General features: G+C 42.4%; 2 protein-coding genes across 2 annotated transcripts; one reads left to right on the plus strand and one right to left on the minus strand.

Annotated features, from left to right (window-relative positions):
• Window positions 1-6,959: 6,959 nt before the first annotated feature.
• On the plus strand, window positions 6,960-10,061 carry LOC133785382 (cytochrome P450 716B1-like). The gene is made up of 4 exons (XM_062224627.1): window positions 6,960-7,451; window positions 7,639-8,106; window positions 9,469-9,666; window positions 9,759-10,061. The coding sequence occupies exons 1-4, from the start codon at window positions 6,960-6,962 to the stop codon at window positions 10,059-10,061; spliced, it is 1,461 nt and encodes a 486-aa protein (XP_062080611.1).
• Window positions 10,062-10,136: 75 nt separating this feature from the next.
• LOC133782430 (uncharacterized) lies at window positions 10,137-53,501 on the minus strand. The gene is made up of 7 exons (XM_062221733.1): window positions 53,045-53,501; window positions 52,183-52,323; window positions 51,720-52,085; window positions 51,124-51,369; window positions 50,301-50,393; window positions 23,963-24,163; window positions 10,137-10,647 (listed from the first exon to the last, which is right to left on the minus strand). The coding sequence occupies exons 1-7, from the start codon at window positions 53,384-53,386 to the stop codon at window positions 10,432-10,434; spliced, it is 1,605 nt and encodes a 534-aa protein (XP_062077717.1). The 5' UTR covers window positions 53,387-53,501; the 3' UTR covers window positions 10,137-10,431.
• Between the last annotated feature and the right edge of the window lie 18,588 nt (window positions 53,502-72,089).

The raw sequence follows: 72,089 nt of genomic DNA on the forward strand, positions 1-72,089 counted from the left end.
CAAAACGTCAAGGAAGTGAATGCCATCACGACGAGAAGCGGTAAAACTCTGCAAGACCCACCCATAAAATCCAACACTCCCAGTACTCCAAAAGTCATTTCTGGAAATCCACCCCTCAATGCCACTCCAAAGATACCATTTCCCCAGGCTTTGAAACCTGTTGGGAAACTTCCTGATAACCGAGCTGAACTCCTTGAGCACTTTACACAAGTGAAGATTAATCTTCCTTTGCTTCACATCATTAAACAAGTGCCTGCTTATGCCAAAATCATCAAGGATCTTTGCACTGCAAAAAGGAAGCACCATGTCAGGAAGACTGCCTTCTTGACCGAGCAAGTGAGTGCGGTGATTGAACAAAAGACACCGCCAAAATACAAAGATCCCGGTTGTCCCACCATTTCTTGCCAAATTGGGACCCATGAGGTCAGCCAAGCCTTACTTGATATTGGCGCTAGTGTAAATCTCATGCCTTATTCTGTATACTCGCAACTCGGTCTTGGAGAAATGAAGCCAACATCTGTTGTACTACAGCTTGCTGATCGTTCCACCAAAAAGCCTAGGGGTATCGTTGAGGATGTATTGGTTCAAATTGAAAAATTCTATTACCCCGTGGATTTTCTTATTCTTGATACCCAATCTGTGGTGAACATGGAGTCTAAAATTCCTATTATCCTCGGAAGACCATTCCTTGCTACTGCAAATGCTTTGATCAATTGTCGGAATGGTCTAATGAAGATATCGTTTGGAAACATGACTCTTGAAGTCAATATCTTCCACATTGGGAAACAACCCCGAGAAGATGATGAATGCTACCAAACATTCATGATTGACTCTTTAATTCCCGAGGAGGTTCAATAGCACAACAACTTTGATAATCTTGATGAACTCCTCCTTCTGTCCGACAACGAAAGTCCGAACTCTATTGAGTCTACTCTTGCAATATCAGATTGCATAGACTCACGCAATAGAAGGACTCAGTTTTGGCAGCCTCGCTTTGAAGAGCTATCTCGCGAGAGGGCACAGCTGAAAACTTCAGCCGAAGAGGTTCCAATTGTTCAATTGACCCAACTTCCCGAGGGTTTGAAACATGCCTTCTTGGGAGACGGTGAAACCTTTCCAGTTATCATCTCATCCAACCTTCAAAATTCTCAAGAATTGCAGTTACTCGAGCTACTGCGAACGCATAAATCTGCGATAGGTTGGACGCTTGCTGATATCAAAGGTATTAGCCCGTTAATTTGCTCCCATCGAATCAATCTGGAGGACGAGGCTATCCCTCGAAGAGACCCTCAAAGGCGACTGAACCCCACGATGAAAGAGGTTGTAAAAAATGAAGCTTTGAAATTGCTAGATGCTGGTATTATTTACCCGGTAGCAGATAGCAAATGGGTCAATCCAACTCAAGTTGTGCCCAAGAAATCTGGTGTCACCGTTATCCAAAACGAAAAAGGGGTCCTTGTCCCCACAAGAACGGTGACGGGGTGGCGCATGTGCATTGATTATAGAAAATTGAATGCCGCCTCCCGCAAAGATCATTTTCCACTCCCATTCATTGATCAAATCCTTGAACGTGTAGCTGGTCATCCTTTCTATTGTTTTCTTGATGGCTATTCTGGCTATTAACAAATTGAGATTGCACTGGAGGATCAAGATAAGACCACTTTCACTTGTCCCTTTGGCACGTTTGCTTTCCGGCGTATGCCATTTGGCTTGTGTAATGCACCAGCTACTTTCCAAAGATGCATGATGAGCATCTTTAGTGACATGATTGAAAAATCAATGGAAGTATTCATGGATGACCTAACCGTTTTTGGAAACTCCTTCGAGACATGTCTTCTTCATCTTGAAGCTGTTTTATAATCCTTTTTAAGGCCTTAATGGCTTGGATATCGTTATATGATAAAGCTTCATCCATATCTTAACTGAAAACATAAGACTACAATGTTAGCTATAACACATAAACATAATAACTAAAACATAAATACTTACATTGACAGTTAAATACGGAGCTTGAGTGTGCGTATCAAGGAGAATTTCATGAAAAATAGATCGTTGCTCTGATACCAACTGTAACGACCCAACTACCTATGAGACTTAGGTCATTAAACCTACTAGACATAACTACAACTTTGAAAAGAACACACATAAGAAAATTCATAACTTTATTGAAACTTTGAAAAAAATAATATTTGTAATAGATAAATGAGCTCATTGTTTTAAAATAAAACATAACTTTAAATCAAATTGTTTACAAAGCTAAATGCAGAAAAATACATAAAAATGTAATTTAAAGCGACTAAAAAAATTGTTGTCCTCGAATCGATACGCAGCCCATCCACTCCATTCACCTCCATACACACACCAAGCTTCCAAGAATCCTTCCGCCTTTACATCTATTTTCCTGCATCACACTAAAAGAAAAGGAGTGAGCCTAATGCCCAACAAGGAAAAACTACTAACAACATAAATCATATACATAAAATCATAAATAGATACTATAACATATCATAACATATAATGTGAACATATGACTATAAAAATGTATACCATATAAGACTATACCAATAATGGTCATTATAATATGTGATAAACCATCTACGTCCCCTGTCTAATATTTGAGGTAGGTTAGATCACATGTAGTGTATGATAACCCATCTACGTCCCCTGTCTAATATTTGAGGTAGGGTGAATCATAACATAACATATTAAAACATAAACTTATCATAACATATTATACATAACATAACATATAAGCATAACATATCATACAAACATACAAGATCTAGCCTATTTTCCTTACCAAAACTGCGATATGAGAACAAATGTGGGACGTGGAACACTCCTAAAACCAACAATAGAACAGTGAGTATTTCTAAAGGAAAGAGATGAAAAGAATAGAACTAAACCACCAAGAGAAAACTTACCAAAAAGACACCTTAAGTTCAATGAACTTCAAAACCTAACCACAAAACCATAACAAAAGTTAGAACCTGAATGAAAACTAAAGAAACTAAGGAATCGAACAGAATTGAACTTAAGAATAAGGGTACCTTTGTTGACCTTATGGATTGGCCTAACTCCAATACCGAAATACTCTAATCCTCACTTCCCAAGTGTTTGATAAAGCTTAAGAATGATAAAGTTTTTTCTTTCCCAACCCAAGTGTATCACTCTTATGGTCTCACTAGCACCTTGGAGTATGATCACAGTTGAAGAGTAAGTGAAAGGTCTGGGTACCAGGTCCTATTTATAGAGGTAAGGAGTGAAACTAACCCCATTTTGATTTGAATAAAAATAATGAATTTAATTGAAGATAATTGAATTTTCATCAATCAGAGGCTGAAGACTCGGTCAAAACTAACAGAGGTAGATCTAAGGAGTCAAAGGTGGTTTTTAAAAATTAAAACAAAAATAAAAAATAATTAAATAGGGCGATATATCGCCCCTATGTGGCGATATATCGACTGGGCCCTAATCACGAGCCTCCGTTCGTACGATCGTGCAACGTCAACGTGTTTTCTGTATTCAGCGTCAGGCAATATATCGGCTCTAATGCTGCGATATATCGACATACGTGATTATTTTAAACACGTAATTGCACTTTTTCAGCATAATTAAGGTTGGATAACTACTTTGACTGAGTCAAACTACGACCCTAACAGTTTCTGGTGAAGACTAAGTCTTATATTCTCTTATTTAATCATTAAAATAATAATTCCTTAATAATCATGCTTATGACAAGTGTCATAATCCTATTGGCCCTATCTAAACCTTAGGTTATAATAATTATCATATTTATAACCAACAATACTAATCAAAACTTATGTTATAATTAATATTCTTAAACTATAGGTTAAACATATAAAATCCATAACTATTGCTAGGAGTTTCCAACTAAGTCCCAGTTTGAACCAAAATCCACGAAATTTAAAATACTACAACTACTACTAGCTAGCTAACTAAGTAAACATTCTGGGACTCTACAACCTACTAATGAACCTACTCAAGAATCAGCCTTTGAAACATCTTCTAAACTAGATGATCTTCCCATAGCCCTTAGAAAAGGAAACAGTACATGAACTAGACATCCTATCGCCAAATACATCTCATACAGCCGCCTATCTGAAACCCATAGAGCATTTACTACTAAAATTTTCTGAGCTTGTTGTGCCTAGAAACATATAGGAAACATTGGGTGAACCAGGATGGAAAGCTGCAGTGTTTGAGGAAATGAGTTCTTTAAAAAAGAATAGGACTTGGGAGATTGTCACTTTACCAAAGGAGAAAAAAATTGTAGGTTGTAAGTGGGTATTCACAAAAAAAGCAAAGTTGATGGAAGTGTGGAATGATACAAAGCTAGGCTCGTGGAAAAAGGGTTTACTTAAACCTATGGGATAGATTATCAAGAGACATTTTCTCTGGTTGCTAAAATCAACTCTATTCGGGTGTTATTGTCACTAGCTGTTAATTCTAATTGGCCTTTATACCAATTAGATGTGAAAAATGATTTTCTTAATGGAAATCTAGAAGAGGAAGTGTATATGCGTCCTTCACCGGGCTTTGAAAAACACTTTGGTTTTGGGAATGTTTGCAAACTGAAAAAGTCTTTATATGGACTCAAACAGTCTCCTAGAGCTTGGTTTGAAAGGTTTGGTAGGGTGCTGAAATTGTATGGGTACACTCAAAGTCAAGCTGATCATACAATGTTCTTCAAACACTCAAGGAAGGAAAAGCGACGATCCTAATAGTATATGTAGATGACAATGTTCTAGCCATAAATGATTCATATGAATTAGAAAGGTTGAAGGTAAAGCTTGGTGAAGAGATCGAGATCAAAGACTTAGGATATTTAAAATATTTCCTAGGGATGGAGTTTGCAAGATCTAAAGCAGGTATCTTTGTGAATCAACGCAAGTATGTGCATGATTTTCTCAATGAGACCAGCATGATGGGGTGTAAACCAGCTGAAACACCTACTGAACCCAATGTCAAATTGAAGCCTGCCAAAGTGACAGATGCAAAGGATCGAGAGCATTATCAAAGATTAGTTGGGAGACTTATCTACCTATCACATACTCGTCCTGACATAGCATTCTCCAAATTATGCATTCACCCGGTCCTGAACATTTTGAAGCTGCCTATAGGATCCTAAGGTATCTAAAAGGGACACTTAGAAAGGTCACTTGTTTAAAGTTCGAGGACACCTGAAAATAGAAGCCTATTCGGATGTTGACTGGCCTGGGAGCATAACAAATTGGATATCTACCTCAGGCTATTGCACATTTGTAGGTGGTAACTTAGTGACATGGCGCAGCAAAAAAGCAAAATGTTGTTGCAAGGAATAGCGCTGAAGCTGAGTTCAGAGCGGTGGCTCATGGCATGTGTGAAATTTTGTGGATAAGAAGGTTGCTTGAAGAACTAAAGTCATTACAACCATCTCCAATGAATCTATACTATGACAACAAATCTGCAATTGCAATTGCTCACAATCCAGTGCTTCACGACCGGACTAAACATATTGAAGTTGACAAGGACTTCATCAAAGAGAAAATAGAAAAGTGGCTGGTGTGCATGTCCTATATTCCTACGGGAGAGCAAGAGGCGTACATCTTCACAAAAGGACTCTACAAGAAACAGTTTGATTTTCTTAGTAGCAAGCTAGCAATGGAGGATATCTTTCAACCAGCTTGAGGGGAGTGTAGGAAAATATAAATTTATTATAGAGATATGATTGTATAAATATGTTATTTTGACAGAATAAGAAAGTAGAAATAGTCCTGATATTTTTGACTTTACTCTTTGATTTATTTCCCTTTATAGGGATCCTTGTAAGTGTATATATACACTGTTCATTATAGAGAAATACATATAAGAAAATTACCTTTTCTCTAATCAATTAATTCCATAATATAATAATTTACTTCAATTTCAAAAATTCTGCTGCCGAAATTTTTCCACTCGTTATTTGTAAACGAATAGTCCAGATAGTCCAGCCTTCTTGTACATTTCAAGAATATGTTCACAACAGCTTGTGTTAAATTAAAACAAAAGATGTCTTTTCTGTTTGAATTTTGAGTTAAAGAACCTCAAACTTCAAACTGCAGATTCACTGGTACATATTCAGACACTCTTCTGTACACTTCTTTGAATTAGCAATAAGAATCTAGAACAATACCAATTATAACAATACTTATGGAACAATGACTTATCAACTAGGGAGCAAGGACTGTTGACCTCTTTCATTTAGTTTTTGTGTGCAAATTTGTTCTCTTCAATTGTCAGTATCACCAAAAACAGCACTTAAGAAAGAGACTTCTTTTATCAAATAAATTGTACATAGAGTTTTTCTTTTTTAATCATGAAATGATAATGTCAATGCATTGTCTTTAGGCTTAATGCATTTGACACTGCTAATTAATCAATTAAGCTTATGACAAAATTGGGCGGCAGCTGCCATGCCTACCTACATCAATCAGATTAATTACACAACTTAAAAATAAATAATAAAAAAAGTAGAAGACATTTTTACTTTATTTAAAAATAAAAACCAGCTCATCTTTTTAAAAAAAATTATAATAGAGATATCAATATACAGTAAATATATTTAAAAATTACTATGAAAATGTCCAACTTAGATTTAGATTTAACAAAGAGCTACTCAATTACTACCAATTTAATATAAAATAGTAAAAAAATTAAAAATTAAAAAGAACTAATAATGGGCTGCATCATAGTTTTGTAATAAAATAGTCAAATCTATTTCCTCATGAAGTTAATGTCTTTAAATGAGACTTTTGGTAGCTTTGCTTCTTTTTTTTTACCAACACATAATGAAATGGAATTTTCAGGCCAAAGGTTATCATATTCCCTTTTAAATACCAACAAAAACATCTTCTATAAACACCTACCTAGTTTCATTTCACCCTCTTCAAATCTTCTCTCTCTCTCTCTCATACATCATGAGTATTTTATTCACAACTCTCATGCTTCTCATCCCAATCTTCCTTATCCTTATAAGGAAAAGGAGATCAACAAAAAAGCTTCCTCCTGGTTCACTAGGACTACCCATAATAGGCCAAAGCTTAAGTTTACTGAGAGCAATGAGAGCCAACACTGCAGAAAAATGGCTGGAAGAAAGAATAAAAAAGTATGGTCCAATTTCAAAACTAAGCCTCTTTGGAAATCCAACAGTTTTCCTCCATGGACCTGCTGCAAACAAGTTCATATTCACCAGCGATTGCAGCGTCATCACTAACCAACAAGTCAAGTCCATACAGATGGTTCTTGGTGACCGGAATCTATTAGAGCTGACTGGAGATGATCACAAGCGAGTTAGAAGCGCACTTATGTTGTTTTTAAAACCAGAGTCACTTAAGCATTGTGTGGGAAATTTGGACGAAGAAATCAGGTGGCACCTTGAGATGCATTGGCAAGGAAAACAGCAAATAACAGTATGTTTATTCGATTATTTTCTGTTCTTGTTAAACAAGTAACAGTAAGTCAAAACATGCTTAAGACTTGAACAATATGAATCATGATAAGTTTGTTGTAATGGTAATGTTAATAAGATGAATCAATGATAAGATAGTATTGGTAAGGCAAGAAAACAAAATACCTACTCAGTATGCTTGCTTATAGGTCCTGCCGTTGATGAAGACCCTCACCTTCAACATAATAAGCTCTCTTCTTTTCGGAATACAACAAGGGTCTCAAAGAGACAAACTTGTGGATTTGTTTCGACAAATGATGGATGGAATGTGGTCAGTTCCTCTTAACCTTCCCTTGACACGCTACAGCCGCAGCCTGCGAGCAAGCAAAATGGCTCAAAACATGCTGAGACAACTCATTTGCGAAAAGAGGGTGGAATTAGAACAGAAAGATGCTTCTCCAGACCAAGACCTCATCACCTGCTTGCTTAGTATCCGAAATGACAACAATGAAGAAATGATAACTGAGGAGGAGATAGTTCACAATGTTCTGCTAGTTATGACAGCAGGACATGACACTTCATCTATTCTTATTACTTTTATGCTGCAGTTTCTATCTAATGAGCCTGCCGTTTATGAAACTGTTCTTCAAGGTAAGCAAAACTCTTTTCCCTCTTTCTCGTATCTGAAAGAAATGTTTTTTCTTATAAGAAATAAAAGATGATAAGAAATCATCCAAATCGCATCATAGAATGCCAATAAAAGGCACTGCTTACTAAACCAACATAACATAAAAAATTCAAGCTATTACAGCCACAGCTGCCAATCACACAGTAGCACAAAAAAGAGAATTCTTTGAATTCCTTATTCTTGAAGATCCAAATAGCGCCCCTACATCCTCTTCTATTTCATCGAATACTCTGCTATTTCTTTTCGGCTATTTAGGATTTTTGTCCCCGAACTATGACCAATACATTATTGTGCCCTTAATTTTTTCGAGTCGTTAAATATTACCCCCAAACTATTCACATAAACTGGAACTTCTGTTAAGTATTATATTATGTGGCTAACAGATTACTAACGTGACTATTTAGTCACTTATTTATCATTATCACGTCAACGTCATGTGTATAATTGAAAATAAAAAATAATTTAAAATTAAAAAATATATATTTCTTATAAAAAAATTAATATTAATTCATAAATTAAAAAAAATCTTTTTTCTTTTTAATTGTTAAAAGTTTAATTTTTTTAATAAATTCTTAAAAGATTAATTAAATAAAATATTAAAACATTAAAAAATAAAACCAAAACTCGTCTATTTTTTTTGGACAAAACTTGAACTCATCGAATTTAAACTATTATTTTCATCATTATTAAAAATAAATAATTTAATTTTGTCAAACAAAAAAAATAGATGAGTTTCGATTTTATTTTTTTAATATTTGAAAATTTTATTTAATTAATCTTTTAAGAATTTATTAAAAAAATTAATCTTTTAAGAATTAAAAAGAAAAAAAGATTTTTTTTTTAATTTTTAATTATTTTGAATTTTAACTTTTTTTTATAAGAATAAGTATTTTTTAATTTTAAATTATTTTTTATTTTAAATCACACGCATGGCATTGAAGTCAGTAACTAAATAGTCACGTCAGCAATCCTTTAGCCACATAGTATAAAACGGCTAAAAAAAAAAGAAGCACAATAATGCATTGGTCATAGTTTAGTGGGCAAAAATCTTAAATAGTCTTTCTTTCCAACCAAACTACCCCCAACTTGACCCATATAGCCTCATTAAAGGAACAATATATGAATATATGATCACTAGTTTTAAAGTTCCTTGCACATCATACATCAATTCAGGGAAGCTTGTAGAAAAAGGTTGTTTTGTAAGTTATCACATGTAATTAACTTATCTAGAGCTACCAACCACCCTATCACCTTTATTTTTGCTAGAGAAGGATTTCATACCTGTATTGAAAGAAATAAATCTCAGACTATGTAATCACATCTAGTTCTGGCATAGTGATGGTCATTAGTGATGGTTTCAGAACAAGAAAATATAGCTAAAACCAAGGGAGCAGGGAAGTGTCTCACATGGGAAGACCTTTCCAAGATGAAGTACACATGGAGAGTTGCAATGGAGACTCTGAGGATGATTTCTCCTATCTTTGGTAGCTTCAGAAAAGCTCTAAAGGATATAGAGTATGGTGGATACCTCATTCCTAAAGGGTGGCAAGTAAGTCAAAATCTCAATATTTTCTTCTTCTCAACTCTCTTGACCTCTTTTGACTAGTACTAACACCAAAAGCTGTGACTTCAACTCTTCAGATATTCTGGGCTTCACCAATGACTCATATGGACAATAACATATACCCAGAGCCAACAAAGTTTGATCCCAACAGATTTGAAAACCAAGCTTCGATTCCACCTTGCTCATTTGTGGGTTTTGGAGGAGGACCTCGAATGTGTCCTGGAATTGAATTTGCAAGGATTGAAACACTTATCACAATCCATTATCTGGTCACTAGGTTCACTTGGAAGCTATGTGCAGACAGCACTTTCAGCAGAGATCCCATGCCAGTACCAGCTGAGGGCTTACCACTTCAAATCAAGCAAAAGAACCCACTGTAACATGTATCATTATCATTTATCTTTTGTCACTAGAATGATAATTATGCTTTGCTTTAAAGAATCAAAAGAGCCAAATTTCATAATGACCAAAGGACATTTAAGTTGCAAATGTCCAAAAGAACATTTTCATTCTTTAAATAATATACGTCTGTACAACATTTTTAAAGCTGTCCACCATAACTTGTACAAGAATTACAATTTAAATGTTTGCACTGTCTAAAAGTTATATTTACAAGGGAAATAAGTAAACTTGCAATTGCATCTTCTTACTTGCGTGCCAAACACTTTCATGAAGAATTTACATAACTAATAAGTAAGAAATTGGTACAACATCTTAAGGGCGTAACAACTGGAATGAGTCGTAAAACTTCTAGCAGTTCTGTGATCTGGAGTATTTGGGAGGAAGGGAAGGACACCTTTCGTTCATGTGTGGGTATGGTTCCAGTGTATTATAGCCAGGTAATTCCATCCGATACTTTCCCCGAATCTGACAAAATGGAAGTTTTACTGTGTCCCCATCATTGCACCACTTTGGCAGGCGGCTAGGATCATCCTCAAAGAACTTAAGAATGTAAGCATCTTTTATCTGCACAATCAGCAGTACATTACTAAAAAAAATTCCGAAAGTTTTCAAATGCGGTTGAGGCGTATGCCTCGAGGCGTGAAAAACTGCATCTGAGGCTACGCCTCTTATGACTGCACTGAGGCTTATGCCTCACACTGTAGAGGCGCTACTGAGGCGCACCCCTCTTATTTACACAGCTTCTGGACTGTTTTCTAAGGCTCATGTGGGCCTATTTTAGTTAATTTTTAGGGGTATTTTAACAAGATTTTTAAGTTATTAAAGGGCCAAAATAAAACCCTAAAAACACTTTCTCAACATCTCTCCCCACTCCTCCTCATTCACTTACGACAGCATCAAGCAGCCCCTCACTCCTCTCTCATCTCGTTAGGGTGGGCAACATTCAAACCAATTCAATCACACCGAACCAATCCAATCCAATCCAATCCAATCCAATTACAAAAAATTGGATCAGATTGGATGGCGGATGACACTGTCGAAATCCAATTAATAACCAATCCAATCCAATCTAATCCAATTACATATAATATATATTAAAAAATATTTAATTATTTATATTTCTTTAAATATATTAAAAAAAATATACTTCTTTTAATACATTATTATTGGTTAACTAAAAGTCTTTTTCTATACAATTCCACACCTAATTAGAGGAGAAAATACTAAAGATACGCATCTATTCTCCTACTTCTCTCTCATTTTCAATACTATTCAAGCTTTAAGTTGGATTAAACTTGTAAGGTTGATAACTTTATGTAGTCTGAACCTAAATGAACGGTGTTGTTTAATTTTTAAGTTAATATTAAAAATCAAATTCCAACTCGGTTTCGAACAAAAATCAAGTTCCAACTCGAAATCCATTTAGAAAACATAACCAATCCAATTACTAATTGGAGTGGATTGGATTTTTTTTTTAATTGGATTGAATTGGATGATGATTTTCAAAATTCAACATTTAATTGGATTGGATTGGATGCCCACCTCTACTCTCTCTTCTCTATGTTGTTGACTTCTTGGACATTTGAGTTGGAACGAGGAATGAATAAGTCGGAGATAAAGAAACCTAGTCTTAGGTATTGGACGACAAAGGTGGTGCTAGAGAGTTATGTTTAAGTCGAGAGTGCACCATAACCCTACTGGTTATGGGAAGAAAAATGTCCTCTTCCCCACTGGATTTGGACAAAAATCTAGATTCGAGGCACCTGATAGGTATTTCCTGCCAATTCAATATTACAAGTACAGAAACAAGTAGAACTAAGGTAGAAATTCAGTGCAGCTTTTCATTGAACTAACAGGAATTAGAGAGCCTGTGTCTCTCCAAATACAAGTTTTCTCAGATAATTCACTCTTCTCCTTCTATTACATTCCTCTATTATCCTCCTACTACTAGGTACACTCATGCACCCCTGCACCTGCCCTTAGGCTACAATAACTCACATAACCACTTCTAAACACTAATTCCCAGTACTGCCCTCAGCTGACTTGGCACCCGATATACTTTTTCCTTTCCTTCTAGCGTACACGTACGTCAATGGTGGTCTATCAATACCCCCTACCCAAAGACTGACCTTGTCCTCAAGGTGAAATTCGGGAAATTGCTGCTGTAAAGTGGGAAAATCTTCCCATGTTGCTTCAAATTCAGGGAGGTTGACCCACTTGATCAAGGCCTGGGGAGGAGCCGTGTGTGTTCCTGGGTGCACATCAAGCACCTTCTCAGGTGTTAAAATCCATTCCATGTCTGCTGCCACCTCCGGAGGTAAGATTAATGCTTGCTGCTGTGGTCCTAAAGAAGGACGAAGTAGTGAGACATGAAAAACTGGGTGTATGGCTGAGTCTGGAGGTAGTTGGAGGCGATAAGCAGCTGTCCCTACTCGCGCCAAGACTGGAAAAGGTCTGAAATAACGCGACGCCAGCTTTTCATTACGACGTTTAGCCACCGATCTTTGCCTATATGGCCGCAACTTCACATAGACTAGGTCCCCAACTTCATAGTGAACCGCTCTCCTCTTCCGGTCACCTTGTCACTTCATCTTTTGTTGGGCTCGTTGGAAATTCAACTTTAGTAGCTCTAATACGTCATCCCGAGTGTGCAATCTCTCCTCAACCACTGAGACCTTAGTACTCCCATGCTCAAATCGAACTACTGGAGGTGGATTTCGATGGTACAAGGCTAGAAAAGGAGTCATCCCAGCTGAAGTATGGTACGACGTATTGTACCAAAATTATGCCCATGGTAGCCAAACTGTCCACGGTTTGGGTTTTGTACCTATAAAGCATCGCAAATACGTCTCAAGGCATCTGTTGACCACCTCTGTTTGGCCATCGGACTGTGGGTGATACGAAGTGCTATGCTTGAGTTGAGTACCTTGGAGGCGGAACAACTCTTTCCAAAAAAGGCTGAGAAATACTTTGTCTCTATCGGACACAATCGATCTTGGTATCCCATGTAAGCGCACCACTTCCTTCACAAACACAGTAGCAACTGTGGTGGCAGAGAACGGGTGGCGGAGTGGTATAAAGTGGCTGTACTTGGTGAGTCGATCCACCACTACAAATATGGTATCGAACCCATTGGACAGTGGTAAGCCTTCAATGAAGTCCATTGAAATGTCCTCCCAAACTTGCTCCAGAATCGGCAGTGGCTGTAGTAAACCAGCTGGGGATTGGGCTAAATATTTACTTCGTTGGCAGGTAGCACATTCCGCCACATACTTTTGCACATCCTTTCTCATACCCGACCAATATAAATCCCTCGCTATCCGCTGAAATGTTTTGAATACCCCAGAATGTCCAACTATACTGCTGTCGTGGTACTCTTGCAATACAATGGGAATGAATGGAGAGGAGGAGGGAATGACCAAGCGTCCTCTAAACTTCAAACAGCCCTGCACTAAAGAATACCCACCAGTATCTCGACCCATGCTGATTTCATGGATAATTTTAGCCAATATCGGGTCTGCCTTCACATGTGCCTGCAAGTCTGGTATGGATATGAGCGTTGGTACAGAGATGACAGCCAAGGACACCTCGTGATGGATCCTAGAAAGAGCATCAGCCGCTTTATTTTCCAAACCCGGCTTGTAAACAATTTCAAAATCGTAGCCCAAAAGCTTTGTGAGCCATTTTTGATGCTCGGAAGCTACCAATCTTTGTTCCAGCAAGTATTTTAGGCTCTGCTGATCTGTACGGACCAAAAACTTGCAGCCCAACAAGTACGGACGCCATTTTTGTACTGCCAACACGATTGCCATTAATTCTCGCTCATAGACAGACTTAGTACGAGCTCTAGAGGATAGAACTTGACTATAAAAAGCTATGGGTCGCTGATTTTGCATGAGGACTGCCCCCACCCCACTGCCTGATGCATCCGCCTCTAACACAAAGGGAATAGAAAAGTCAGCAGTGCTAGAACAGGCACGAAGCACATGGCGTCCTTCAATCGAACAAAGGCATCTTGAGCTTCTTTTGACCACCCAAAAGCATCTTTTTTTAACTGGTCCGTTAGAGGTCTTGCAATCTGCCCATAACCTCTTACAAATTTATGGTAATAACCAGTAAGGCCCAAAAATCCTCTCAAATCTCGTAAGGTCTTGGGAATAGGCCATTGCGCCATGGATTTCAATTTGCTCGGGTCCGCTGAAACTCCCTTTGCGGAAATGATGTGACCTAAATACTCTAGTTGTTCTTGAGCAAATAGACACTTCTTGCGGTTGGCATACAATTGGTGTTGGGATAGCCGCTCCAAAACCATCACCAAATGACATTCATGGTCATCAATAGTAGAGCTGTACACTAAAATGCCATCAAAGAAAACAAGGACAAACTTCCGCAAAAAATCACGAACTACCTCGTTCATCAATGCTTGAAATGTGGCAGGGGCATTTGTAAGGCTGAAAGGCATCACAAGGAACTCATAGTGGCCTTCATGTGTTCGGAAGGCTGTCTTCTCCACATCTTTGGCAGCAACACGAATTTGATGATATCCGGATTTCAAGTCCAACTTGGAAAACACCTTAGCACCATGGAGCTCATCTAATAGTTCGTCGATGACCGGTATAGGAAATTTATCAGCCACTGTAGCTCTGTTTAGGGCCCTGTAGTCTACACAAAATCGCCAACTCCCATCTTTTTTCTTTACTAGCAAGACTGGACTTGAGAAGGGACTATAGCTAGGTCTGACAATACGGCTTGTAACATTTCTGTCATCAATCTCTCAATTTCGTCCTTCTGAGCTTGGGCATACCGGTATGGCCGCACGCTAATAGGTCCCATTCCTTCCTTCAATGCTATGGTATGCTCCCTTGCTCTAGGTGGTGGCAGCCCTTGCGGCATATCGAACACAGCCTTGAACTTGTCTAAAATGGTCACAACAGTCAGCGAGAATGGCCTTACCCTTGTTTCCTCCTCTACTGTCAAAGCCCCAAACTCTACCCAAAAACCCTCACCTTCTTGCTGCACCGTGTGGATTAGTGCCTTGAGAGAAATTTGTGATTTGCAAAGGCTGGGATCGCCTTGCAATGTTATCCATGATCTGCCAACCTCGAACTTCATTACCATAGTCCACCAATTGACTTGCATATTCCCCAATGTTTCCAACCACTTGATGCCCAAAATCACATCTGCCCCTCCCAATTCTAACGGTAAGAAATCAATAACTACTCGAAGAGTTCCCAAATCGAGCTCCATTGAACTGCAAATCCCATCGGTTCGAACTTTTCCTCTTGTGCCCAACAACACGCCATAGCATGATGTTGCTGTAATCGGAATGTGTGCTGCCTTAACCATGTCAGTCGAAATAAAGTTGTGTGTGGCTCCGCTGTTGATGAGCACGGTAACAGGCTGCTGCGCAATCTTGCCCGCTAGTTTCATTGTGTTGGCTGAAGTAATTCCAACCAATGAATTCAGTGATAAAGTAGCCAAAGTTTCTTCACTCGTCATATCCTCTAATGGTTCCGGGGTTGTTGGTGGTGACTCCATCGGTGGGCTACCTTCATCCTCATCCATCAACAGAATAATCTGTAAAGCCTTCTGCTCACATTCATGCCCTCTATGCCTCTTTTTTTCACACTTAAAACACACCCCTCTTGCCTTCCTATCTTGATATTCTGCTTCAGTGATTCTCCGTGTTGGTGGGTTCTTCATATTGACTGTTGTAGTACTTGGTGCCGGCGTTGAAGCTGAAGCAATCGAAGAATTGGAGCTGAAAATCGATGGTGGTTTAGGAGTCCAAGCTGAAATGGATGGTCGGTGTGGAATGATAGGGCTCAAGTTGTGCTTGTGAGAAGGTGAACGAATAAGTGAGGTCGGGCCACCTAGCATCTGATGACTTTCCTCAACTCGTTGAGCCACATCCATTACTTGGGTCAAGCCTATGAGCTTTAGGATATGAATAGCACTTCGGATCTCTTCTTTGAGTCCTTTGACAAAGTTCCCTTCCAGAATATGTTCAGGGGTATCGGGTACCCGAGAAGCCAACGCCTCCCACCTAAGACGATAGTCCTTCACCGTCGACTCCTGCTTCACCGACAAGAACTCCTCGGCTACGGATCCGACTGGCTGCGCCCGAAAACGGGAGAGGAGTGTCTTCAATGTTGCCCACGATGTAATCGGTCGCCTGGCGTTCTCCCATTGAAACCACATTAACGCGTCTCCCTCTAAGCCGATAATGGCTGTGTCTCAAGCATGTGGGCTTCGGACAGTTTGGATAACAAGAAATATCGCTCGGCTCTGTATATCCAGCCGTCGGGGTTGTCGCCGGAAAACAAAGGCAGCTCCATTCGGAGGGGACGGAAGTCTCAGCCAAAACAAGGGCCAGAAGAGAAGTGCTCAGGGTGGCCCGTCGGTGACGTCTGAGCAGATCGGCTCTCCGGTGACCCAACTGGTTGTCTTTCTGGCGTCGTATCACCGTCAACAGCTCGGTGAGTCCGAACGGCACTTACAGCTGCCGATTCGTGGACCTCCTTACTGGTGGGTTGGTTCATTTGGGCGACAATGAGTTGCAAGGCTTTCTCCATGGCTGGCATCCGAGCAACCCCTCCTTCAGTGAACCCAACTCTGCCCTTACCGCCGCTAATTCCAACTGAACTTCCTGCTGGAGCTCGGAAACTTTTCCATCCAAAGCCTCCACCACCGCATCGAACTTCTTAGCCATTGTGGATCGGGAGTCTCTGATACCAATTGATAGGTATTTCCTGCCAATTCAATATTACAAGTACAGAAACAAGTAGAACTAAGGTAGAAATTCAGTGCAGCTTTTCATTGAACTAACAGGAATTAGAGAGCCTGTGTCTCTCCAAATACAAGTTTTCTCAGATAATTCACTCTTCTCCTTCTATTACATTCCTCTATTATCCTCCTACTACTAGGTACACTCATGCACCCCTGCACCTGCCCTTAGGCTACAATAACTCACATAACCACTTCTAAACACTAATTCCCAGTACTGCCCTCAGCTGACTTGGCACCCGATATACTTTTTCCTTTCCTTCTAGCGTACACGTACGTCAATGGTGGTCTATCAGCACCTAAGTTGACTTCTGGTCTTAGGTTTTGGAGTTTTAGAACAACATAAGGTTTTCATGTTGTCCCTCTCCAAGGATGGTGGATCAGTTCGGATATGTGAGTGGACTAGATTAACAGGTTATGAGATTTCTATATCGCTAGGCGCAGACATTTGGCTCTTAGAAGAGGTGGAATGGATGATTGGTGCTAAGGACTATCTTAGGGCAGATCGGAGGACTTTTAGGAATAATTCCATGAGGTTGTTGTTGGAATGTTTCCAGAATGTTAGGAGTCTTTTTGAAATTATCTGTTCTTAAACATAGTGCCATTGAGTCGATCATAGTTCCTGAGGAGGGGCTCACCAAGGGTTGGAAAGATTTAGCAATTTACTTGGATCATTTGGTTGGGAAAAAAGGTACTTATCCACAAAGGGCTACTAATCGGAAGGTGGACAGAACGACTTCTTGGGCTTTCATAGTTAAAAGGAATTCAAAATTTGGATCCTTAAAGGAGGAGCCGATATTAGGAGGGAAGGAAGTGGATGCTAAAGGCACGAAGGCAGCATTAGGGGAGATGGAAGTGGAGGAGAAGGGGGAGAAATCAGTCATGGAGTGGCGATATGCTGTTCTCATGTTTAGAGAGGATTGTCAATTCCCATGGTCTGTGGTTCAAATTGGAGTGCAACGATGGTGGGGGAAAAATCTTAGCTTTTCCAGTTTCTCAAATGATAAGAGCAGTCATTCGGTGTGCCAATGAGAGGGAGCAAGAGAATTTGGTCTTTCTTGGTACGGTTATTATTCCAGCAATCACATCAATTGCATTCCTTAAATGGAGTTAGAGGAATCAAACGCTTGACAGGAAACTCTCGTGCAGAAATAAATGGATAGGTGTTGAAGGAGTCCCGTTGAACATTTGGAATCTTCATGTGTTTAAGGTGATAGGCTCCTTCTGTGGAGGTTTATTAAAAATTGATAAAAACACATTAAGGGGGAAGAATTTGAATTGCGCTCGAATGAAAGTTGTTGGGGATGCTTTTGGGTTTATTCCCAATAGAATTTCTTTCTCGTATGAGGGTGAAACTTTAACTTTGTATCTGTTTAGGTGTCAGGAGAGAGATGGGAAGGAGGCCAAACGTTTAGGGCAAGTTTGGATGAGGAAATCGATGAGGAAGGAGACAATTGGGGTTGAGGATGCAGCTGGGCCCAATCAGAGGGGAAGGAGGCATCTTGGGGTGAAAGGACAGAGATCCGAAAGGTTCACGATGAGATGAAGGGACATGGTATAGCAGTCACCGGTGATAGGATGGAGAAGTATGCTGGGCAGTTATCGGCTCCTGGTTTTTGGAAGTAACAAATAATTCAATGGTGATTGATTCTCGTAATTCTTGCCCACTTTTAAAAAGAATTTATAATAGAATGATGGCAGATCTTTCGGTCAAAGATTTTAGAAGGCTTACACATCCTGTCTTTAAAAAGGTGGAAAGCTTTATGTCTTCCACGTGCCCTATTGGGAAGGGGAATTATTTTTTGTCTTCCACGTGCCCTATTGGGAGGGGAATTATTTTTTGTCTAACACGTGCACTGCTGGAACAGTTAAGATTTCTTTTTCAGTTAATTGTTTGGGTTGGGCTTTGTTTTTGGAGAGTGGGCCTAGCTCATTAAAAGTGTATGTTAGCTCTCTTCAGGCTCTCTTCAATCCAAGGTGTGTAACTAAGGTTTTGGGCCAACAAGCTTTGAGTCAGCCCATTTCATATTCTAGTTTGGGAACCACACGAGGGATCAGACCATGGGCACGTGATAGTTTTTTAAAAGGAGTTATCAATTTTTGGAATGATACGGTTCCTAAGCCTCCTCCAAGAAAACATAGCGTTTTGGTTGAGCATATAGATGAGGATGACTCAAAGTCAAACGTGGAGAAGTTTGGCTGGAAAGTGTATACTCGGAAACCTCCTCAAAATTGTGCAGTAAGTACATTTCTCATTGAAGAACAGGGAGAGGGGGCGAACATCAATGAAATGGCTCTAAAAGAAGAGGCTTTCTTGTGCTCGATGATCTTGAGTCGGGCAGTTCAAAAGATGAAATTGAGGAGGATGATTTTGAAGGTGATAGTAGGGAGGGGGAGGATAGTGTGGTTCTGGGGAGTAGTCTATGGAATGAAGAAAATATTGAACGAGACCGAGAGGTTAGTGATGTAAATAAGGGTGAGGGCGTGAGACAATGTTTGGACCTGGCCAAGCCCTTGATTGTCAAGAAAGGGGTTCTTAAGCAAGGGGGGGCAGGGGATTATGGTATCGTTGTGAGAATGGAAGAGGATAATTTGATTGAGTCTTCCAAACTTCTTAAGGCCATGGATTCATTAGGTATATCGATGTATCCAAACGATTTGGGGGAAAAGGAGAAAGGAGATTCCATTAGTCTATCTTAAAAGAGCTATTGTGAACTAAGAAAATTGAGTTTCAATGTTAACTACGAGAAGAGGAAGAAGAGAGGAGTGGGGTGTCGTAGTGATTTATGAAGATTTTGACTTGGAATGTGAGGGGGTGTGGCAACAGAGATAAACGGAAGGCGATTAAAGAAACTATTTGTAAAGTTAGTCCAGATGTTATTGTTCTTCAAGAGGTAAAAAAGGAAACAATAGATAGAAGATTCGTGGGAAGCATTTGGCGAACTAGATTCATAGCATGGATTTTTCAGCAGGCTTCCAGTCGATCGGGAGGTACTTTAGTAGCTTGGGATACAAGGAGTGTCTATGTTATTGACTCTTTAGTGGGAGATTTTTCTGTTTCTGCTTGTATTAAGGCAGAGGGGAAGGATCCTTGGTTGTTTTCTACTGTGTATGGGCCGGTGGTGTATGGAAAAAGAGATAGTTTTTTAGATGAAATATCACGTTTGAGTGCTATTTGTGGTGTGTGGGGGGCGACTTTAATGTGGTTAGAAAAGTTGATGAGAAATTGAATAGTGAGTCTGATACCAGGAGTATGAAGATGTTTGATGCACTAATTAGAGAGTTAAAATTAATTGACCCAAAACTTCAAAATGGTTGTTTCACGTGGTCGAATTACAGACAAAAGCCTATTTGTTGTAGACTGGATAGAATCCTGTATACTCCGGCTTGGTCAGGTTTTTATTCTTTTGTTCATCAGGAAGTGTTGGTTTGTGTTGTGTCAGATCATAGTCCGGTTGTGTTGGACTCAAATCCTCCCTCTTGGGGGCCAAGCCCGTTCAGATTTGATAATGCTTGGTTGGACTACAAGGATTTTCCTAGCCTTTTCAAGAAGTGGTGGGGTTCGGCCAAGGGGCAAGGGTAGCCTGGGTATCAGTTTATGTGCAAATTAGCCTAGGTCAGATATAGAATAAAGAGTGGAGTCGGGAAGTCTTTGGATTAAGAACAGCGTTTAAACAGTCGCTAGAAAGGAGATTGGTTGCTTTGGATGGAATAGAGGGGGATTGTGGAATGAGCACTTTCTTAAGGAACGATCCAAGGTAAAGAAAAAATGGTAGCAGCTTGTCTTGGAGGAAGAGAGAAGTGTCTAGCTTAAGTTTAAGTGTCAATGGGCTAAAAAAGAGGATGCTAATTCTAAGCTTTTTCACAATATTCTTAGTTCTTGGAAAACTAAAAACTTCATTTCAAGGATTGAACAAAATGATGGAACTGTTCTAGTTAATGACATTGATATTGAAAAGGCTATTGTGGGCTTTTATTCTTCCCTATACACGTCGGTCTACAGAGAGTGGATTGGGGTGGATGGGATCTCTTGGGAACCTATTCCGTCTGTTTTGGCTTCCTTGTTAAGACAGGCAGTGTTTGATTGTATTGGGTCCAAGGCACCGGGGCCAGTTGGTTTCTCTCTATGGCAGTTTATCCGGAAAATTGGGACATTGTGAAAAGCGCTCTGATGACAGTCTTTCATGGGTTCTTTAAGGATGGAATTATTCAAGGGAGGGCCAATGAAACCTACATTTGCCTTATTCCTAAGAAAATCAATAGTTGTCGTGTGAGGGATTATAGGCCTATTAGTCTTGTCACTAGTCTGTATAAAATTATTTCAAAAGTGTTGGCTTACAGACTTCAAGGTGTTCTGTCTGATACAATAGCGGAAACTCAAGGAGCTTTTGTGGAGAGTAGGCAGATTCTGGACACAATTATGGTTGCAAATTAGGCGGTGGAGTACAAGAGTAACGGTAGTAAGGGTTGGGTGTTCAAAATTGACTTTACAAAGGCTTATGATTGTGTGGATTAGGGATTCTTGGATTTTGTTATGCATAAAAAAGGATTTGGAGAGGTCTGGAGGCGATGGATGCAAGGCTGCTTGTTGTTCTCTGTGTTTTTAAATGGTCGTCCTAGGGGCAAATTTAAGGGCTCGAGGGGTCTTCGTCAAGGGGATTCCTTGTCCCCTTTCTTGATTACTTTGGTGGTGGATGTATTGGGCAGAATGGTTGATAAGGCTAAAAGTAGTTCGGCTTTTAGAGGATTTACAGTGGGCAATGATAGAGTTGACGTTAGCCATCTTCGATTTGCAGACGATATGATCTTCTTTGTTAACGATGAGGAGTCTCTAGGTGTGCTCCTTGACATCCTGAAGGTCTTCAGTGTTGTGTCTAGGCTATCTATTAATTTGCAGAAGTGTCAGTTGTTGGGAATAAACTTGCTTGAGGAGTTAGTGGGATAGGGTGTGAAGTGGGCTAGTGGCCTATTCAGTATTTGGGTCTCCCTTTGGGAGCTTCCCCTCGATCCAAAGTGTTTTGGGAGCTAGTAATTTCAAAGTGCGCTAAGCGGTTGGATGGTTGGAAGAGTGCTTTTCTTTCATGAGGTGGTAGATTGACTCTTATTCAGTCAGTTCTGTCTTCTATCCCGGTTTACTACCTGTCACTTTTCCAGATCCCTAAGAATGTGGTAGGGTGTATTGAGAAGTCAATGCGAGATTTCCTGTGGGAGGGAGCAAATCGGTCGGGGGCCGATCACTTGGTCTCTTGGCATGAAGCCAATAAATCTCGAAGTCATGGTGGTTTGGGTATTGGGAATATTGAAAAGAGGAACAAGGCTTTTCTTATGAAATGGTTATGGCATTTTCCTTTAGAAAATAAGGCTTTATGGTATAGGGTAGTGAAGAGTAGGTATGGGGTAGATGATGGTCATTGGGATACGGGTGGAGGGGGAAGAATGTTGGCTCGTGGTCCTTGGAAAGATATCTCGGCTTTGTATGAGTATAGGAGGATGGTCTGTTTCAAGGTGGGGAGGGGAGATAGGATTCGTTTTTGGGAGGATGTTTGGCTTGGCGATGATTCTTTGAAGTCTCAATTCCCTGATTTATTTTTGGTGTCCATGGGCAAGAATTGTGTGATTAAAGACCTGACAGTCTTGGAAGGTGAAGGGAGTTTGGGGGTCATAGGATGGAATTTGTGTTTCAGGAGGAATTTGTTTGATAGGGAAGTGTCTAGTTTCGTTCAACTGTTGCACATGCTTCAAATTGTGGCTATCCCGTCAATTTTGGAGGACAGGAGGCATTGGATTCCAGACACCAGTAGAGTTTTTAATTGTAAGTCCGCCTTTCATTCCTTGAACTATGCTCATTTAGGCCCTGAGTTGGATTGGGCTAAGAATTTATGGAGGAGTGTCGCTCCCTACAAAGTTAAATTGTTTGGATGGTTGTTGTTCTTGGATAAGGTGAATGTTCACGTTAACTTGCAAAAGCGAAGACCTTTTCACTATCTATCGCCAAATTGGTGTGTTTTCTGTAAGAATGAAGTGGAGTCAACTCGCCATTTGTTTCTGGAGTGTTTTTTTTCTAGGGAGGTGTGGTTTAAAGTGCTGGCTAAGTTCGAGGTCTCTTGGTGTATGCCTTCCTCTTGTTCTCAATTGTTCCTGTGCCATTTAGAGGGTGGACAAAGGTTGGCTCGTTTTTAGCAAAGTATTGTTTTGGCGACTTTTTGGGCAATTTGGTTGGAGAGGAATAGTAGGATTTTTTAAGACGTTTCTTGTACAATGGATAGTCTTTGGGATAAGATCAAATTCTGGGTTGCCACTTGAGTGTATAAATCGAAAGGTTTTGAGGGTGTCTTTCTTGGATCTATGCAGGGAGTGGAGTAGTTTATGGTTGTAATAGTTTTTGGTGAGTCATTGGGCATTTTATTGAGACTGATTGGTTTTTGTTTTTGTTTTTGTTGTTTTTGTTACCACGGTATTCCTCCGCCATAAGTGTCAATATTATTGAGAGGTTTGACCTCTCTCTCTTTTTCAAAAAAAAAAAAAAAGAATCTTCTTTAACTTCTTTATGTTTAGACTTTAAATCTACTATTCTTCTATTAATTAGGATTTTTCATTTGAACTTTTAATGAATTTAGTTTATGATTTCAAGACCTATAACTAGTAATTTCATGAATCTTATGAATTTGTTATGGAATTATGTGTTGTTTGTTATGAATTTTACGAGTTTTATGAAATTTTATGAAGTTTTTATTCTTTCTGTTGAGGCCTAAGCCTCGCTGCGCCTCGAGGCTTACGCCTCGCCTCACGATTTCGCATTTCAAAACCTTTTCAAGAAAGAAAGTTATAGGTAACCCAAAATATCACATCTTCAATACACACCCATAAATTCTTTATTTCTCTGGCATTTTTGTTACCCGTAAGTATTACAAAGGTTGATTATTTATGATGGAAAACGAGAAATCATAGTTCATCAGTTCTGCTTATCATGTATCTTATTTGGGGAAACTAAGATTTATATACTGCAGATTTTAACAAAAATATTCCATTTAAATTCTGACAAGTCATGGTGATGAATGGTACTTTTACATTAAATTATCCTGAATGAACTTACCGTAAACTCGGTGACTTGTATAGAGCTAGAATTTGGATCAAAAAGTCCAGCCTCCTTATACATTTCAAGAATGAAAGCAACGCATGATGTTGACTTCCCATCACTGTACAACCAATCATCTTGCTCTGGAATTGTCAACAGCTCATCGAAAGAAGAACCACGCTTTTCAGTTTCTACAAGAATGTTAGGAAGATCAAGGCCCTGCATGCAAAAGAAATTTGAAATCATGATTCCGATAGAAACAACTTACAAAATCCACCAATACTCTGGGGAATAAAATAGAATATTTCTCTTATTTATCTAGTTTTACTCTCAACTTGAACAGGAAATGTGAAATCTTCAGACGACAATTTCGTTCATAACGTGTTTATGTTTCTTGGTACCCAGGAATCCCAAAAATAAGCTCAGTGAGCTTGAGATTATTTTCATTTATGATATTTGAACATTATAAATATGTTAATAGAAGAACAGCAATATCATTAGCCTAAGAATCCAGCTGGTTCGACTACAACTTAAAACTCTTTAAAGGGAATGGAGGTTGAAGAATTATTTAAATATTTTATGTATTTAATTCGATATCCATTAGGGAAACCGAATTAATAGAGTATATTTTTTTATTTCCCTAATTGTTTTATATCTCTGATTTTTAGGATATTAGTTGTAAAAATTGATTGTACAGTTTTTTGTAATTAGCAAATACTTATGAGAAATTGAAGAAATTCAGAGACAAAAGAGATAATTTGGTGATAAAACTTGATATTTTATTCACTGTGATAAACAGTACTTATAAGCTATACAAGAATAAAATAAAAACTTTACATTTAATTGAAATATTCTAACTAAAGAAAGATAATATACACAATAAAAACTGCCAACATATCACACGGTAATTTTATGATTTCCTAGCTGTCAATACTCCCCCTCAAGCTTGACTGCTTGACTATAAATATTGATGAGTCCAAGCTTGTTCATAAAGAAATTATAAACTTTTTCAGATAATCCCTTGGTAAGAATATCTGCAAGTTGTTGATCAGTGAGCACATACTCGATTTTGATAACTCCTCCATAGATTTTTTCCTTAATAAAGTGACAATCTACTACGTATTTTGTTCTATCATGATGAACTGGGTTGTGAGCAATGCTAATAGTAGACTGGTTGTCACAGTAAAGTTGGACTAGAGCTTCATACTTAATCTTCAATTCTTCCAATAGTCTTTTTATCCACACTGCCTCGCACATTCCATGTGTCATGGCTTTGTATTCAACTTTTGTACTGCTTCTTGCAACGACAGTCTGTTTCTTACTTCGCCATGTTACCAAGTTGCCCCATAGTAAAGTACAGTATCCTGATGTAGATTTGATTTTCTGTCCGTGAATACTTCGACTTTTCTTTCAATAGTTTTTTTGAAAAACAACCCTTTGCCTGGAGTTCCCTTCAAATACTTCAAAACTCAATAGATAGCATTGAGGTGACCTTGCGTGAGTCATGCATATATTGACTTACTAGACTTACCGCAAAAGCAATGTCTGGTCTAGTATGTGAGAGATAAATGAGTTTTCCAACTAGCTGTTGATATCTTCCTCTGTCAGCTGGTTCTCCTTTAAGCATTCGGTCATTGTTGCCAAGTCCGATTGGGGTTTTGCTAGCCTGACAATCAAGCATTCCAGTTTCTTCGAGAAGATCAAGAGTGTATTTTCTTTGTGAGACAGAAATACCTCTTTTGCTCCTAGCAATTTCCATACCAAGGAAGTATCTCAATGTTCCAAGATCTTTGACTTCAAACTCTTTTGCTAATAATCCTTTGATTAAAGTCATATCCTTGGTATTGTTGCCAGTAACTATTATATCATCAACATACACAATCAGGATAGTTATCTCTCCTTTTCACGAGTGTTTAATAAATAGAGTATGGTCTATCTGACTTTGTTTGTAGCCGAGATCCTTGACTACCTTCGAAAAACGATTGAACCATACCCGAGGAGATTGTTTCAGGCCATAGAGAGATTTGTTGAGTTTGCAAACAATATTGGGAGTTTTCTCTTCAAATCTAGGGGGTTGAATCATGTAGACTTCCTCTTCTAGTTCCCCATTTAAGAAAGCATTTTTTACATCTAGTTGATGTAACTCCCAATCCAGGTTGGCTACTATCGAAAGTAAGACTGATATTATTGAGTTTAGCAACAGGCCCGAAGGTTTCGGTGTAGTCAATTCCATAGGTTTGTGTAAACCCTTGTGCAACTAGTCAAGCTTTGTATCTCTCAATAGATCCATTCACATTATATTTGACTGTGAACACCCATTTGCATCCTACCACTCTTTTATCAGGTGGTAATTCCACTAATCTCCAAGTTTCAGTTTTTTGAAGAGCTCTCATCTCTTCATAAACAGTTGTTCTCCATTCAGGAATCTCAAGCGCTTCTTCAATATTTCTAGGAATAACAATATCTGACAAGCTAGAAGTAAAAGCTTTAAATGAAAATGACAGATTTGTATAGGAAATAATCTTGGAGATAGGATATTGAGTGCAAGACCTAGTTCCTTTTCACAATGCTATAGGAATGTCTAGATCGGAATTAGTATTTGAAGGAGGATTACTTGACATATTTGGAGAAGGAGAATCTACCACCGGATTGGTTTCTTGACTATGCTGAGAATTCATGATTTGGTTATTTCTTTTTCGTCTAGAATAAACATGCAGCTCTTGTTGTTGATTTGGTGGATGTATATCTGTTTCAATTGACTCAGAAGATGGAGCAAGAGTTTGAGATTTTGGATCTGCCGAATTTTGAGTCAAGTCTGGAAGCTAGATAGAGGAATCAAGAGGAAGCTCTAACCCCCACGACCATTGAGCTTCGTTATGATGAGTATTGTTCTCCCCCAAAAGTGAAGTGGGTGAGAAATACAAAGTACCTTCAAAGAATGTGACATCCCGGAAGACATAAGATCTCTTTGTGAGAGGACAATAACACCTGTAACCTTTCTGAGTAGGAGAATAACCAAGGAAGATGGTTTTAATGGCTCTTGGGTCAAGTTGAGTGCGATCTCAAGGATGTACATGAACAAAGGCAGTACACCCAAAAGTTTTAACGGGAAGAGAGCCAGAGGAGATGTGAGGATAGGAAGCAAGAAGAACAGAATGGGGTGTCCTAAAATGAAGAGGTCGACTCAGAAGCGGTTGACAAGATATGCGGCTGTGAGAATAGCATCTCCCCAAAAATACTTAGGAACATGCATAGTAAAAATTAGAGCCCAGGCCACTCCTAAGAGATGACGATTTTTCCGTTCAACCACACCATTTTGTTGAGGGGTATCGACACAAAAGCTTTGATGAATGATGCCTTTTTGGGAAAGATAAGGTCCCAAGACAGAATTAAAATTCTGTGCCATTGTCTGTTCGTAATATTCGAATAGAAATCTGAAATTGTGTTTGAACCATATTATGAAAATTTTGAAATACATCATGTGTATCAGACTTGTGTTTGAGTAGATAGACCCAAGTGAGACGTGTGTGATCATCAATGTGATGAACCAATGATGACCGTTGGGAGTAGTGACTTTGGAAGGTCCCTATAGATCACTATGAATTAAAGAGAAAGGACTAGTTAGTGTATAATGTTACTGAGGAAAGACAGATTGAGTATGCCTAGTAAATTGACAAATATCACATTGGAAAGACTCAATAGTATTATTTAAAAACAATGTTGGAAAGAAATGTTTTAAATATGAAAAACTCGGATGTCCAAGTCGATAACGCCATAACATAATTTTTTCTTTATTTGAAACGGAAACAAAATTGAAAGTAAAAACAAAATTAGATAAAATTGAAGCCAAACTAGTGGAACTAGGTTGCTGCCTTTTTATTTGCTGACGATTTTCAAAGAAATAAAGTCCATGAATTCTAGCACTGCCAATCGTCCTCCCCGATGATAGTTCTTGAAATTGACAAGAATTTGGTAGAAATTTAGCATGACAACTATTATCAGTAGTTAACTTACTAACAGAGATTAAATTGCATTTTAAAGAAGGAACATGAAGGACTGAATTTAGAATTAAATCAGTCAACAATTTAATTTTACCAATGCCTGCAATAGGAGAAAGAGTGCCATCGACAATCTTGACACTAGAATTATTAGAACATGGAGAGTAGGATTCAAACAAGTGAAATAAATTAGTCGTGTCATCAGAAGCACCTGAATCAATTATCCATGGTGTTTGAAAATGTTTTACAATAGAAGAGAGATTACCAGAGTGTGCAACAGAACAAGATGCACTATGAGATCCAGAACCAGATGGAGAATTGAGAGAAGACTGATTCAGAAGAGTATACAAATGAGCAAGTTGTTCCTTACTGAATGGGAGTGAAGTGGTTCCCTGAGTGGTGTTGGAGGGGGTGTCTTAGGTCTGAGTTTGGTACGTCCTCTTGTCATTATGACGTCGTGGAGTCCAGTTGGCTGGTTTGTCATGGATTTCCTAGCAGGTAGAACGAGTACGTCCATGGCGTTGACAGTGGTCGCACCAAGGTCTATCTCCCTTGCGATTTGGCCTTGGATGAGGATTAGATTTTTCATACGAACCAGATTTGGCAGCAAGGGCTGATCCTTCTAGAGGTTGGGAATCCGAAGCATTAAGCATGACTCGACGTCGTGCCTCTTCACGACAAACCTCAGAGAATGCTTCTTCAGTATCAGGGAGAGGAGAACGACTGATTATGCGACCTCGAACCTCATCAAGGTTGTTGTTCAACCCAATAAGAAACTCATACACTCTTTCTTTTTCCAGTTGTCGTTGTATTATACTGCACGCAGCACATAATGGTGTGGTCTCGAGGTAGAGATCAAGTTCCTGCCATAAATCTTGTAAATCTGAAAAATATTGAGTCACAATTAGAGTACCTTGTTTGATCTCCTTGAGTTTGGTACGAATCTCAAATATTTGAGAAGTATTCCCAAGGTCATAATACATTCTTCTACCAGCACCCCATACCTCTTTTGCAGTTTTGAAGAAAAGATACCTGTGACTAATTTTTTGATCCATCGAATTTATTAGCCAGGCAAGAACAATTGAGTTTTCAGCCTGCCATACCTTGTAAGTTGGATCACTCAAGGGAGGAGCAGGGAGGTCACCAGTAATGTATCCAAGCTTACCGCGGCCACATATGACAATCTTGACAGATTGTGCCTATTCCAAATAGTTCTTCCCTTCAAGTTTGTGGCTGTAGAGAGACCCCACGGAGTTGCTGGATTGAGTTAGGGTTGGAGATGTGGTGTCCGAATGGGCAGAATTGATGGACCCAGTGGTCTGAGATATGGCTTCCTCACTAGTTGACATTACTGAAGCAGAGAAGAAGAAAGAAAAAATATCTGATATTGAAAATCTGGACACCTGAGAAGATGAACTCTACCGGACTGAGAAGAGAACAACCTTCAACTGAACCGCCTTTGTCGTAGAAGTTGAACGCCTGGAACAATCGAACTCGCTGGTGGGAGCGAATGAAAGGAGGATAACTTGGACAAACGCCTGGTGGAGCGGCTAGAAACTGTCGAAGAACAGAGAAGCCGCTAGAAAAAATGGAGAAAACAGAGTGATCTGTAGAAGATCGAGCCTTAAGCTCCGATACCATGAAGAAATTCAGAAACAAAAGAGATAATTTGGTGATAAAACTTGATATTTTATTCACTGGGATGAACAGTATTTATAAGCTATACAAGAATAAAATAAAATCTTTACATTTAATAGAAATATTCTAACCAAGGAAAGATAATATATGTTTACCGAGTTTTTCGGAAACGAATAACTAACAGAATAATAAAAAGATAAGAACTGTAGAAATACTGAAATGTAACTAAACAAACAGTGTTTTTACGTGGTTCAGGCGTTAACAAGCCCTAGTCCACGAGTCGATGTTATTATACTTGGAAAAGATTACAGTAAGATGGCTGGTGCATAAGAACTTCACACACTCACAATGTTTCTCTCGGGTTCTCTTGAAGAAGATGAAGCTAGAGAGATTTTGGTAGAGTCTCTTGCTATCTGATCTCTCCCTCCTCCTTCTTGTAAAAGGAAGGAGTCTTTATAGCTAGGGTTTCGGATTAGGGTTTTTCTCTACGTACATGAGTCTTAATTACACCAGCCATAAATAGGGGATACAATTACTGTAGTAGCATGGCTACCAGACTCTATGTGGGTATATTTACGTGAAAGTATGGGGAACACACAAAGTCAGCCGTCTTTTCCAAGTTGTCAGCGGAACAGTAGGCGAAAAGGTACCCTTAGGCGTGCTGGGATGTGTGCGGCTTTGACCTGACGGGCGTGTCAGGCGGGATCCTGTGTCAGACGGATATCATTCCAAATATGCCTTCTCCCGGACTCGACCGTTCGGTTTTGTTCTGTGCGGGGCACGGAACTGTTTCCGCGGAGACCACTCGAAGAGCCTCTCCTGGAAGGGGCCTCCCCGAGGGGTATCCTTCGGGAGTCCGGGAGAGTTGACGAGTTTCCGTATTGTGCTTGTTTGGAAGAGTAATCCGGATACTAGACAGGAGAGGCGAAGCCTTTCTGTCCATCCGCGAGCTCTGGTCACCCTCCGTGAAAGACATCGATAATTCTACTTCCCCGAGGTCATCAATCTAAACGCTATCCGGAAATCTGGATAACATTTACCCCCCAAGGTCGCGGAGCTTTGAGAGATCCGGGAGCTTGTACAATCGGTTTCTTAGGCTAGGCGAGGGGGCACCTTCTGTGTTCCCGGAAGGGTTCCTTTTTCCCGCCTGAGTATAAGTATGAAAGAGAAAAAGGAATTTCTTCTGTTTGAGATCAAGTACTCAAGTGCGGCAAGGATCACGTGTCATTCTGGGAATGGTTCTGCGACCAAGACGTGTGCGTGAGGCGACTGGTTGAGGATGCGTGCGTCAGTCATCTGACTATTTGACGGTTTTTAATGGTACTCAGGGCCCGAGGTGGTGTAATGATGGGAAATAAATACTTTATTCCCATCCGAGGAGTCATAAATAGGATCGTCGCTTCCTCTCCAGCCGTTGGATCTGACGCACATGGAATGGGAAGATCGGGACCGTCCACTCGAGGAATTCGAAACGGCTTCTTCCCTGCTATAAAAACGAGGGAAAGGACCTTTCTTCCTCTTTACGCTTTCAGATTCTCCATCTTTAGGATTTTCAGATTTCCAAACCTCCGAACTCTCAGGCTTCCCAGCTTACGTTCCTCCGAACTTGCCATTTCTTTTGGTAAGTATCTGGAAACTTTTCTTTTTGATTTGGCAGTGGGTTTATTCCCCGAAGTTCCTGGTTTGAATCGCCGTTCATCTTTGCAGCTTTTACTTCTCGCGATCGTGCTGTGCAGTGATCCAGTTGCTCCTTCAACCTCTACCTACCCGAATATCAGTAAGTATTTCTACTTTGCTCTTTCCTCCCAAACCTTAGGTTGTGTTGGTAGTTGTTAGAGTAGAGGTTTCTGCCATTATTGCTTATGTGCATGTGTGAATAGGGCTTTGGTAGGCATGTGATTGATTGTGAGTCGATAAGTAGCCTTTTCTGCGTGTTTTGGCGATTTGCGTTTGGAAAGTCGTTCCTTGTTTTGCTGTTTTAGGGCATAAGCATGAACGCCTTTAGGGTGTCTTTCTCTGGAAAAACACTTCTTTTGGTGGGCTTAGGCTCGGGGTCTGAGTCTGGTTCCTTGCTGTCCTTCGGGTGGCATGGTGCCAATCCCTCGGCAAGCTCGGTGGGAGCCTCTCCAAGCAGTTTTCGGGGAGGGTCTCCCCGACGCCTTTGATACCACTAGGGTATGACAAGGGTGCTGACTGCTTAGAGTGTTTTCTTCTTTCTTTTCTTTTGTCCAGTGACGAACATCTTGAAGGAACAACTCCTTGCTGCGGGGGAGGCTGAATCTGCCCAAGAGAAGGGCTCTCCTATCGCTGGTGGAAAGGGGAAAGGAAAGGCGAAAGCGGTCGCGGCTAGCCTACCAACCTCCAATAGTTCCATCTGGGAGATGGACCAAAAACCGAACCTTTTCAGGAATTATGGCATGCTGGAGCTGTATTCCTCTGAGGCAGGCCTGAAGAACATCCCAGGTCTGATGTGGCACCGTCTGTCGGTGCTGGGCGAGTCAGCTAGCCAGAGCCACGAGGGCTTTGGTGCCTGGAGCTGGGCACACATAGTGTGCGGAGCGCACTTGCCCCTAAGGAGTTACTTCGCCAATTTCTGTGTGAAGGCGGGGATTGCCCCCTTCCAGTTAATTCCTCCCAGCTACAAGCTCTTAGCGGGGTGGTTCATCTTTTGCAAGTCCCGGAGACTGGAAGCTCCTACCCCGGAGGAGGTGCTGTACTTTTATGGGTTGAAGTCTCAGCCTATGAGGGGTCACTCAGACAAGGTGGGGTTTTACAGGCTAGAAAGGCACCCGGATGTGATGTGCCCCACTTGTCATACCGCGAGGGTTCCAGACCTCCGGGAATACTAGTTCCTGACGACTGGCTTCCCGCTGAAGAGGGTGCCAGCTCTATCTTTGGACTTCAAAATCCCTGGTAAGTGTTTCCTCTTTTCCTTTTCAACTTTGTTTCTTTGTATTTGATTTGCCTTTTGGGAGGATTTCTAACGCTTGTATTTGATTTTTGCAGAAGTCGTTCCGCGGACACCTCGCTGCGCGGAGATGATAAGGAGGTCCAAGTTCTACGAAGGGCTTTCTGAGGAAGAGTTGAGAGTGGAGGGACTTGTGACCTCCGAATCGTTGAGGGAGTATGGGTTACTTGCCTCCTTCCAAAATATCGAGCCAGTAAGTGGTAGGGGGCAGACTCAGGTGTCGGCTGACATCCGGGAGCAGATTGCCCTGGAGCTGTCTAAGGTGATCACCCAAGCCGCTCGGGACGAAAATATTCTATCTCCTAGTTGGGCGGAGAGGTTCCCCAACCCCCAGCCGGAGGGAGAGGAGATCGAGGCTCGCCACGCCGCGGCTTACCCTAATGAAGGGGCTCCGGGGGCTAGTTCCTCCGGGAGAGGTAAGACTAGTTTTCGATTGATCCACACCCCCAGCCTGTCTGAAGTTACCCAAACCTCTCAGATGGGGTTTGATCCTCGTTTCCTTAGGCTAGATCCGCGTAGGATACCTTTCGACAGGTACTGTGATAGGGTAGATGAGCTCCTCTGGTGTCTGAGTGATGGTAGTCTGCCAGAAGGTGTCATCATGGTTGACCCTTCTTCTCTCAGCATGTTCTTCCCGGACTTCAAGGAGTACGGGAGCTTCCTGGAGCAGGAAGCGATGTTTTGTTTTGCTCAGGGAAGGCCATCCACGTTTCTCGTGTATGGTCGTCCCTTTCAAACTTTTCTTTTTCTTGTTTCTTGTTCCCTGCTGGGGGGCTTGCTTGTACTTTTATGTTGCTGATTGTCTTGTCTTCCGCTTATCTTCTTTCTCATTTCTTGTTGGTTCGTTAACCTTGCTTTGTACGTTTCTTGCAGAGTATCCCGAAGCCAAGATGTTGGGGAGGGTTACTTTGCTTATTAAGAAGGCTGCCACCAGCCAAGACCCGCCCACGGGGAAAGGAAGGAAGACCAAGGCTGGTAGGGGAGGTAAGGCTGCCTCCCCCAAGAAGACAAGTGGCGAGGCGCAAGCGTCTCCGAGGGTAGAGAAGTCCCCTGCTGAAGGGCCTTCCGAGACTATGATGGTCTCGAGTAGCAGTAGCGACGGAGAAGGGCTTGTGTTCCCCGTGAGGACAACTGGGGTGAGCAAGCGTCCCGGAGAAGATGCTGAGGGTGCTAAGAACAAACGCCTTAGACACTCTTCTCCCGGTCGAAGGCAACAACAACAGCAACGACAGCAATCACAACTACAACAACGGCAGCAACAGGAACAAGAGAGACAATCACCAACGCCGCAGCAGCAGCAACAGCAACATCCAAACCAGCAGCAGCAACAAGGGCAATTACTTCTGCTACCGCAGCAGCAAAAGCAACAGACCGGGGCTTTAATACCCCGGCTGCCTCCTCCTCCAGCCCAAAGGGGGTCCACCCTTCCGGGGTCTCCGTCTTCTCAGACAACCAATCTTCCCCTGCCTGGCCTGAAGTTCCACTTTCCGCGGAAGCCGACCAGTTTTCCCGCTGCCCTCCTGGAGGGTGTAAGACGGGCCGATAGTTTTTTGAAGAGGCGGCTAGAGGCGGAGAAGGCCGTTACTCAGGGAAGGGCAGATAACTTGTCTGCCGTGAAGAGGGCTGAGCTGGCCGAGGGGGTGAGATCTCCTCACCCGGCCGGAGCGATTCTGGATGGTCCAGCCTTGGAGAAGAGGCTGGTGCCTAGGCTCGGACGTGCATTGGCGCCGTTCGGAGCTGAGATGATGGAGGACATGGCCCTGAGCTTATGCGAGCTCAATTCTGATAAATGGGCCATCAGCAGCAGCAAGGATCCGCTGTTGCTGACACACGCTGTGAAGCAGCAACTGTCCGGGGTAAGCCGTCAGTTGTTATTATTTTTTTTTTTTTTTTGGGGCCACCTGTCTTTTGGTCTTGCTTTAGCTCATTCTGTTGTCTTTCCTTGCAGGCCTCTATGATCGCGGAACGCTCGTTCCGGGAGGTTGGTGCAGCTCTGGTTCAGCTGGAGGAGAGCCAACTGGCTCGCCAGGCCTTGGAAGCGGAGAAACAGAAACTGACCCAACAGGCCTTGGGGGCTTCGGAGAAGATTGATCAGGCCCGGCGCACGGCTGAAGAAGAGGCGGAGAAGAAATATCTTGCCAAATATCAAGAGTACCGGGCCAAGGCAGAGAATGAGTTTAGACAGCAGTCGGATGGGATTAAGACCGAAAACTCCAAGCTCCGGGAAGAGCTGTCCCAAGCCAAGGTGGAGAAAGATACCCTGGAAGCCCGCTTGCAATCAAAGAACGATCTCCTCCTTAAGCGGCAAGAGGAATATTCCACTCTTCAGAGTAAGCTGCACGACGAGGAGCAACTCCATAAGAGGAGCAGGGATCTCGTGTCTATGCTTCAGTTGGGGCTCGCCGAGAAGGATAAAGAGATCGGGGCTTTGCAATTCACTGCCAGGGGGCATGTGACCGAGAAGCAATCCGTGCTGAACCAAAATAGGGAGCAGCGCAAGGCGATTGATTCTCTTAAGGGGGAGCGGGATGCCTCCAAGGCCGAAATGGAAAAATTGAGGGCCCAACTAACTGCCGCGGAAGCACAGCTGGCAACCTCCGAGGCGGAGCGGTTGAAGGAGAAGGAGGATGCTGAGGTGATACTGAACAGGACTATTAATATAGGGAAATTTGATAAATCATGCTTACATTAGCTTAATATTTAAAATTTGAACCAAAGTTAACCACCATATGATACAAATGCTCATCTTTCATTTAATACCAAAAATATCCTCATACATTTCCTCTCTATTCTCCCTCTTCCTCTCTACCTTTCATTTAATAGCTTAATAATTAAAATTTGAACCAAAGTTAACCACCATTTAGAATGTTGTTTAGATGTTGGATCTGTAGTTTGTTGGTATTTTTTGCTGTTTTTTTAGTGAAAATCGTGTTCTGTGAAAAGCTGCGTTTTTTTTTGTTCCTTGAGTTTTTTTCGAAATGCCCGATAGTGTCCGATAGAGGCCCGATTCGGGCACGATAGTTATTGAGTTTCAAGGTTAGGGATAAAGGTCCGATGACAACCCGATGGTTGCCCGATAGTCAAGGTTAGGGATGGTGGTACGACGGTATTACGATAGTGGGTACGATAGTGTGCAATACTGTAGTTATTTCCATAATGGGTACGATGATGGTACGATATTAGCACGATAGGTGTACGATAGAATTTGTTAAGTAGTTACTATAACATCGTAATTTTAGAATTTGTAGTGGGACGATATAGGTACGATGGTAGTACGATAATAGTTAGTTTCAAATTGTTAACTTACTTTGTCAATGGTACGATGATGGTACGATAGTGGGACGCTAGTGGGTACGATGGTGTATAATACTGTAGTTTTTGCCATAAATGTACGATGATGGTACGACATTAGCACGATAGGGCAACTATCGGGTAACCAAAACTATCGAGCAACCATCGGGTTTCCATCGGACCTTCATCCCTAACCTTGAAACTCAACAACTATCGTGCCCGAATCGGGCCTCTATCGGACACTATCGGGCATTTCGAAAAAAACTCAAGGAACCCAAAAAAAACGCAGATTTTCACAGAACACGATTTTCACCCAAAAAACTACAAAAAATACCAATAAACTACAAATCCAACATCTAAACAGCATTCTAAATAGTGGTTAACTTTGGTTCAAATTTTAATTATTAAGCTATTAAATGAAAGGTAGAGAGAAAGATGGAGAATAGAGAGGAAAGGTATGGGGGTATTTTTGGTATTAAATGAAAGATGAGCATTTGTTTCATATGGTGGTTAACTTTGGTTCAAATTTTAAATATTAAGCTAATGTAAGCATGATTTATCAAATTTCCCTTAATATATCGCATGTGGTCCTCATGCATCAACTCTGGAAAGTGAACCCGGAGGTGTTAGGCTATCTGGGAGATGATGCCGAAGCCATGAGGGAGAAGCTACTCGTGTGGGATCAGGGCCCAGAGGCGTACGTCCAAACTTATAACATTGACGAACGTGCTGAAGCTCCTGAGGCGGGGGATCCCGGAGAGGCGGGGACCTCTGAACCTTCTCATGACCAAATCCCTCCTTCCAATGAGCCGACTCTGCCAGCCTCAGCTGAAACAGATGCCCCCGAAGCTGCGGTCGTGGACGCTGTAGTTACCCCCAATGCTTGAAGGGGTTTTATCTTTAATTGTTTTTCATTTTGAGTTTTTCATTGCGGACAATTTTGCCATAATCATAGCATTCTCCTTTCTTTTTCTGCCGAGTTCTTTATTTATCTTTGCGCTTAGGGTAGACATTTATACGGTAGAAACTGTTGTAGGGGCGTATGGGGTTTTGGTTCCAACGGCCAAAACTTATGCACTTCCCAGTTGAAGCTTTAACGGATGATGTCTTTCCCCACGTAGTTTCTAGGTTACGAAGGTTTTCTGGTTCCAACGGCCAGGCTCCTTTCACCGTACTTTATCTTTCCTGAGGCAAATAGCCAATCCCGGGACTTGTAGTTATACTGTTCGCTGGGATTGCTAAGGTGAGTCGTTCCATTGTTTGGAACGGGAGTTCTTTTGGTGAGCGTCGCTAGACTTAAGGTTAGATCTTTGCGAAGCAAAACTAACTGTTGTTGCGAACCTCATGGTGGCTGGCTTCAGGGACCTGGCATGGAGCCCTGCGAGGCTAGATCCGCGCGAAGCAAAGCTTTAGAGCGCTCGCGGATCTTGCCATCTTTTGCCTTGCGGGATCCGGAGCTGGAGCATGCGGAGCAAAGCTTTACAGCGCTCGCGGATCTTGCCATCTTTTGTCTAGCGGGACCCGGAGCTGGAGCTTGCGAAGCAAAGCTCTTCAGCGCTCGCGGATCTTGCCATCTTTTGCCTTGCGGGATCCGGAGCTGGAGCATGCGAAGCAAAGCTTTACAGCGCTCGCGGATCTTGCCATCTTTGGTCTTGCGGGACCCGGAGCTGGAGCTTGCGAAGCAAAGCTCTTCAGCGCTCGCGGATCTTGCCATCTTTTGTCTTGAGGGACCCGGAGCTGGAGCTTGCAAAGCAAAGCTCTTCAGCGCTCGCGGATCTTGCCATCTTTCGCCTTGCGGGACCCGGAGCTGGAGCTTGCGAAGCAAAGCTCTACAGAGCTCGCGGAGAATTCTGCAAAGGACTTGTCAAGGAGCTGGGGGTGTTTTGGCGTAGCTCTATGAACGTGCCTCAACCCCCAGTCCTGTCCATCGCTGGGCTACACAAGAGATAATTCTCATGATACATAATGGCAGGCATTTCTGTGGCAATTTTCACTTAAGCACATAATGCACATATGACACGTAATGCAAGCATGTTCATGGCAACAAATAAACCTAAGCTTAACAATTAGAGCAAAACAATTTAAAAACTTCAAACACAATGCTAGCACATAAGTGGTGTTCTGTGTACGTTTTGTTCAAGGGGCGTATGGCTAAGCCTTAGCCATGTATACCCCCCAAGTGAGCGTGGGGTCCGGACGTCTCCGGACCGCGTGGTCACTTGTTAAAACGCAGCTTTGAACATAGGGATAAAAAGTGCAGTAAAAGCGGAGTGAATCCCTCCGTGTTTCATTAAAATAGCCTGCTAGGCGTTAGTTTTACAACAGGGAGGATTATTTCCACATTTTTCACTTTTGTTATTTTCACCAAGGACTTCCGACTGGATGGTCCGGGGCCTACTGGTAGTAATGGCGGAGGTGCTCCGCGTTCCAGGCGCGCGGGACTTTAGATCCGTCGAGTCTCTTTAAGTGATACGTCCCATGGCCCACTTTTTCTTGGACTTCGTAGGGGCCTTCCCAGTTGGGTCCGAGGACTCCTACTCCCGGATCCTGCGTAGCAGGAAATACTCTCCGTAGGACAAGGTCCCCAACTTCGAATGCATGGCTCTGGACTCTCGTGTTAAAGTGTCGGGCTATCTTGCCTTGGTACATTTTTAGTTGGACCTGCGACTGCTCCCGGAGATCTTCGATCATGTCTAAGGACTCCTGGAGGAGGGCATGGTTCCGGGTAGGATCGTAGGCGTCTTGCCTGTGAGAGGGGATCATAGCTTCTACTGGGATGACGGCCTCGCAACCGAAGGTCATGGAATAAGGCGTGTGCCCCGTCGAAGTTCTCTCTGTTGTGCGATAAGCCCAAAGTACTCGCGGAAGTTCTTCCGGCCAGTGAGCCTTGCATGCTTGGAGTTTTTTCTTCAACGTGGTCTTTAATATTTTGTTTACAGCTTCCACTTGTCCATTAGCCTGGGGTCTGGCGACTGCGGAAAAGCTTTTGATAATTCCATGCGAAGCACAGAAGTTCGTGAAGTGTTCACTGTCAAACTGCTTTCCGTTGTCGGACACAATTTTCCGTGGAAGCCCAAAACGACACACTATATTCCTGATGACAAAATCCAGTGCTTTTTTAGATGTGACCGTGTTCATAGGTTCAGCTTCAGCCCATTTGGTGAAGTAGTCTACCGCGACTATGGCGTACTTCACTCCACCCTTTCCAGTGGGGAGGGAACCTACTAGGTCAATGCCCCAAACGGCGAACGGCCAGGGGCTGGTCATTAGGGTAATTTCCGTAGGCGGCGCTCGCGGAACCTTGGCGTACCTCTGGCACTGCTCACACTTCCTGACATAATCCACACAATCCTTCTTCATGGTGGGCCAGAAGTATCCTTGTCGAAGGATTTTTTTGGAGAGGCTCAGCCCGGAGGTATGATCGCCACAGAAGCCTCCGTGAATCTCATGGATGATGGTGCTGACTTCGGTTCCGGCAACACACCTAAGGAAGGGTATGGACAACCCCCTGCGGTAAAGCTTTCCATCCATAACCACGTATCGGGGAGCTTGATACTGGAGCTTCCTTGCGTCAGCTTTATCGGTGGGGAGTTCTCCGGTGGTGAGAAATCTGAGGATGGGTCCTATCCAGGAGTGGGAATGGTCGATGATGGCGTTTATCCTTCGCGTCTCAGTACTGGGGGCTTCTAAGTGCCCGATGGGGACTAAGCCATACTGTTCAATCTCCGGGTCCGTTGCAAGCTTGGCCAGCGTGTCCGCAAGTGAGTTCTGGTCCCGGGGGACCTGGCGGATGTTGTAGCCTTTGAAATGCTGCAGTAGGTCGCGGGAGAGAGACACGTAGGCAGCCATCCTTTCGCCTTTCGTCTGGTATTCCCCGGATATTTGGTTTACCACAAGTAGGGAGTCGCTGTACACTTCGATTTTTTGGGCTCCGACTTCTCTGGCCAGTCGTAACCCAGCTAACATGGCTTCGTGTTCTGCCTCGTTGTTGGATGCTGGGAATGCGAAACGGATGGCGCTCTGGAGCTGATGCCCTTGGGGAGATATTAGGATAACCCCCGCTCCAGCTCCTTTTTCATTTGAGGCTCCGTCTACGTAGACCTTCCAGGTGGGAAGTTCCGGGACAGGATCTTCTGGGAGGTCATTCATTCCCGAGCACTCCACAATAAAGTCCGCGAGAGCTTGACCTTTTATGGAAACACGCGGTTGGTAGTGGACGTCGAACTGGCTTAGTTCCATGGCCCACTTAAGCAATCTGCCAGAAGACTCGGGCTTCTGCAGGACTTGTCGGAGAGGGTGGTTGGTGAGTACTTTGATGGTGTGCGCCTGGAAATATGGCCTCAGCTTCCGTGAAGCGATCAGCAAGCAGAGGGAGAGTTTCTCGATCATCGAATATCTGGACTCGGCGTCCAATAACCTCTTGCTTACGTAATACACAGGGAGCTGGATACGGCCATCTTCCCGGACGAGAGCGGCACTTACTGCGTGCTCAGTCACAGCTAGGTATAAGAACAACGCCTCTCCTTCGACCGGCTTGGACAGAATGGGGGCTCGGGTTAGATGTTCTTTGAGGTGTTGGAAGGCCGCTTCGCATTCGGGGGTCCACTCGAACTTCTTGTTCCCTCGCAGAACATTGAAGAAGGGGATACACTTGTCGGTGGCCTTGGATACGAAGCGACTGAGAGCAGCTATCCTTCCGGTGACGCTTTGGACATCCTTATGCTTCCGGGGGGAAGGCATATCTATGAACGCCTTTATTTTCTCAGGGTTGGCTTCCACGCCGCGGGAGCTGACAATAAAACCGAGGAACTTCCCAGACGAGACCCCGAAAGTACATTTCTTTGGATTTAGTTTCATCCCGTACTTTCGGATCACGGCGAAAGCTTCCTCAAGGTCGTTACTGTGGTCCCCGAAGGTCTTGGACTTTACCAACATGTCGTCCACGTACACCTCCATGTTCCTCCCCAGTTGGTCCTTGAACATTCTGTTTACCAGACGCTGGTAAGTCGCCCCAGCATTCTTCAAACCGAAAGGCATGACCACGTAACAGTAGACACCCTTATCCGTGAGGAAGCTGGTGTGTTCCTGGTCCGCGACATGCATCTTGATCTGGTTGTATCCGGAGTACGCATCCATGAAGGATAAGAGTTCGTACCCGGAAGTAGCGTCCACCATCTGATCGATTCGCGGGAGAGGGAAACAATCTTTCGGGCAGGCCTTGTTTAGGTCCGTGAAGTCAATGCACATTCTCCAGGACCCATCGGGTTTCGGGACCAGAACTGGGTTGGCCAACCACACGGGATAGTGCGACTCCTGGAGAAAGCCTATGGACATCAATTTGTCCACTTCAGCTTTGACGGCTTCGGCTCTCACTGGGTCCAGCGGCCTCCTCTTTTGGCGAATTGGAGTTGCAGCTGGGTCTATGTTGAGTGCGTGGCACGCAACATTGGGATTAATCCCCGTCATATCAGCGTGGCACCATGCCAGGATATCCTGATTATCCTTCACAGTGGCCACGATCTTATCTCGAACGGCCGACGGCAGGTTTTTTCCCACCTGAATGACCTTGGTGGGTTCTCCCGGATTGAGGATCACCTCTTCGACTTCCTCCATCGGCTCTATTGCTTTCTCGATTCCCACTCTTGGGTCGAGTTCGTCAAAGTATGCCTCCTGAGCATCCCTAGTTTCTGGCAATACTTCCGCCAAAGGAATGGCAGCAAACGTCTCTCGGACCGTGTAGACGGCTCGGACGGAGACGTTATAACAGCTCCGTGCACTTCTCTGGTCTCCTCGGAGGGTGCCAATACGCCCATCGTCGCAGGGAAACTTCAAGCATAAGTGACGTATCGAGGTTATGGCCCCACAATCGATCAGGACCGGTCGGCCTAAGATGGCATTATACGCCGTGGGGCAGTCGACCACCACGAATGTGCTATGCTTGAAGGCACAAGCGTCGCTTTCTCCTCTGAGGGTGACCGGAAGTTGAATTTTGCCTAATGGCATGAGTGCGTCCCCATTGAAACCTTGAAGCTGGATGGGGCATGGGGCCAGGTCCGTCTCGGTCAATCCGATCGCGTGGAAGGCCGCTTTGAAGAGGATGTTCACGGAGCTTCCGTCATCGATCAAGACCCGTGAGACCTTCTTATTGGCAATCTGGGCTTCCACCACGAGGGGATCGTTGTGGGGGAAGTGCACATGTCGAGCATCGTCCTCCGTGAAGGTGATGGGAAGATCCATCATTCGGGGACGTTGAGCAGGTGATTGGACCAAGGCGCACATCTCCTCGGCGTGCTCTAACTCCCTCAAGTACCTCTTCTGGGAATTGCGGGTGCTTCCGGCAAGGTGTGGTCCTCCGGAAATGGTGGCGACGTGTCCGTCAACGGGTGGCGGAGCAAGGCCGGGCGGATATGGGTTGCCTGGCCCTGGAGCCAACAAGGCAATGGGCGCCGGAGCAGGTGGAGGAGGAAGTGCTGGGAACTGAGACCCGGGAGCTTGGGGGTGACCGGCTCCAGGAGCGCTAGCGGCCCCCCTCTGTCCCGGTGAATATGCAGCTCCGTGAACTACCCCCTGTCCGGGATAGATTATGGGTATTCTCACCCACTGACCGAGGTGTCCCGCTCTTGCCAGGGACTCGATCTCATCCTTCAGCTGAAGGCACTCATTCGTGGTGTGCCCCACGTCTCCGTGGAACTCACACCTCTTATTGGAGTCTCGCGGACGCCTTCCTCCGTGAGACACTTTCGGGGGCTTCCTGTAGTTGACCATATTACAGGTCGCCCGATAGACATTCTCTCGCGAGTCTATCAAACTGGTATATTCCGTGAACTTGGGCTCATAATCCTTTCGGGGTTTCTTTGAATGGTCTCCCCGGTTGGAGTTTTTTCCGCTTCGCTTGCTCCGCGATTGGCTCAAACTTCGTTCCGGGGCTTCCGCTTGCGGCTGCGGCATGCTAGGAGCGATACTACATCCGGTTTGTACCGCTCCATACCCAGAGAAATGGGTTTGACCCGGCGTCTGAGCAGACGCGGAAGGCCCATACACACTCGGAGTGAATCGGGCTCCTGGAAGCGTGAGGACTGGTGCGGGAGCTTGCGAAGCAAAGCTCGGCGCAGTCACGGAAGGGGTTGGAGCCGGGGGAACTCCAAAGGCTTGCTGGTAGGCATCCTCAAGGTTGATGATTCCCTGAGCTTTTGACATGAATTCGGACAGGGTTTCTGCCCGTCTCCTTTGCATTTCCCCCCATAGCAGGGAGCCGACAGTAAGGCCCGATTGAAGGGCGATCAGCTTCATGTCATCGCTGACCTTGGTTTTTGCAGCAGCTTCCATCATTCTCTGAATGAAAGCTTTGAGGTTCTCAGTGGGTTGCTGTTTGATGTTGGTTAAGGAACCAACCTCCATGTCGTGGTCGCGGGCAGCAATAAACTGCCTCCTAAACGCGGACTGTAGCTCCTTCCAACTGTGGATTGATCCGGGAGCTAATCTTTTCCACCAGTCCTCCGCAGACTTGGTAAGGGTGAGTGAGAAGCACATGCATTTGGCGTCCTCACTGACGCGCGCCACTTGCATCATTTTATTGTATTTAGCTAGGTGGGTACGCGGGTCTGTCCTCCCATCATATAATTCTATGTGAGGCATTTTGAAGTTATCCGGGAGGGACGTTTCCGCGATCCTCCTAATACATGGTTCCGGGTCTTCCTCCTCAGAATCTGACAGGGCCCCACTTTGCTTCCGGACCAGCTTGGTCAAGGCAGCAATCTGTTCCTCGAGCCTCTTCGTATCACTTTCCGGGAGGTCACGTCCCCGGAGCTTGTCATTAATATGATTTCGGAGGTCACCTCCGCGAGGCCGGGATTTTTCCCCTTTGGCCTTCTCATACTTGGCCTCCAACCTTCTTCTTAGGTCCACCGTGGACCAGCTATCTTCGGAGTGCGAGTTCGCAGCCCGACCGTCCTGATTGACGGAATCACTGGGGCGGTTGTTCCTTCCCCTAGGCCTGGGTGCCTTAGCACCGGGCCCTTTAGGCACAGAGTGCCCCCTTGGGGCTGAAGGGCGTCTGGGCTTAGGAGCGCCAGAGACCTTCTGCGCGCGGGGGGGGCAGTCGGCCTGGTGATTCACGCCTTTAGGAGGTGCAGGGGCGTCAGCGCGCACAGGCTCTCCAACTTTTTCTTTGCCCTTGTTAGGGGCGGCTTTGGATGGTCCAGCAGCGGCTGGATCCGGCATGGGGGCATCAGCACCACCCCGAACAGAGGTATCCTCGTCCGAGTCGCCTAGATCTCCGAACTTACTTTGGAGGCGTTCCATCATGCGTTGCATTATTTCGGAGACGCGCTCCTGCTCAGCAAGCTTGGCCTTAGTGGCCACCAGTTCTTCGGCTACTTGGACCAGTTCTGGGTCCTTCTCATAGTAGCAGCCGTCCTTGTAATAACCGTCTTGGACATACTCTTCTTCGTCTTCTAAGTATGTTGTATCTTCGGTACTGACCTGATCCTGGCGGGATGTCGGGTCTTCACCTCGGTAGTCTAAGGGTTCGCTCTGCACCACATCTTCCATCACGGTATCGGGGTTGACCGTAGCATTTTTGTCAACAGCGGATTTTCGCGTAGTCACCATCTCTTTAGTACGAAGTGAATACAAAAAACGTACACAGAAAAAGAGCTGACTAACAACTTCCTACAGCTCTCAATGAAAGCACCAAAATGTTTACCGAGTTTTTCGGAAACGAATAACTAACAGAATAATAAAAAGATAAGAACTGTAGAAATACTGAAATGTAACTAAACAAACAGTGTTTTTACGTGGTTCAGGCGTTAACAAGCCCTAGTCCACGAGTCGATGTTATTATACTTGGAAAAGATTACAGTAAGATGGCTGGTGCATAAGAACTTCACACACTCACAATGTTTCTCTCGGGTTCTCTTGAAGAAGATGAAGCTAGAGAGATTTTGGTAGAGTCTCTTGCTATCTGATCTCTCCCTCCTCCTTCTTGTAAAAGGAAGGAGTCTTTATAGCTAGGGTTTCGGATTAGGGTTTTTCTCTACGTACATGAGTCTTAATTACACCAGCCATAAATAGGGGATACAATTACTGTAGTAGCATGGCTACCAGACTCTATGTGGGTATATTTACGTGAAAGTATGGGGAACACACAAAGTCAGCCGTCTTTTCCAAGTTGTCAGCGGAACAGTAGGCGAAAAGGTACCCTTAGGCGTGCTGGGATGTGTGCGGCTTTGACCTGACGGGCGTGTCAGGCGGGATCCTGTGTCAGACGGATATCATTCCAAATATGCCTTCTCCCGGACTCGACCGTTCGGTTTTGTTCTGTGCGGGGCACGGAACTGTTTCCGCGGAGACCACTCGAAGAGCCTCTCCTGGAAGGGGCCTCCCCGAGGGGTATCCTTCGGGAGTCCGGGAGAGTTGACGAGTTTCCGTGTTGTGCTTGTTTGGAAGAGTAATCCGGATACTAGACAGGAGAGGCGAAGCCTTTCTGTCCATCCGCAAGCTCTGGTCACCCTCCGTGAAAGACATCGATAATTCTGCTTCCCCGAGGTCATCAATCTAAACGCTATCCGGAAATCTGGATAACAATATACACAATAAAAACTACCAGCCTATCACACGGTAATTTTATGATTTCCTAGCTGTCCATAGAAATAAACAAGCCATTATTTCTAAAAATCTTCATGGTATCAGAGAAGGCTAATCGTTATTTTTTTTCTCCACCCTAATTGCTTCTCTGCCCTAATCGCATCTTCCCAAAATTTTTTTGTTCATCTTTTCACGTATCACTTTCACCATGGCTGAAAAAGAAAGCCTACCTCAGATGCATCCTCCACTCTCTCTAATCCTCATGCCTCAATTGGCTCTTCATCTCACAGTAATGAAGTTGTTTTACTGGTCACTAGTCACAAAGTCAATGGCCATAATTATCTTCAATGGTCACAGTCTGTTATGATGTACATCGACAGAAAAGGGAAGGAATATCTCACAGGGGAGATCAAGACACCAAAATCAGATGATCTAATGTATAAATCATGGAAGGCAGATAATCACATGATTAAGTCATGGCTGATCAGTTCTATGAATAATGATATAGGAGAAAATTTTCTTCTATACTCAACAGCCAAGGAACTTTGGGACACATTCAAAGAATCCTATTCTAGTTATGAAAATACCTCAGAATTATTTGAGATGAAGCTGCTCTTTATGACCTCCGCCGAGAGGATACCTCTGTCACAGTATTTCAACACTTACTCGTTATTGGCAACAATTGGACTTATTTGAAACCTATTCTTGGAAGTGTACCAATGACACCACTCTATACCGGAGTATTGTGGAGAAAAGGAGAACTTGCAAGTCTCTTCATGGCCTCAATAAGGAACTTGATGCAGTCAAGAGTAGGATCATGAGCACCAAGCCTCTTCCTCAAGTCAAAGAAGCATTCTCAGAGGTTCGACAAGAAGAAAGTAGAAAGAAGGTCATGATGGGTGCTTCCTCTCTTCCATCCTCTCAAGAATCATCTGCTCTTGCTGCCCGAGGACAGCAGAAGGGACAACCATGGTGTGAGCACTGTCATAAGCCTAGGCATTATCAAGAAACATGCTGGAAAATCCATGGAAAACCTACTGATTGGAAACCAAAATCATGGAAAGACAGAAATTCACGGGAATGTCACTGCTGCCACTGCAAATACTGCTACTGGACGAAAAGGGGACACATCTGATCCATCATCATTCACTAAAGCACAGTTAGAGGCACTTCAGAAACTCCTAAGTCAGTCTGCACAACCAAACACCACATCTGGTACAGGTCTATTGGCCTTAAAAGGTAACCATTCAGCAGCTTTGGTTGTTAATAAAAGACCTACTAACCCATGGATTCTTGATTCTGGAGCATCAGATCATATGAGAAGCAAACATTTTTTCTGAGTTTCACGCAAGTCCAGAACATCATACAGTAAAAATTACAAATGGCACATCCTCTAAAGTTGTGGGTTTGGGTTTAGTAAAAATAAATCCAAACCTAACTCTCACTTCTGTTCTTTATGTGCCTAAATTGGATTGTAATTTACTGTCTATTAGTAAATTTACACGTGACCTCAATTATGTGACTAAGTTTTATTCAAATCTGTGTGTGTTTCAAGAATTGGATTCAGGGAAGATGATTGGCAGTACTAAGATGTGTTCTAGGTTCTATATTCTACAAGATGACTCTTTCGGTTGGGACAGCAAAGAAATTTAGTTTTTTTTTTAAATAATCAGTCTATTTCAAATAAAGAGGGTGACATTATGTTATGGCACTATTGTCCTGGTCATCCAAATTTTTTGTATTTGTCAAAAATGTATCCTTCTTTATTTAGCAATTAAAATCCAGACTCATTTTGCTGTGAAATCTATCAATTTGCGAAACACACTCGAAATACTTATTCTAGCATACCATATAAATCTTCCAAACCTTTTTTATTGATTCATAGTGATGTGTGGGGTCATTCACGTGTAAACACTATAACTGGACAAAAATGATTTGTATCTTTTATCGATGATCATTCTAGATTAACTTGGGAATTTCTCATGAAAACAAAACCAGAAGTGGGCGAAATTTTAAAAAATTTCATTCCATGATGCAAACTCAATTTCACACAAAGATTCATATCCTCAAAACCGATATTGCAAAAGAATTCTTTAACTCTATTCTCAGCCCTTATCTCAGTCAACAAGGTATCCTACACTTAAGTTCTTGTGTAGATACTCCTCAACAAAATGGAGTTGCTGAAAGAAAAAATCAACACCTCTTAAAAGTTGCTCGGTCTTTCATGTTTTCTACTCAGGTTCCTAAATGTTTCTGGGGTGAAGTTGTTCTTACAGCTACCTACCTTATCAACCGAATGCCTTCTCGGGTCCTCAACTTCCGAACTCCTTGTCAAATTGTCGAGCAATCATTCCCTCATACAAGGTTCATTAGTCTTCTTGATCCTAAAGTCTTTGGCTTCACTGCCTTCGTGCACCTTCATTCTCAAAATCAAAGTTAGATCCCAAATCTATTAAGTGTATTTTTATTGGTTATTCATCTCATCAAAAGGGTTATAAATGTTATTCTCCCATAACTCGAAAAATGTATAATTTTATGGATGTCACCTTCTTTGAAAATCATGCTTACTACAAATCATAGATTCAAGGGGAGAATACAAGAGAATCACATCTTTGGGACATTAATCCGAGTATCAATACTCAATCTCTTAATATTCACCCAAGTCCATCCCCTAGTGTTAATCCAAGTATCCATACTCAATCTCCTAGTGTTCATCACGAGGATCCTTCCACCTCTTCTCAAGTCATAGAAAAATCATCTAGTCCTTCATCTATGACCCAGTCTCCTCATCAAGTTTAAGAAAACAAAGAACAAGAAATTCATGTCTACACAAGAAGGAAACAATCTGGTAACAATATAGAGCACACAACAAATCTGGAGCACCACCATGAATCTGAACTAGATCCTCTCTCCAAAAACTCATTTAAGTTTAAGTAATTCTAATTATGATAATATTGCTCAGATAAATGATGATTTAGATCTACCTATTGCTTTGAGAAAGAGAGTTTGTGCATGTACAGAACATCCTATTGGCAACTTTGTGTCCTATAAACTGTTGTCACCATCCTATCAAGCTTTTGTCTCTGCTATTGATAACATACAAATTCCCCACACCATTCAAGAGGCATTGGTCGATTCTTGATGGACAGAGGCTGTAGAAAATGAGATTAATGCCTTGGTGAAAAATAGTACTTGGACAATCACAAATCTACCACCTGGGAAGAGATCTGTGGGTTGCAAATGGGTCTTTACCGTTAAACACAAAACTGATGGTAGCATTGAGAGGTTTAAAGCTCGCCTTGTCGCTAAAGGCTTCACTCAGTCCTACGGAATTGATTATCAAGAAACATTTTCTCCCGTTGCTAAACTAAATACAATAGGCGTATTTTTATCTCTTGCTGCAAATAATGACTAGCCTCTACACCAACTTGATGTGAAAAATGCATTCCTGAACGGTGATCTTGAAGAAGTTTATATGGACATCCCACCAGGATTCGAGAACTCTTCAAACAAAGATAAGGTTTGTAAACTCAAAAAATCTCTATATGGTCTTAAACAGTCTCCACGAGCATGGTTCGGTAGATTCACTAATCAATCATTCAGAATGGTTACACTCAATGTCAAACCGATCATACTTTATTCATCAAATTCTCATCAGATAAAAGGATATATATCCTAATTGTTTATGTGAATGACATAATACTGACGGGTGATTATACGGAGGTGGAAAGATTGAAAGACTTCTTATTTAAGGAATTCGAGATTAAAGATCTTGGAAATCTTAGATATTTTCTTGGCATGGAAATTGCTCAATCAAAACTTGGCATCTTTGTCTCACAACGTAAGTATGTTCTAGACTTACTAAAAGAAACAGGAATGCTAGGATCCAAACCGGCCTCAACTCTGATGGATTCCTACAAGAAAGTTGGTTCAGAAATAGACAGTACACCAGTGGATATGGGGAGATATCAAAGGCTAGTTGGACGCTTGATCTACCTATCTCATACAAGACCTGACATTGGTTTCTTGGTTAGTGTTGACAGTCAGTACATGAACAATCCTACTTAAGAACACATGGAAGTTGTTACTAGAATCCTAAGGTACCTCAAGATGAAGCCTGGGAAAGGTCTTCTATTCAAGAAAAGTGATAGTACAGAAATCAAAGTCTATACTAATGGAGACTGGGCAGGAGATGTAACTGATAGAATGAGTACTTCAGGATATTGTTCTTATGATTGGGGTAATCTCGTAACATGGAGAAGTAAGAAACAATCCGTGGTTTCTAAAAGTTAAGTTGAAGCAGAACTTAGAGCTCTAGCTCTTAGAGTTTGTGAAGGGATTTGGCTGAAAAGATTATTAGTTGAACTAAGACTCTTTACAAAAGGGTCTATAAAAATGTTTTGTGACAACCAGGCTGCTATTAGCATCGCTAAAAATCCTGTTCATCATGACAGGACAAAACATATTGAGATAAATCGACACTTCATCACTGAGAAGATTGAAAGTGCCACAATTCAAACTATCTATACTCCATCAAAACTTCAGACAACAGATATTCTCACCAAAGCCCTTCCCAAGACTACTTTTGATGACTTAATGTACAAACTGGGAATGTTTGATATACATAGCCCAGCTTGAGGGAGAGTGTAGAATTATGTAAATATTTTATGTATTTAATTCGGTATCATCCATTAGGGAAACCGAATTATTAGAGTATTTTTTTTATTTCCCTATTTGTTTTATATCACTGATTTTTAGGATATTAGTTGTAAAAAGTGATTGCACAAATTTTTGTAATTAGCCTATTAATAGGCAAATACTTCAGAGAAATAAACAAACAATTATTTCTAAAAATCCTCAGAGGTTGTTACAGAACCTGAGTTCCAAGACGCTTGTTCAAGGCTTCATTCCACATGTTGGCAGCATATGCAGGCTGCATTTGGTTCCAAACTGTCATAACAGATGCAACCTACGGTACAGCAGATTGAAAAATTAAGACTTACTAATCAAGAATTTCAAAACATTGAATCATGAACTTGCAAACAAGAGAGGGAGAGAAGAACAAATTAAAGACCGCAGGATCCGGTGTTGGTGGTTTATATGTTTGGGTGAGACAATAACAAATCAACAAATAAGTTCATACCCTATCTTATTTTATCAGGTAAACCACATGGAATTCTGGGGAAATAACCAGGTCTAACTAACTCAAAGAGATATTTTTTATTAAAGTTAAAGTTCATATGCCTAATAGAATAGAAACTTTAATGGCAGCATATAGTTTCAAAAGATCATATTAGTCAATAGCTACTTATAGTACACCTAAAGAAAAGGACACGTCATAAAACATACAAATGCCATAAACAATTAGCCTTCAAACATTAGGGGAACCAAAACTTAGAAATAATAAAACTAATAGTGTTGCTATATGGTACCTTAGGGTGCTCAACACCACATGATGCTGCGTACAGTGATTGGTGCAATTTACTATCAAATTTAAAATAGAATATGTGGGACTCGATATTAAATTGCATCAATCACCACATTACATCAAGCAGTGTTGGGCACCATATGGTGTCCCATATCAATATTCAACTAATATACTTTTAAGTTAGACTTGCATTGACAAGGCTAAAACACAACACATTTGCACTCAATAAAAATCAAAATCCAATGATAATTCTTAAAGGTAGATGATTTACCAGATGGGCATCCAAGGGAGGTGGATAGTTTCCTTCTATGGTGTCTATCCAGCTAAATATCATATTATGATATCCATATGGTTTTCCATCCATGCTCCTTGCATATTCCCAAGCAGCTGTCTCATTAAACTTTGCACGAATATCAGGATGCAAGGGAAGCAACGCAATATGAGGATTGGAATCATCCTTGTTCAGCTCAAAATCCCACCACTCATCCCATGCTAACACAGCAATTATATCTTCTCCCTACAAAAGGAATACCAAAATTCATCTTTGCAGTAAGCACAAGCCACTCATAAATTAACATATAGTTTAACCCCCCAACACTCCTTCCTTCCACTCTTTAAAGTATTGAATTTCCACCTCTTTCCAAGGAAAGAAAACTGAATGCAAATGCAAATAATGCCAAGAAGAAGGTTAACTTTTTTGTTTGTACCCAAAAAAAAAAAAAATCCTCGAAATACCCTCTCTTTTTTTTTTATTAGACAAAAGTTATATTAATAAAAGATAATTGGAAAATCCATCTAATACTATGAAGTTAATAACTTCTTGTGTACTACATCTATTTTAGCTACTATTATATGTCTACAGTCTACCTGTTCATTTTCATGTCCTGATTCACCAACCCAGAGCTTCCCTTCAGAATCTCTCAAGCAAACAGCTGTATGACCAGCATAAGCTCCCGTAACCCACTTCTCTAAAGACTCAAAACCACCCCACCGCCCACGGATCTTTGATATCGCAAGGAAATCTCCAGAGTGAATATCATCAACAGTAATGTTTGTCACCCATGGCTGAGGACGTTGTTCGAAAGTAGCCCCCATGTGCTTCTTGAGAAATGCAAGATTGGAGTTCTCACCCCATCCAGTATTTGTAAATAAAGGAAATACCTCCCAAAGCGCTTGGAGGGTTCCCAGCATCCCTGCTTGCATGAGAAAAATTGAAACTCCCTTTCGTTTAACCTGATGTACAGAGCAAGGGTCATGTTGCAACAAATACACTTACTTCTAGACGCTTAAACAATTAGCAAGTTCTGAATTAGCAAAACTAGAAACTTACATATTCAAACTCAGCTTTCCCTTCCCATGCTTCAAACTCAAGTGTATGTTCTCGAGATAGGAAGTAGTAATCCCAAGTGACACGATATGGAGTTGCAAAGACATATATATCCATGCATGTCCAACTATGAGCTTTGCTCATCTGCACTAGAAAAATGGTAAATTAAATACTACTCTCTTTGATAGGATAGAACAAAGTAAATATTGAAGTCATGGAAATCAAAAGCTTGAAAATGATAAAAAAAATTATTCTTTATTCAATAATACAGTAAAACTCTTATTTCCCCTAACAACATCACTTGCATATGCTAATGAGTTAAGTGTTATAAGTAGTTGCATAACTTGTTAAGTATTCCCAAATAGTCCTCGAGAGATGAATTATGAATATAAAAATTCATATATCTTCTAGTCCAAACCTTTAAATCAGACTTGGGAAAACCACGACCATAGACGTTGTACAATAGAACTGCTTTAACAAAATTCACAAATTAAATTGAAAAGAAGACAAACACTAAAAGCTGGCACGTATCAAATATGACAAACCTTGAAACACCCCCCATCAATCAAAAAATAACAAGAAGAAAAAATCAAATCTCAGCTATTGAGTTCAGGGAAGAAAAAAATTCCAGAAATACTCCAAATTAGGAGAAAAAAAGAGGACTGGAATAGAAGTAACAGATACAAATGAAACTAGCTATTTTCTCACACTACCAAATACCAAACCCACCAAACAAAATCAAACTCACCAAAACTTGGATTAAGCAATAAGCTTCTTCATTTAGACAGCAAATAAGAAATGCCCACTGCTCCATACTTAAATAAAAAGTACGAGAACAGCCCAAATTTAAAATTGACATTCAAACCTTGATATGAAGCGTTCCGCCCCCAAATTCAGAGCCACTCTTGTTATGAAACTCTACCCATGCGCTATTCTCGTAAAAGCAAGCTCCTTTCCACTCGAGGGTGTCGTTGGAGGAGAAGGCTGAGACTGAAGCTGCGCCAACGAAAGTGGGCAAAAGGTCGACGGCGCTGTGGAGAGAGTTGAGAATAGGCCATGAGAGTTGCCTTGGCAAGAGAGGAAGCACATCTCTGGGATGAAACGGAAGATTCGCTGCGCCACCGAGCGAGGAAGATGATGACAACAAAGTGCTGAGGAGGAGGGTGATGAGAATGGATTCGAAGTGTAAAGAGGAAGAGGAAGCCATTATAGGTTTGTTGGTTTGTTCGTACGCCCAAAGGGAAAGGACTTATTTGTCTCTCCGAAATCCAAATCGTTATTTCGACAAAAACCAAACTTTAAACTTGTTTCTTGCGCTTTTGCGTTGCACATCAGATATTTTTATTGCTTTTTATATTTTTCATTTAAAATAGTTAGATTAGATATTTCTCAAGGAGTGTATTGATAAGTTTTACTTTTTTTTGTCGCAAAAAGGTAATCTTCTTTTAAACATGAAAAAGAAAATTCCCCTAAAAAATGTTTATTTATTTAGTTTTTTTTTTTAATTTTGACGTTTTTGACATGAATGAAACAAAATCAGTAATCACGCGTGGTGATTAGAATATAATTTGGAATAATCAACCAGTTTATGTTCTCGTTAGATTTTTAGTTGAGTAATAGACTCCAATCTTTGGCTCACTATTATAAATCTGCTTTTCAAAATTAAACGGGGCTTATATGTTATTCGACCATGTGTTTTTTCTCTATTATTTATTTGGACTTTATGTTTTGTAAAATAGTTAAAATAGAACTCTCAATTTAATTTTGGTCAATGTTTTCTCAACTAAAATCACAAATAATTTATCAAACTAATAATTCATAACAAAAATAAAATCATTCTGCTTGAAAACTGTATTGTTATATTTAATTTTTTCTATATCAAAAGGGAAATTTTACTTTTTATACATACTAATATGTACAATTACAAAAAAATATTAGCATTATTAACTTTTTCAAATTGATGTTAAACTTTTCCCTCATACCCAAAATACCCTTCTCATTTTTCCAAACCCAAAAAATTCAACCTCAGCCTTCTCTCTCTATCCACTCTCGGTTTCTCTCTCCCAGTCTCACAAAAATCCCCCAAAAACCATCGACCCCTCCGTCGAGCCCCCATCTCCGTCGAGCTCGCAAAAACCGTCGAGTTTTCGAGCCCCCACCTTCTCCGTCGAACCCCCACCTTCTTCCATTTCTCCGTCGATCTCGAGACCCACAGCAAACTCCCATTTTTTTGCCAAACCCGAGACCCACAGAGCATATTCCCTTCAAAGTTTCAAAAACAAAGGTAAAATCTTGAACCCAAGTCCATATTTGCTTTATATTGTTGTTGAATCTGTGATTTGTGGAATGGGTTGTCCGATTTTGTGGGAAATTTTTTCTGGGTTTAAACCAGTGGCTCGATAGGTTCGATTATGGTTCGATAGTAGGCTCAATAGGGTAGTTTGAACAGTCCGATGGTGGATCGATAGGAGCTCGATAGATCTATGGCAATATATGAAACTAACTCGATAGGCTCGATTATGGTTCGATAGTAGGCTCGATAGGGCAGTTTGAACGGTTCGATGGTGGATCGATAGGAGCTCGATGGATATGTGGTATTATATTACAAGGGCTCGATAGGCTCGATAATGGTTCGATATTAGACCAGACTGTAAGTCGATGGTTATTTATGTAGACAGATTTTGCTTAGCTCGATAGGCTCGACACTGGCTCGATAGGCTCGATAGATTTAGGTTGTTGATATTGCTCAATGGAACTCGATAGTTTCTCGATAGGGTATGTTGCAGCTCGATTATAGCTCGATAGGGTATGTTGCAGCTCGATTATAGCTCGATAGAGCTCGATGACAACTTATTTCAGTGATTTTATGAAAAAAAAAATTATTCTGTTTTCTTACCAATTTTTTGTCATGTGTTGTTACAGATGCCTAAGTTGCTTGTTCCGTTCAGTGATCACATTCCTGGTCAAGTGACATATCGGGGTAGTAGTACTTTAAATCACATTAAGACTAGGTTTTTGGAGCTCGGGCTGCTTGAAAGGGCTAAGGAATCCCCTTTCAAGCAGTTCTTTTTGGCTTCGGAGTTTAATTTCTCCGGAGTCTTGGTGCATCAACTATTGCTGAGGAAAATCGCCAGCAACAACGAAGATGAGGTGCATTTTTTCTTGGGGTCGAAGTCTTGTAGATTCGGCATGGGAGAGTTTGCCCTGGTGACGGGGTTGGATTTCAGTACCTTCCCGTCACCAGAAGAGTTGGAAGGGCGTAATCTCAGCGACCGGTTGATAAAGGAGTATTTCAACGATGCTGAGAAAGTAAAGCTGTCACAGGTGGACCATGCTTTCAAGACTTGTACGGTTGTGGAAGATGTGTACAAGCTTGGTCTATGTCTGTTTGTTGAGGGGGTTCTGAATGCCATTGAGAGCAAGTTGCACATTTGGCGAGATATTCTAAAAATTGTTGAGAATGTAGAGTACTTCTTCAGCTATCCATGGGGGAAGTACTCTTATAGGAGGCTATTGCATTCTTGTAAGAAGGACATGGTGAAGCAAAAGGCCAACTATGATGCCAAGAAGGATGCCAAGGTGCAGCAAGAGTCCAAGTACAGTATGTATGGTTATGCCCCGGCCTTATAGTACTGGGCATATGAGGCTATCCAACAGCTTGTGGTGGAGCTTGTTGTGAGCTCGGGAAACATGTTCCCGAGGATGCTTAGTTGGTCACATCGGAGGAACAAGGATTTCACCAAGTCCGTCATCGCACCGATATTATTGAAGAAGAATGTAAGTTATTTTTTTTTTATCTATATGCTTATCTTTTATCATTATTTGAGTTAACCAAATGTTTTATGTTGTTTGCAGTTAATTGTTCTTCCGATGTTGAAGCCTCGGCCAGGAGAAAAAGACTATTACTTATCTTTGACTGAGGGAGATCTTCCCCTTTATCCTGGGCTTGGCCAGGATCCCTAGGAGACTGGTGAGGAGGAGGATGCGACTTTTGAGAAAATCGCAGAGATAGTTTCTCAAGCAACCGAGGCAGCCAAGATATTTGTTGATGCTGGCCCGGGGGAGGAGGTTGCAGGTCCCACCCCTCCTATTGCCCCAGCCTTAGCCCCAGCCTCAACCTTTGCCCCAACATCAGCCCCATCCTCAGCGAGAACCCCAACACCAACCCCAACACTAGCCTCAGCCTCAGCCTCAGCCCCTGAGCTCGCCGACTTGATTGAGCGGTTGGATAGAGTCGAGGGTCGACAGGAGACCCTCCTGAAGAACCAGTCAGTGATCTTGGACGTAGTCAGTCAGATCCTGACATTTATTAAGGAGAAACCGAGGGGCTCCAATGAAGATTCAGACTCAGAGTCATTGGATATTCCGCTAGACTATGTTGATGATCCAACGACGCCTCCTACCATCATTGTGATACCTGATGCTGAGACTCCGGGAGTCGTTATTGTCAACCCTGAGGATGTTGCTGGGGTTCAGTTTTAGAGGGCTAGACGCCAAAGACGCAAGCCAGATTGGTTTGAGGACTATACCGATCCCACGAGAAAAAGACCTCGCACTGATGCAGCTGCACCAGCAGAGGAGGCTACATAAGAGGCTACACATGTGCTAGACCCTCTCAAGAAGCCAGATCCCAAACAATATAGGACAATGTGCAAGTGGCTACTTGGAGACATGCCCAACAAGACCCCGCGGGATGTAAAGACTAGGAGTCACGGTCCAGTGTGGTTTCTGACGTTGAAGACACCTTAGTCGTGGCTCAATGATGGGGTAAGCCATTTATACCTAATTATGGACTATTTTCAATTTTACATGTTTTGTTTTTACTGACTCGATATGAGCTCGATGATAGCTCGATATGAGTTTGATAGGAGTTTACAGGATCGATGTGAGCTCGATGGAGCTCGATATGAGTTCGATAGGGATGTTAAAATAGGGTTGTTCTTTACTGTTTCAGATTGGCTCGATGTGAGCTCGATAGTAGTTTGATAGGGATTAGGGTTGTTCTTTACTATTTCAGACTGGCTCGATGTGAGCTCGATGGAGCTCGATTAGAGTTCGATAGGGATGTTAAAATAGGGTTGTTCTTTACTGTTTCAGACTGGCTCGATGTGAGCTCGATGGAGCTCGATAGTAGTTCGATAGGGATGTTAAAATAGGGTTGTTCTTTACTGTTTCAGACTGGCTCAACGTGAGCTCGATAGTAGTTCGATAGGAGTTCGATATGGATTAGGGTTGTTCTTTACTGTTTCAGACTGGCTCGACGTGAGCTCGATAGTAGTTCGATAGGAGTTCGATATGGATTAGGACTGTTCTTTACTGTTTCAGACTGGCTCGATGTGAGCTCGATGGAGCTTGATAGGAGTTCGATAGGGATGTTAAAATAGGGTTGTTCTTTACTGTTTCAGACTGGCTCGACGTGAGCTCGATAGTAGTTCGATATGAGCTCGATGGAGCTCGACAGCAGCAATTTATGATGGTCTTTGCTAATTTTTTTATCGTACTCTTTTTGCAGCATATTGATGCGGCAGAACACATGCTTCGTATGCGTCGCAAGTATTTTCCCAATATATATCGACAGAATGCAGTTGTGATGAACAGTTATTTCTCACAAGTGATACCTGCCCGATATGATCAGTACCATAAAACAGCCGACAAAACAAAGTATTCTTGGGATGCTGACATTATGTCCATGTTGACCGGCATCGAGCAGCAGTTTCTGGCATCTTGGGGAGGAGTTGAGGATGTATATTGGTGCCAGAACTATGGATAACAACATTGGTTTGCCATTGAGGCTTCCATTTCTAGTTGGACTCTGACTGTTTACGATTCGGACAACTCGGTGATTAGTGACGCAAAGCTTGAGGATATTATGAGTCCATGGTGCTTTATGCTTCCTTCTCTGTTAATGCAGAGTAAACTGTTTACTGATAGCTTAATGTTGAAGATTCCATCAGCAGGAAAGAGGCCGCATCAGTTCACATGGCGTCGCAAACAAAAACAAGAGCTCCCTCAGTCAAAGAGAAGGTAACAAACATCGTCTTCATACTAATTTTGTTTCTAACTAAATTTATAGTAATGTGCACTTAATATTTACTTTTTTTTTACAGTGGGGATTGTGGTGTGTATGCTGTCAAGTATATTGAGCATCTAATGGTCGGTCTTCCATTGGAAACTATCTGCGATGAAAATATGGAGGTGTTCAGGAACAAGTGGACCATAGACTTGTGGTATCAAAATTTGTTACCTTGATGATTGTATATATACAGGGTCTTTACATGTACAGTTTGTTGTTCACGTTTTTTTATAACTTTCATGGGCTGTTATCGAGCTAATATCAAGCTATATCGAATTGTTATTCAATATATGAAAAATTTGTTACCTTCATGATAATCTTGTATACGGGGTCTTTACATGTACAGTTTCGAACTGTTATCATTTTTTTATAACTTTCATGGGCAGTTATCGAGCTAATATCAAGCAATATCATTTTCATATCGAACCATTAACATAACTTTTAAGAAAAATCAAATAAAAAGAGTTTATTAATACAACAAGTTCAAATGGGAAAAAAGAGTTTAAAGCCTAGCTTTGCATGTAGCCCTGTTGTGGCCAAGACCACCACACATGCTACACTTGCGCTCTTTGCGAATGATTTCTCCATTCGATGGAGTGCGGTTTGTCTTCCTTCTTCCCACCTTATTCTTCTTCGGTCAACCAACTGGTTGTTTTTCAACAGGAACCCCAACTTGCATTTTCTCTATGTTCTCGGGAACTTCCCAATCATCCTCGTTGCCAGTTGGGTGAATTGTTTCTTTGTAAGACTCCCTCCACATCTCAGTAGTGTAATATGGTGAACACAGTGAGTAAATGTTGACACTGCGCAACATGGCCGCAGCCACACCACGAACACAAGGGTAACCCATTATTTGAAACTAACCACAAGAGCATGATTTGGTCATTAAATTCACCTCACCATCACCTTCTGGGTCTACCACATGAAATTCAAACTGTCCAAGAGGATGGACTTTCAAGTACCTTGCATCATCCGCAATGCCTGAGACATCTTTCTCATATATTGTTGCTAATTTGGATGTCCACTTCTCTACCTCCTCACGACGCGCGACAAACCATGACTGAATTGTGAAACAAATGAATTCCACAAAAGTAGTGACTGGGAAGGTTCTTGTGTCTTTGGTTTTGTTGTTGAAACTTTCCACGTAGTTGCTTGTCATTACATTGTATCGATTCCCAAGAAAGTACGCACGAGTCCACTTATCGAACCCAATACCCTCGAGATATTGAGCTATGGTAGGATCCATTTACTTTATATTGTTGAAGAACCCGTGAAATTTTGACTTCCGAAATGCATATGCCACATTCCACATTTCCTTGTGACAGTGATCGGTCTTGAACTTAGCGATTACATTCATACTTATGTGATGGTAGCATGCGCCATGGTAGGCATCAGGAAAGACCAACTCAAGAGCATGAATAATGCTAGCATGCCTGTCTGATACAAAAGACAGATTATCAACAACTCCAATGGCTTCCTTCAATTTCATCATGAAATACTTCCAAGAAGCATGATTCTCACTGTCAACAATCGCGAATGCAATTGGATAAATGTGGTTATTCGCATCCAATGCGACAGCACACAACATGTGACCACCGTACCTTGACTTCAAGAAAGTGCCGTCCACACATATAATAGGACGACATGATGTAAATCCCCTTCTACAAACTCCGAGTGAGAAGAAACAGTAAAGAAAGCGACCGTCATCTGTGACAAAATCAGTAATTGTATCTGGATTCTTTTGCTGCAGCATATACAGGTAAGAAGGTAACTTGGAGTACGATTCTTCAGGTGTCCCCCTGACATAACCGAGTGCCTTCTCTCTGCATCTCCAAGCCTTCATATAACTCATATCGATCCCAAAATTATTCTTCATGTCCTCCTTTATGATGTTTGGTGGATAGTTAATGCCATCAGTAGCATATTTGTTCTTGATAAGGTGCCCAATGACAGAAGGTGCTGCTTGATGGTGGTCTTTTTGTCGCAATTCTAGTGAGCAAGTATGTACACTATTATAAACAGTGATCTCAAACATCTCCGATCACGCTACTTTTTTCCCTCTTATTTTCCAACCACAATCAGGATCCTTGCAGGTGATATACAACACATCAGTACCATACTTCTTAACCATAAACTCAAAATTATTCTTCATTGCAAAGAGAGCCGCTTTGGTTTTCAATTCCATCTTGTTCTCAAATGTCTTCCCAAGATGTAATTCCCCCAACGCTACACCGGATGAGGGTGATTCAGAACGACTACAAGCTATGATATCTTCTTTTGTAAACATGGGAGCACTCCATTTTCTGTGATCTTCTGTTGAACATATTGAAATGTTCCCTGTATAGTTATATTCTGTTCCACCAGGACGACTAGAGCTGGTGCCAGGTGTTCGACGCCCTTGACTTGGTGGGTTCGTCCGTGCAATATGACGTATTGGTTGTTCTTGTGCTTCTTCTACTTGCAAATGTTCAGCTAATAGATCATCATCCACTGGATTGTCTCCTAAGTCCTCATTGTGTTCAGCTACCGGATCGTCATTCACATAGGGGTTGTACTCATACTGGTTGTCCCTCAGGTCACCAATAGGAAATCCTAAAGTACTGGCTACTCCCTCAGGTCCGGGAGTGGAATATGGGTCTGCAATGACAATCTTTTTAACAGGAGTGACACACAAGGCCAACCTTTCTTTAGATGTTACTCCTAAGAATGCACGGACACCAAGATCACTTTCAACATGAACGGGTGTAAATGGTTGGTCGCCGCAAGTGTAAGGAACCTCCAATTTCAACACATACATCTGTTTATCAACTTTAAGTTCCTTGTGCAATATGTCAAGAAGTTACAAGTGCGTTACAGTATCCTCCATCGGTATCACCATGGATTGAGGGTCCTTGAAAATCCACTTATTCCCTTGTAATTCCCAAACACCATTGTAGGATACAAAAACGTACACAATAGAGCCTGTGTTGGAAAAAAAAAAACATTAACATTGTCAGGAAAACTGTCATTTTTTTAGAAATACATTAAAAAAGAACATTATCAAGCTTTATGGAGCTAACATCGAGCTTTATCGAGTTCGCATCGAGCTCTTATCGAGTTAGCATCGAGCTACCATTTCTCAAAACCGAACATAAAACCTAACCAAACCCTCCATCAAACCGCATCGAGCTCTTATCGAGTTAGCATCGAGCTACCATTTCTCAAAACTGAACATAAAACCTAACCAAACCCTCCATTGAACCCTATCGAGCTCATATCGAGCACATATTAAGAAAACCTAAACCTATCGAGCTCAAATATTGTAGGGTCCAATCGAACCCTTATCGAGTTTCCATCGAGTACAATCGAGCACTAAAACCCAAACATATCGAGCTATAATCGAGCTCACATCGAGCTATATCGAGCTCTTACAAGACCTTCTTCTACATACCATCGAGCTCATATCGAACCGTTATCGAGCTGCTATCGAGCAAAAAAGTTGCAGAAAAACACAGATCGTGGAATCTCTAAAAAAATCTCGAAAAATACACCAATATAGGCTCAGATCTGTTCAAAATAGCCAAAAAATGTAAACAAATAATACCCAACATATAAAATGTAAAATCTTATTACCCATGGTTTTTCTCCTCCAAAAACTCTCAAAATAGATGTTGCCTTTGATATTAACGACTTCACAGAGACAATGGAGATGGCTAACAATGATTTTGACAAGAAAATTATACAAAACTGTAGTTTTTATGGATGATTTCGTGAGAATGAGAGAGAGAGAGGGAGGAGAGTGGAAGAGAAGGTTTTGTGATTTTTTGATATAATGGGAGGGGTATTTTGGGTATGAGAGGAATGTTTAGCATTAAATTGAAAATATTATTAGTGTTGGGATTTTTTGGTAATATTAGGCATGATTAGACATAAATAATGAAATTTCCCTACCAAAATTGAGTTTAAGGTTCTATTTTAACCATTTTACAAAACATAGGGTCCAAAAAATAATTTGTCAAAATACAGGGTCCAAACAAGTAATGGAAAAAAACACAGGGTCCAAAAAAATATAAACTCATTAAAGAAAGAAAAATTGTTTCAAATGTGTACCAGATTTTAAGAAATAAAAAAAAACATAGCTAAGGTTAGGTACACACCCCACAAAATTCCAGTCCCATGGACAAAAAGAGGGGAGAAAATGCTAGCATAAATATCATCAATTACTAAAAAGTGTATTGTTTGCTAAACATGTAAATGGGTCGCCCCTCCCTGGCTTGATCAGGGTGGGTCTGCCCTGTCTCATTTAATTTTTTGTAAATAAGCATTAAATTATAAATCTAAAATTATCTATAATCCTAAATATTTTTTTATTGCAATTCTTATTTTTTACATTTGGTATTAACTACACCCTTAAATATTTTATTTTGTTTTTTTATTTTAAAATTTACAAAAATAAATACAAGAATAAGGATGAATTACATAAAACATATTTTTCAATATTTACAATTCTTTCATAGAGTGGTTGTGGAATAAAAAAGCATATAAATCTTACACCTAAAGTCTACCGCCTCATCCCTTGACTACAAGGCTCCCCATCACAATGAGAACCATTCTGAGGATTACAAGGACGCCTTCTTCTTCACAGACGGGTTTCCGACTCGTAATAACCCAACCCCGATCCTTGACTTCTCCAGAGTTGGTGAGTATCTTCCCGACCATTCTCTTTTTTCTTTGTTTCTTTGATCACTTTGTGTTCTTTACTTAGTCATTGTTGAATAGGTCCCTTCTGCCAGACTCCATATGTCCAAATCTTTGAGGACCTCATCTAGGAGAGGAAATCCCTCCCTGAGCAAGATCTGTAGCTCAGCTTTTTGGTGATGGAGGACAACCTTGTCGGGTCGGGACTTCTTAGCATGGGGCAGAAAATCAGCAATCTTGAGCTAACCAAGTACCACCAATCCAAGAAGTCTCGAGAGTTGGCATCCCGACACATCAATTATATTAATGGGCACGCTCTGGCAATGCTAAACTAGGAGCTATAGGAGGAGCAGCTGGAGAATATCCGAGTCGCAAAGGCAGCCCAAGAAGTGCGAGAGCTCAAGGAAGAGCTCCAGGTGGGGATGGAGGTTTCTCATCTTGCCCCAGGTAAATCTCCATCTACTTTATACCATGCCACACATGTAGGGGATGGGGTAAGTCCCGAGCATGTCTGGGCTTCTCCTGCCCTTCTCCATTGTGGCAAGAATTCGCACTGACTATAGACTAGGGTAGAGTTTAAGGACTACTTAGATATGATAGACATCTACCTTCACTACCCGAGGAGACAGTTACCTCCTCAGGGCTTTATACCCATAAACCATGTGACATCTCTCAACTCCAACTGGTTCTGCCTATATGGCACCAACTTGAGTTGTGAGATGGGAAATAAAGCTAGACACCTCCAATGCTTGCACCAAGACATAACTTATGGTGGGCTTCCGAGAAGCATATAGTACTATTTTATGTCTCCGTTTTGGAATTTGTGCTAACAAGTTCTTTGTTCTTGCAGGCCACATGGGGCTAGCTGACATTGCCCGATCATTCCTAAGGCTGGGAGTGCCCCCAAGCTCCTCGTCCACTGGAGAACCATCACGTTCTCGGAAGGATCCCAACTCTCCTACACCAGCTAAGAGGCAGAGGGTTTCCTCTCCACCCACAGATGTTCCAACGATAGACTTGCCCCAAGAGGCTGGTGAAGTGGCCCAAAGCTCAGACCAACAGGAGTTGGCTTCTCGCCCCCAACTTCTGGTATACCCCGAGTGTAACGCCCCAACTCCAGGAACCGCTACAGTGCACATTGCAAACAGTGCTAAACTCGCTAATCGAGTCGTTTGGCCATAAACGTGTAACTAAGCATGATTAGCGGTTTAGGGGTTAAAAACTTTGGTTAAGGTTTAACGTTTCACTAGAACGTTTACTGTATACATTGGGATCCCAAAAATATAATTTCAGAGTTTATTACAAGAAAGTGTTTACAACAGGCCGTTCTAAGCGGCAAAACAGGGTTCAGCCCTAGTTCCACTTTCAAACCTCGCCCAAGTATTGGTCGAGCAGCTGCATATGTACACGTCATCACCTAAGCTCTCCAACTCAAGGATGGTCCAACTTCCTTTTGCCTTTACCTGCACCACAAAGCACCCGTGAGCCGAAGCCTAGCAAGAAAACTCATATGCTCATAAACAGTCATATCATGATATCAAATCATATCTGGCATGCCTAGCAATCATAGCTCTATTCAGCATGCAAATGAATTCAAACAGATGCTGGGGTATCCAGGATAAGAAATCCTGGCCTTCTGATTGGAGGACTATCAAGTCAATCCTAATCAGATGAGCGTCGCAACACTTGAGGTTCCGATAAACCATGCTGAGTGACCGACAAGCGAGTCACTAATTCAAGTGGAAGGGTGACTGTTGGGTAAGCCTCTAACCTTCAACAGGTTCTGGTAAACCATACTGAGTGACTGACAAGAAAGTCACTAATTCAAATGGAAGGCTGGCTGTTGGGTAAGCCTCTAACCTTCAACAGGTTCTGGTAAACCATGCTGAGTGACCAACAAGCAAGTCACTGGGGCCTCAGTGCCCAAAGCCATGCATATGATGATCAAAATGATCATACAGAGCTCATAGCTCTGATCATATGAGTGAATATCACTTTGAGGTCCTGGTAAACCATACTGAGTGACTGACAACCAAGTCACTAGGGGCCCAGTGCCCATAGCCGTGTAACAACATCGTTACCTAGGCTTTCCTGCAATGGCTCTAAATGACTAGCCTTTGGCTAGATAAATGCTTGTTTATATTCATCAAACTTGAGGTCGCTCTTGCATTAATGTTCTTTGAGTCATTCAATGCAGAGGGTCGATTAGGTCCAATCGACATAGCTTGCACTAAACACACTAGGGTTGTCATGACTAGTGAGTTAGCACGATGTGACCAGTGCCCAGTACCACTGCCGAACCTGACTAGTGAGTCACAACTTCACAGTTGATACCAACACCCAGCTTCATAGTTGATACTAGCACCTTTGCCAAACCTGACTAATTAGTCAGTACCATGCACAAGTAAGCAATGCTATCAATGTGTATCATATGCCAATCATCCAAGAACAGGGCATTCAGCAGACCAGAAAATTTTCTAGTCCTCTCCCCTGCGATTTCCCTTGAAAAACAAACCTCCAAATCAATCCCAAACATCATCAAAACATCAAACTCAACCCCCAAACCTCATCTACACCACACCCTCATCAAAACCCAAGCAATCTTACACAAGAACATCCATGAATTCTCATAACTAACATCTCAAATTCCCAACTGAAAACTAACTTGAAAAACAGGGTAAAGCTTAAGTTCTTGGATGAAACCTTACCTCAAGTTGGATTTGAGTCCTCTTCAATGATTGAACTAAGTTCCTAAGCTCCCACCTTTGATCTCCTAGCTTGGTTCTTCAAGTTGGCTTCAAAAATTCCAAAGGATGGAAGAGGAGAAATGGTGTACGGGAAGGAGAGAAGGACTGAAGATGAGGATGCTATGTTTTGGTCTAAAGGTTTCTACAGCCTTGAATTGATATATATCTTAGGGGTGAAAAGACCATTTTGCCCTTAGGTCAAATTAAAGCTTCTAAACACTCCCAAGGGTAAAACCGTCCTTTCCCGCCTATCTCGTTAATTATAATTAACACCCTCCATTTACCATTATTCTCAAAATTATCAAATACCAATAAATCATATCCCATTACCCTTTAATTCCCGGTAATGTTCTAATTATCAAAATGACCCCGAGACTCGAACTTAATCCCATTATGACTAGACCGAAAACTTGCATTCCCATGATCATCTCATGCCGAATGGCTTGAACCAATCCACATATCATGTGGTAAAATTATAATTCACCCATATGCATAAAATTACACAATCACGCCCCCAACGGCCAAATTACCAAAATGCCCTTGCAATTAAAATATGAACCCATATGCATGCATTCACCATTATATAATAATATAATTCACATAAACATGCATATAATCATGAAACATCATAACAAATCAATTATGGCCCTCCCGGCCTCCTAATCAAGGTCCTAAACCTTATTAGGAAATTTGGGGCATTACACCGAGAGGCAAGAGGAGGACCTGCTGGAGCAGTACCAGGCGATGCTCCAGCATTTTGATTTGAGGATGGTGGAGGGTAACAAACTTCTTCATGAAACTACGAAGGCCCTACGCCAGCTGAAGCCTCCAAGAGAGCGACCTATCGTGCCTCCGATAGGTCGAGCTGAGTTGGAGACTCTCTTCTCCACCAAGCTATGAGAAGTTATCACTTTTTTTTAGGCCAAGCTCCTCTAGGGGGTGAGCTCCACCATGTCCAAGTTGACTGCCCGTAGCTTTTCCCAGTTGGGTGACAAAAATGAGGCCTCTCTCGTTGCTTCATGCCGGTATGCCACTGTCCGGGTAAGTCATCCCTTCTCGGGATCTTACTTTACTTACCCTCCACACTTCTTTAACTAATTTTTTTATGTAGTCCGCCTTGGCTTGTCAACACTTAGGCGATATTATGATGGAGAAGTCATATAAAATCCAGCGGGCCCATGGCAAGATAGTTGTTCTCAAGGAAAAGAACTGAGTCCCTCTAGAAGAGCTCACTCTCCTTCAGGTCGCCTTGGAAGCCGAACAGAAACACTCTCCGGAGCTCGAGGAGGTCGCCCTCAAGACCTCTGAAGAGTTGCAAAAGGCCAAGGAGGAGGCTAAGAAGGCAATGGCAGAGTTTTCTCGGGGAGTCCAGGAGATTTCCCAACTTCAGGAGCAACTCAAGGAAGCCAACAATAGAGTTGATCTTGGCGAGAGAAAGGCCATCCAAGCCATGGAGATGAACAGATCCTCTCAACATCAGGTGGACAAGCTCAAGCAGGAAGTTGAGACAATTGTCAAGGATGCCTTTTACATGGTATGATTTCATAATCAGGAGATGAGCCTGGACTTCATGGGAGAACCCTAGAAGTACATACTCCTCTTCAAAGAGCGTCTATGGGCAACTCAAACTACAGAGGCGGCTTAGACTATGGCTCACGAGGCCGACTTAGGTCTTGTGCTCGAGTCTCAAAGACTCGAGTCTTTATCGACTTCTCTTAGTACTTAGACAATTTTTAGGCATTTAGTGTTGCTCTGTAGGCTCGTGGTCCTCGTGAGTAACTTTAATGTGAAGTAAAGTGATATCCTTGATGCGGCCCTGCATCCCCGAGATCCAACGACTCAGGACGGAACCAACATGCATGCTTAGAGCTTGAGGATCTTCTTGTCAAAGTCTAGATGCTTTATGCATTTAGTGTTTCCTCTTAGGCTTGTGGTCCTAAGAGTAACTTTGATGCGGGGTCAAGTGAGGGTACTTGACTATCCTATGCCTTCGAGTTTCAACGACTCGGGCTTTGAGGAAGTCTTTGCACTGTATGGTTTTGCCTTAGTGCTCGACGCTTAGGACATTTAGTGTTGTTTTCTAGGCTCGATGTCCTTGAAATTAATTTTAATGTCTTCATGTGTTACCAATTCCAATGACTCGGGTCCCTAGGAGGTCATTCGCACTATGCTACCTGGCCCCCGGGTACGTGGTCACCGGTGGGCCCGCTTGGGCCTTTCAATTTGCCCCTCGAGCACACAACTCAAGACCTAATCATGTGGAAGCCATGAAATCATCATTTATGGTTCGGGTAATTAAGTTCCCCACCCTTAGCTATGGGGTCTCATGACATTAGGGAGGCTTCACTCGTCGACTAGCTTAGCTTCCCAAGTCATCAACTTCCCAATGTTATTTTTTCTTGCGGCTTACCAGGAACTTGGTCAGTGCTCCTTGGGCCTAGTTTCCATGGGAGGTAGCCTAATTCCATGCCTCAAGACCAAGTAAAGAGGACTCGGTCTTCCGTTCGTATCTCGAGATCAAGGAATTTGGTCAGTGCTCCTCCAGCGTGATGGCCACGGGAGGTGACCTAAGTCCTTTCTCGCGCTACTAGGATTTTTAGTCTTCAGTCCCTAGACGTTAAGCCTACTTCGCTCTAAACAAGCTTGGTTTCTTAGGTCATGGACTCAAGACTTCTTAGTTTCCTAGGTAATTCTATTCTCGAGACATTGACACTAGCTTTACTCCACTTTTGACAAGCTTAGCTTCCTAGGTCTAACTCTGCGAGGCTGTCCTAACTCCATGCCCCCTAAGTGATTGGAGACTAGTCTGCGTTCACTTCTCCATGCCAGCAAGTGAGTGCTCTACAAGTAGTACATACAACATAAAGGAAACTAAAAAATATAAGCAAAATCTCTTGAAAAAATTTACCATGTTTTGTCTACACAATTTCCACTAACAAATTTACTGATCATATCACTAGTAATGCCAGCGTAGATGCTCGATATTCCAAGCTTGGGGTATTAGTTCCCTGCTCAGTTGGGCTAACTTGTATGTCCCCAGACATACAACGCTCTCGACTTGGTATGGGCCCTCCCAATTTGGTCCCAGCATTCCTGCACCAGGGTTTTGGGTGGCTAGGAAGACTCTTCGCAACCCCATATCTCTAACCTGAAACTTTCTATCCTTCACTTTAGAGTTGAAATACCTGGCCACTTTCTGCTGGTAGGACGCTACTCGAAGCTGAGAAGCTTCACGGAACTCCTCCACAAGGTCCAGGGACTCTCGAAGTAAAGCATGATTTGTGGTCGAATCATACGTATCCCGTCATTGCGTGGAGATTTCTGCCTCAACTGGGTGCATGGACTTATACCCATAGGCCATTGAGAATGGTGAGTGGCTAGTGGCCAGTGGAGGTCCTAGCAGTAGTGCGGTAACTCCATAATGCCCTAGGCAGCTCTCGGGCCAAGCGCCTTTTGCTTGTTCAAGCCTTTTCTTCAAGGTGGCTTTGAACGTCTTGTTGACTGCTTCCACCTGACAGTTTCCCTGTGGGTGGGCCATAGAGGAAAAGCTCTTCACAAACCTGTGCCACTGATTGAAGTTTGTGAACACTTTGCTGTCAAACTGCAAGCCATTGTCGGAGACTATTTTCCTCGAGAGCCCATAACGGCAAACAATATTCTTGATGATGAAATTCAATGCTTCTTAGAGTGATTGTAGCAAGTGGCTCAGCCTCGACCCACTTCATGAAGTAGTCAGCTGCCACTATTGCATATTTCACGCCTCCTTTTCCCGTGGGCAATGACCCGATAAGGTCAATCCCCCAAATAGCAAAGAGCTAGTCATCAAGGTGAGCTCATTTGGAGGAGCTCGAGGTATATTGGTGAAGCGTTGACACTTGTCACACTTCTTGACATATTCCATCACATCTCCATTCATGGTGGGCCAAAAGTATCCTTGTCTCAAGATCTTCTTGGCGAGGCTCTGCCCCCCGGCGTGGTCCCCACAAAAACCCTCATACACTTCTTTGAGTATCAGATTGGCCTTTTGCCTGGACACACATCAGATCATGGGCAACGAATATCCTCGAATGTACAACTTGCTGTCCATGACAACATAGTGTGGTGCCTGGTAAAGCAGCTTCCGAGCTGCTTTCTTATCCTGCGGTAATTCCTCGGAGACAAGATATTTCACTATGGGCTCCATCCAAATGTTCTGGTGCTGGACTGCTTCCACTTCCTCAGGGGCTGAGATGCTCGGAGAAGCTAAGTGGTCAATGGGGACTACATTAATGAGTTCAACATCCTTAGTGGTTGCAAAGTTGGCAAGGGCATCATCGTTAGAGTTCCGTTCCCATGGCGCTTGTTGAATGGTGAATTTTTTGAAGTTGTGTAGCATTTCTTGGGTCTTCGCCAAGTAAACGACCATTCTTGTCCCACTGGCCTAGTACTCCTCGAGTACCTGATTAACTACAAGCTACGAGTCACTGAGAAATCTCGATGCTCTCAGCCTTGACCTCAAGTGCTACTCGGAGCCAAGAAATGAGCGCCTCATACTCTGCTTCATTGTTTGAGACGTCAAACCCAAATCTCAGGGTACTGTGAACCCTGTGCCCCTTGAGGGATACCAAAATAAGGCCTGCCCCAGCACCATTTTCATTCGACGATCCATCTACATACAACTTTCATGTGGGCCCAACCATTGGGGCATCCCCAGGTCTCTCGTGGTTTCCTGTGCACTCAGTGATGAAATATGCCAGTGCTTGTCCCTTTATGGCAGTCCTCAGATGATAAGTGATGTCAAACTGACTAAGTTCGATCGACCACTTGAGGAGTCTCCTAGATGACTTCAACTTTTGGAGGACCTGTCGTAAGGGATGGTTCGTGAGGCCTTGATGGGATGCGCCTGGAAATAAGGCCTTAACTTCCGAGAAGCTACCATTAGAAAAAAAGTCAACTTCTCCATGAGCGAGTATCTGGACTCTGCTTTGAGGAGTCTCTTGCTTACATAGTGTAGGGGTGTTGGACGCGGCCTTCCTAGCGTACTAAGGCAGCACTGATGGCATTTTCTGAGACAACCATGTAAAGCAGGATGGGCTCTCCGTCTACGGGTTTCGACAAGATAGGTGGGTTTGCCATGTGCGACTTCAGCTATTGGAATGCCTACTCGCACTCCTCTGTCCATTCAAACCTCTGACCTCCTCGAAGTATGTTGAAGAATGGGATGCACTTGTTAGTGGCCTTGGAAACAAAGTGACTCAAGGCAGCAATCCTCCCGATGAGGCTTTAAACATCCTTATGCTTTTGGGGGGATGACATATCTACTAGTGTTATGATCTTCTCTAGGTTTGCCTCTATCCCTCGTGCACTGACAATATAGCCTAGGAACTTTCCGGAGGCAACCCCAAAAGTGAACTTCTGGGGATTTAGTTTCATCTCAAAACTGCAAAGTACTAAAAACACTTCTTCCAGGCCCCTTACATGGTCGAAGGCTGTTCTACACTTGACCAGCATGTCGTCTACATAAACCTCTATGTTCTATCCCAACTGTTCCTTGAACATACGATTCACAAGCCTTTGGTAGGTGGCATCAACATTCTTCAACCCGAAGGGCATCACTTTATAGCATTAAACTCCTTTATCAATTTAGAAGCTGGTGTGTTCTTGATCCACGACATGCATGGAAATTTGGTTGTAGCCCGAGTACGCGTCCATGAAGGACAAGAGCTCGTACCCAGAGGTGGCGTCGACCATCTGATCTATTTTCGGCATCGGGAAATAGTCTTTAGGGCAAGTCTTGTTAAGGTCAGATAAGTCTATGTAGGTCCTCCAGGTGTCATTCAACTTCGGTACGAGGACTTAATTGGATACCCACTTGGGGTATTAGGCGTCCCAAATGAATCTGTTTGCTAGTAGCCTGTCTACCTCTGCCTTTAAGGCATCCGCCCTGATATGGTCAAATGTTCTCCATTTTTGCTGAATCAGAGCGACATTCGGTTCGACATTCAAGGCATGACAAATGATATTTAGGTCAATGCCAATCATGTCGGAGTGAGACCAGGAAAAAACATCCTGATTTCCCCGAAGAAAGTCCACTAGTGCTTCTCGAACTTCTCCCTTCAGATTCTTTCCGACCTTGGTTTTCCTTTCAGGGATGGAGGCATTTAGGGCCGCCTCCTTAACTTCCTCCATGGGATCGATAGCCCTCTCTTCTTGAACCCGCGGGTCCAACTCATTGGTTTCATCATCCCAAACAGTCTGCACCTCCACCTCCTTGGGAAGAGGTTGTTCAAGGGCCACCACATCAACAACAATTATTGGTTGCCTGAGGGACACATTGTATCATTGCCTCGCCTCTTTTTGGTCTCCTCAAACTGTGCCAATCCTTGACTCTGTGGGGAACTTCATGCACAGGTGCCGAATGGAGGTGGTTGCCT

This window comes from Humulus lupulus, chromosome 6, assembly GCF_963169125.1.
Source record: "Humulus lupulus chromosome 6, drHumLupu1.1, whole genome shotgun sequence".
Classification (NCBI taxonomy): domain Eukaryota; kingdom Viridiplantae; phylum Streptophyta; class Magnoliopsida; order Rosales; family Cannabaceae; genus Humulus; species Humulus lupulus.

Coding starts and splice junctions, on each gene's coding strand:
- LOC133782430 (XM_062221733.1), bottom strand. CDS start 53,386: ATGGCTTCCTCTTCCTCTTTACACTTCGAATCCATTCTCATCACCCTC. Junction 51,370..51,719: donor CAGGACATGAAAATGAACAG/GTAGACTGTAGA, acceptor TTCCTTTTGTAG/GGAGAAGATATAATTGCTGT. Junction 10,648..23,962: donor TACAAGTCACCGAGTTTACG/GTAAGTTCATTC, acceptor CTGATTGTGCAG/ATAAAAGATGCTTACATTCT.
- LOC133785382 (XM_062224627.1), top strand. CDS start 6,960: ATGAGTATTTTATTCACAACTCTCATGCTTCTCATCCCAATCTTCCTT. Junction 7,452..7,638: donor AAGGAAAACAGCAAATAACA/GTATGTTTATTC, acceptor GCTTGCTTATAG/GTCCTGCCGTTGATGAAGAC. Junction 8,107..9,468: donor AAAACTCTTTTCCCTCTTTC/TCGTATCTGAAA, acceptor TGGTCATTAGTG/ATGGTTTCAGAACAAGAAAA.